Raw genomic sequence first — 72,089 nt, forward strand, 5'->3', positions numbered from 1 at the left:
ACTTGCATATTAGAGCATGCATTATTCTAACTATTTTCTTCTATTTTGGCTTACCTCGGTTGAGTATTAGGTGAGCATCTCTTGCTTTAGCATATTGCATGAGTGTTTGTGTTACCATATCAAGCATATTACTATGAGGCTAAGTGCTTATTTGATATAGCTCTTGAATGCCGGTGGATGAAGCCTATTTCGCTTAATTTGGGATGATTTTGATTAATGTACACATGAGCTCGCTTTTTCAAGTAGTACATATTCAAAATTCTTTTCAAACAAACATAAAATCAAAGCATTCTAAAGTAGATGACATAGTCTGTACTTGTGTGTCTCACATAGTAATGTTAGCATAATAATCGAAATAAGAGCATATAATGTACATAAAAATCACATTATGATTAGTAGATGCTGGTTTTTGATCGGATGAGAGGGGTGCTCAATTCATGACCTTTATAACCAAAGCATCTTGGCTCGGGAACATAGGTATGAGAGGGGAAGGTACTTTGGTTATGACAGACAAGTGGCCTTTGGCACAAGTCACGAGTTTCCTAAATTTTGCAAAAAAATATTTAGGTGGCGACTCTGAAATTTGGCAATGCAATCCATTTCTGGCATCTTTGATGACAAATAGATTTTCTAATATTTGTCAGATTGGGACTCTCATTTATGTTTTTTCTGTTTCACATTACACTTGTAAAACCAGATTCAGAACTATTGGAGTCCGAACTGTAGGGCTATCGTATCTGAGGAGACTAAACCCTTCCGAGGAGCACGAAAAACCAACTATAGATACATACAGGTTGTGGACAAATTAATTAAAATAAAAATTAAAAAAATATATAAAATGATGTTTCTGGCGACTAAACAATTGGCAGCCAAAAATGGAGTTGAATATTTTTAGCTACTAAATAGTTAGTAGCTAAAAAAAAAATTAAATGGAAACAAATATTTTGGCGACTAAATATTTAGTAGCCATTTAAAAAAGACTTTAGGTGACTAATGATTTAGTAGCCAACAAAAAAAAAAAAAGGAAAAACACTTTTGGTGACTAAATATTTAGTCACCAAAACATAAAAATTATATGACAGGCAACTAAAACTTTAGTAGCTAAAAAAAAGAAAAAAAAAATTAGACTTTAGGTGACTAAATTATTTAGTAGCTAAACAACAAATTGGACTTTAGGCGATTAAACATTTAGTATCTAAAAAAAGTTAGATGAACAAAAAAACAAATTTCGCGACTAAAACCTTGGTCACCCTAGATAATTCAAGTATTGGCGACAAAAATTATAGTAGCTGAAAATGTGATGTTAAATTAAATTATAAGCTTTTGGCGACTAAAAGATTAGTTGCCAATTTAGCCTTTCAGCGACTAGAGATTTTGTTTGTCGCCAATACCTTTACTTTTGGCGACTAAAACATTAGTCGCCAATTTGTGACTTTCGGCGACTAAAAAATATTTAATCGTCAATACCTTCCCCGACAAAGCCTGCGACCAAAATATTTAGTCGGGAAAATGTTTCGGCGACTAAAATTTGACTTTTTGATGACTAAAAATTTAGTCGTCAAAGATCCAATTTATTGTAATGATTGCAAAGGAGTTAATTGAGCCAAGTCCATCATTGTAAAGACAATGATATATAAATATAAAAATATATATTAAATTTATATACATAATGATATATTTATATTGTACTTATCATTTTTATATAGGATGCCCATTAAAATAAATGTCATTATTGTAGTTATAAAAATTCTATATGAATACTATAGTATTTTTCACTTAATTTTAGATTTGCTTTAAATTGACTTGAAACTTCTAATTTGGATTATGGACGATGTTCCTCCATGTCCAGCTATACTAGTTGCGCTGATTGTCCTAGTCATGTGTAATGGTTTTTGGCCTTTTACTATCTAAAAAAATAAAAAAAATTATTTATGATATTAAAACATAACTCTTATTTTTATTAACTCAACAACATTGTAATCCTTGCCGCAAATGAAGAATGATCATTGCATAGTGATACTGTAGAGTGGTATCACCATTATATTTAATATGTACTCTCGTGTATGTATAATAATTTCTATATAGAACATACATTTTATTGATGATCTTAAAATGCTATATCTCTAACAATCTGCTATATCACATATTATTAAAATTTGGCAGAACTCAATAAAAAATTCATGCAAATTTTATCAATAAATTCTTATTCTAACACAAAAAATAATAACAAATTTGGACACAATATTTATACATAAATATAAGATTGGTTTAAAATAATTTAATTTTATGATCAATTTATATATTTCTAAACTTTTCATTCACCATTTTTCAAACCTTATTGTATTAATTTATTTGGACCCATGACAGTTGGCTCCCCTACGCTGTATTTGGTTGGGAGATTTGAGAAGAGATTTGGAAAGGGAAAAGGAAAAGTTAGATGAAATGTGAATAAAATATACCTACATTTCACCTAGTTTCACATACTTTTTTTCTTTTAATTTTTAAATTCCTCCTCAAATCTCCCAATCAAAAACAGGACGGGTGCCCTTGATCATTCTTGATCATGGATTGTTGTGTGGAATAGTCGCTGGACACAGGTCACAAAGGTGCATGGGCCCTCCATATACAAGTGGGTATGACAAAGGACTCTAAAATCTTCCTCTTGTAATTGACACTTGTTATAATGAATGGAGTGCATTGTGAACTTGCTTTAAGACTAGTGTACTGACCTCTTCATCTTCATCCCTTTTCTCTAAAGTATTTGTTTTTGTCGTACTTTTTTGACCGGCCGGTTTGTTTGGCTTATGTGTTGGTAACTCATTTTTTCTTGGTAATAATAATAGTTGGAATGTATTGTAAAATAGCCAAGTATTGCCTTGTTTGGTAATGCATTTATTTTTTCTGTCTTTATTTATTTATTTTTTTACTGAAAATGAAAATATTGTTTTCATTTCTTAAAAAGTGAAATTAATTTTAAAATAAAAAAATTTACTCTCTCCTTCCTCTCTAACTACCTCCAGCCACTATCAACCTTCAAAATCGTTGGCCGCTAACTGACGACCTATAGTCACCACCGATACACTAATCACCAGCTTTCACAGACACCTCCACCGTCGACAATCATATCTATCCAACTTTTACCGTCAACCACTACCTCTAATAATTCGCCGAAGATATTTTTTTATACATAAACTTATTATTATTTTTCCAAAAAAAATTTGTTTGGTTTGGATATTCAAAATTTACTTTTCAGAAGATTTTGAACTTTTGGTTTTTCGTATTTTTTTTGTTTTTACTGAATGTTTTTAATATTCTAAACAATTTCTTTTTTAATTTTTAGATATACCTAACATAAATACATTTAAAAAATATAATATTTGTGAACAAAAATCTTTTAAAAAATTCACTAAATATCAGAAATATAAAAAACAAATACAAGAAAACAATACATTTTTTGTATTCTTGTGTATTTATTGATTTAAAAAAAAATTACAAATATTTTACTTTTTAGATACATCTAAGTAAGATACATCTAAAACAGTAAAAAAAAATTTACTTACAATTTTAAAAATATTCATCAAAAACAAAAAAAATACAAAAAATAAATAACTCAATTTAAAAAAAATTAAATTTAAAAAATTAAAACTAAACACACTGATTTTTTTTTTGGAGGGGGAAGGGTCTATCTAATCCCAATAATATTAAAATATTTAAACTTCTATTACACAGTTCACATATTCCAAAATATTTTTACATATTTTTCTTATAATTTTATTACATTTTTTATATATTTTTCAACACTAACAACACTATAATGATTGCTTATAGCATTTTAATTTTGGGACTTGCTAATAACAGTCTTAAGAATTGTCAATAAAAAACACTAAATATCAAAAGATTTATAATTTTAATACACTCTTTACATATTCTGAAATAATTTTACATACTTTAATGCACTTTTATACATCCTCTACATATTTTTTAAGGAAAAATTCCACATCAGTGTAGATTTCAAAAAAAAAAAAAATACAAATACAAATAAGTGATAAACTTTATTTGCATTAATAATTAAAGTTATAAATTTTTTTTATGACTCTATAATAATTTTTAAATTATATCACTGATCCACAATTTTTCCTCCTCTTTTTTTTTTAACACTATCACCTGTTCTACGAGTTGTTTTTGTAGTTTTCTATTAATTTTTTTTATGAACAAATAATAATTTAAAAAAAAACAAAAAAATAATAAAAAAAAACTGAGAACGATTATCAAAGGACATGTACTTGCTAGAATGATATATTGTTATTGTCAATTCTCATTTTTCTCAAGCTGGCCACAAGATGACAATCAAATGACATCTTAGCCGTCGGTTCAAAGATTATCATCCGTACTAAAGGAGAAGCACCAAGTGCTAATTAGTCAAGTATATAATCAGTGACTAATGACTATGCTTTAGCATTAACATCAACATCATTAATTTGTACCTACTCTACAAAGCTGTACGGGGAGATGCTTGATTAATTAATTTAAGGGGTTATTTGAGATGATTTAAATTTTTATGAAATATAAGTTGGGTATTGATTGGATTTGAAGTGATGTGATAAAGAGGTGATGTAACTTAAATAAGATAATATAACTTAAATAGAATAATAAATTTTTAACTTTTTGACTTTTTAAAATTATGATAAAAAAAGGCTAAATGTTATCCTGACCCCTTTTTGTATTTATGCTTTCATTTTATCTTTTTGTTTTCATTGTTGTTATTGTTGTTGTTGTTGTAGAAATGAAATGACAACCGTAAAAGTTAAAAGAATTGCATATTTAATTTTTTTTACTAGTAATTAATAAGAAAAGAGCAAAAAGATACAAGTACAAATCATACTAATAAGTATGAATGTGTATCTTTTAAGAGGTTGTTTGGGATAAATTAATAAGTGCATTTTTTAACTTTTTATGAAATATGGGTTGAGTTTGAAGTGATGTGTTAGAGAGATGATGTAACTCAAATAAGATGATGTGACTTAAATAAGATAGTAACTTTTTGACTTTTTAACTTTTTTTAATTATACCAAACCAAGCCTAAATATTACAAGGGTTCTGCTACCAATTTTAAGGGCTGTCAATAAACATTATAAAATATCAAAATACTAATTACACAAAAAATATTTTTATAGATTTTAATATATTTTTTACATATTTTTTAACACTAGTTGCAACCCTAAGGATTGTTTTTAGTATCTTTTATTATAATTAAATAAATGACTGTAGTTGGGTATTCAACAGGAAATAAATAATTTCAGGATGTGGTTATCCTTGTCATGATCATTGCTAGGAAAATGATGTTCTGCACTAAATAAGTGTTTATTTATTTATTTTTTTAAAAGAGCATAGCATAGATGTGCTTTATTATTATTAGGAGTTTTCTTAAGTGTGCAAGTGCACACCATGTGCCACTTACACAAAAAGTGTAAGTGTAAGGTGTAAGTATAAGTATAAGGTGTAAGTGTAAGTTGTAAGTGTAAGGTGTAAGGTGTAAGTAGGTTGCACATGGTGTGCAACCTCAAAAAAGGTGTAAGTGTAAGGTTTAATTTTTTACAAAAAGTGTAAGTGTAAGGTGTAAGTGTAAAGTATAAGGTGTAAGGTGTAAGTTGCACACCATAACCAAACCCTTATTATTATTATTATTATTATTATTATTATTATTATTCATTAATTATTTGTGGGTGGCAAACTTTTTACTATGGAAGATCTTACTGTAACAGATATTTTTTGGCGGGGTGAATAAACTAACTGTAAAAGATATTCCACTACCTATAGAAGACTGTTTGAAAAAAAATTCTCAAGGGGATTAGTAGGGTCTTGTTTACACTAATTGTGATGCGAGGTTTTCTAATTTTAAAATTTTTATCTCATATTTTAATATATTTCAATTATATTGCGTTTATAAATTTTTATATTTTAAAATTTTTACAATATACGATTGTCAATACATTCAAAATGCAGGATATGAATTTTTGGAACAGGAAATTTAAATATTTTATTATGGCCTACAACCTTGAATAGCAAAGGTAGATTAAAGAGAGTTTGTTTTAGATATTGAGTTTGAAAAGTGAGCTTAATTTTTGAGTTACAGTAACACTACCTTAAAGTTAAATTTAGAAATCGTTTTGTATGTAATTAAAAAAGTTATATATTTTTCTAATTTTTTTATTTAAATTTGTGTCAAATTTTTCACTTTTCAATCCCTCTAGTTTAGAAGAATCGAAAAAATTTAAAAAAAAATTGAAAATAAAAAAAATTCAATAAATACAAAACTAACTTCTTCTTCTTTTTATTTTTTATTTTTTATTATCTTTAGTAGATTTTTTCCCCCTATTTTTTTAGTTCGTCTAAAGATTTTTGAAGTTTTTTAAAACAAATTCATTAAAAATGAAAAAAAAAAATCATTAAAAAAAGTTACTAAAAAAGTCAATCTCAAATGAATCCTAAGTAGGATTTAAGAGATGGACTCATATTCTAAATTTTGTACAAAAATAATATTTAGATTGTAGAAATTTTATAGTATATATAGTGTAACAATCAAATGAGAATTTTTCACAACAAATGCCTAAATTTCATCCTTTTAATTCTTAAAATTGGAATAAAAATACTAGGGGTAAATTACACAGACTTCCAATTTTAATTTTGATATAATAATACCGAATTTCTTTTATGTAGGCTAAAATGACCGAAACTAATGCAAATAGTGTGAAATTACAAAGATATAAATTAAAATATTAAACAAATTTAATGTAATTATGTCAAAATTATAAAATTTATTGTGTTTGTTTCAAATTTCAGGGGAACATGCAGAGGGCACCTTTGATTGCATGATTATTTTTAATTAAATTATTCATAGAATTATAAGAATAAATTATATCATGCAAATAGATGTGATAAAAGATTAGTATGTGACAGTATTATAAAAGGCGAATTACACTGACGGGTTTGTAGTTTGGACTTGTATCATTTTAGTTTTTAATTTTTTAATTGTAATATATTTGATTTTAAATTTTAAATTTTGTTTCAAATAGAGACAAGCGAAGACACTGTTGCTCCATTTCAAGGCAAAGTTATCAATTTGATAAAATATAAACTACTTTGACAAAAATAAATATTAAAAAATTATTTTTGAATTTTAAAAAATTGTTTCTACCCACCAAAAATAAAATTATACAAAAATGATAAATCTTCTACATTTTTATATTTTTATTTTTTCACCAAATTAATTTTTAGTATGTGTTTAGTTGTTTTTGTTGATTTTTTGGATGATTATCATGTAATTAATAGTTATATTTGTTGTTAATAGATATTTTTTTTTTATGATTATTATGTAATGAATGGTTATTAGACTTTCAATGTGTAATCGATATATTTAATATATGATTTTTTATTTATTTAATGACATCAAAATTTTTGCCATGTTTGACTTTTGAAAAAATATAAACTAATTTATCGAAAATAAATATCAAAAGCAATTTATTTTAAAAAATTATTTCTACCCTCCCAAAATATAAAATTATATAAAAATGTTGTGTTTTTAATTTTTTTCACCAATTTAATTTTTAATTTCTTAATTTTTTTTTTCTAAAAATAGATTTTGAAAATCAAACCAAATAGAAATTCATAACCAAAAAAGTTTCAACATTATTCATTAAAAAAAAGTCATTACATTTCAAAAACCATACAAGTTAACTAACACAAAATAAGTTGTATGACGACTTTACCCTTGAAATAGACTGTTTGCAAATGAAATATTTTTGATTGTCCTTATTTAGAATAAGATTCAAAATTTATAATCAAATGTATCACAATTGAAAAATTATAGACCAAAATAGCACAAGTTTGAGATTAAAAAAATTGTTAGCGTATCTATACTATATATATAACTAAATGTAGTTATTTTGTCAAAAACCTCCAAATATTTATTTCTAAATTCTCATAATTTTAAAACACTCTCTTTCCTACGTGGCAACCTTCTTTGATTGCCTTTCATGTTTTCTATTTTTCTTCATTTTTTATTTGTTTGATTAATTAAAATTAAAATTAATTTCATTACTTATGGATAAAGATTTGAATTTCAAAATTCCTCCATATGGATAAACATATAAAAACTGAAAATTAATTTTATAATCTACAGATAAAGATAAAAAAAATAAACAATTAATTTTAAAAAATTAATTTCATAACTTATAGATAATTTAAAATTTCTTCCCATAAATAAACAAATAAAAGTTGATAAATAACTTATAAAAATTAATTTCATGGCCTACAAATAAAGATAAAGATTAAATAATTGATTTTTTTAATAAAAAAACAATTACTCTCTTTTTTTCCCCCTCATTTCGTACTTTAATTAATTTCATTATAGATAAACATATAAAAATTCATAAATAATTCATGAAAATTTATTTCATGACCTATAGATAAAGATAAAAATTTTAAAAATTATTTTAAAAAAATAATTTCATGACTTATCGATAAATAAACATATAAAAATTGATAAATAATTTATAAAGATTAAGTTCGTGGCCTACAGATAAAGATAAATATTAAATAATTGATCTTCAAAAAATTAAAATAATAAAATTTAGATAAAGATATGATTTGTTAATCTATATATCTATCAAAAACATATATATCTAAATCTTTGTTTTGATTTACTCATTTTTTTTTCTCCTATCACATATTATCTTTTTTTATTTTAAATTTTTTATCTTATGAAATGCTCTTATCTATAACTTCTTATCTCCTATTAAATTCTTAACATTCTCTTGATAATTTTTATTATTCGTTATTATCTACCAAATGATAAAGATTGTTAAAAAAAAAAAAAAAATTATCGCTCTGAATGAGAATAGTATTAATAATGAAATAATAAAGGCTACATGGGAGAATGTAGCACAAAAATTTCACAAAATTAATTTTCTTCACTATATTTATAAAAGGTAATAATTTGAGATTCCTTCTATTAGTGATTAAAAATAATTTGCATTAGATCATTGTTATGTTTTTATTTTTTATTTTTTATAAGGCTATCATTCGTTATAGTATTTCTTCAATCCCATCTCTAAATTCTCTCTTTGAAATCTTTGTTTTTTCAATAATTAAGTTTAGAATCAATTTCTTATCAAATTTGTTTTCTTGATCCTTATTTTATTGAAGGATCGAGACGAATAAAACTTTCATATAATATATGAAATTAGTGAATATAATACAAAGATGACAGGAAAATACTACATATTTGTCAATATCTCTATGTTATTATTAGTTGATTTGCTAGATTATACTATCAATTTAGAGCCCATATGATTTAATTCAATGTTCATGACTCTATTTGTATTTGACCATTTTTTCGTTGAGTAGCCGATATAATTTTTTTTTGGGGTATATAATGATTAAAGCTATCATTTGTTATATTTTTTCAAATACAATTCAAATAATTTTTTTATCATTTTTTTATAAATAAAATGGATTAAAACTATTCTCTTATATAATTTTTATAATACTATGACATTCTTATCTTGATTAATTTTTTTAAAATAATGTAGGAACTATGCAAGTATTATTCAAACTATGGAGAATGATTTATACTTTGATATGATATGAGTGTGTCATTGATAGAGGAAATCAAAGATAAAGAGTTGCTAATATAATCAATTAATGATTTGTTTGAGAAGTTCTTTTTATAAGTAAGGCAACAAACTTAATTAGATTAAAAATTTTTAAAAACTACTTATAAATTATAATTAAAAGTTGATATTTATTCATAATTTGATCCCACAATAATAATATACACCACTGATTTAAAAGTTTAAGTAAATTTATGATAGCTTTTCTAAGCTTATAGAATTTCTCTCTTTTAATGTTTTGTTTAGTTTGATACAAGTTATTTATGTTATCAAGTGATTGTGATACTATTATTCTCAACAATTTTTATAATTAATAATTTCTTATGCACATAAAATTTTATTGTAAAATTTTGTGGGTTAATTATTGTTAACATCTACCTAGATGGTTTAATATTATGACTTGTCGCTATTAAGATATAATTTAAAATTAAGATGATTTATTTATCACACAGAATATATATAGTCTATTTTTTCGTGCATCGCACGGGTTACCGCTAGTTTCACCCTATTATAAAGGATAAGTTACAACGTGCGAGAAAAGATTAGATTGGGGTCAAGATTATTTGTATTATATTTAGTTAAAATGAGATAACTGATAAAACAAGAGAATAAATTATTTTTAACAATGGGATGAAGTAAGAAAATAATCCATATCGCCTCTAATGCCAAATTTTATGTGGTGTTATAGAACTCTTCACTTAATCCCTCAACATGTTATCTTTTTTATTTATTTATTTAAACTATTTTACCTCATATGATAAAATATATAATAAAATATATATATATATATATATATAAAGAATTATAAATTATATCCAATGTGGGACCCAATTATTCCCTCCTTTTATTCCCCAATTTATACCGCGATCAAAACACGGATATGCCATCTAGGGTCGGCAACTTTAATACTACAGGACATCCATTCCCTGCAAAAGTTGAGTTTCGTGGGCAGTATTTGCTTTTATGTTGTAAAGTTGATTCGAAGCTGCCAAAAAAAAAAAAAAAAGGGAAAGAATTATGATATGATATGTTTGTAATTATTCGAGAGTACTTGTACTGTCATGAATTCCATGATTGTTAAAGTAAATGAATTAAGTTTAGTATTGTTATTAAAGAATAGATCTATGATTAATGTTGGGTAGACAAAAGGGGATTCAATGTGTTGTGTGATATCTCATCTCACCCATTATTTTTTTTGAAAAGGATTGGCAGGGGTTGAAGGGGCAAATTATAAAGGATGGGTTTGAGATGATTCAAGATGGAACCCAACCCAACAAAATTGCTGCATCAAGTATTAGGTCAAAGATGATAGATTTTTTATCATAAGAACAGAAAGATCAAACATATATTCAAAAGGATATGCTCACAAATATAGTTGTAAAACAATATGAGAATCTACAAGTGATTGAAGATTCACCTATGTCTCGTTCATACTTATACATCAACTAACAATATTCGACTATTTGACATCTCACCTCAAGACTGTATCACATAACATCCCCACACTTAATCATATTTGTTTATTATATTTTTAATTATTATTTATTGTGTTACAATTGTATTTGTTTAATAGACCTAGCATTCATATCAACATCGATGACACATTTTGCTATACTATTATTGTTCCCATTATTATATATTTCACATTTATATAATGTCATTTTTTATATGTTATAAAAAATTGAATAAAAATGGAAAGAAAGAAAATAAAAGGACTTAGTCTCCGAGTTTGCATTGAAACAAGGTTTAGTGATTATGTACTACATTTTTGGTGTGAAATTGTGGATTTAACTGCTATAGGGAGGAGTTCGATAATTTTTATAGTGGTTATTTATTTCTTTTTTTCCTACTGTTGAGATTATATGTAGTTTATTTCTTCTTATATTTGGGATATTTATTGGCTTTGGTGATTGTTAACCTTCATATTTATAATTATTCTCCTATAGAGTGGCCACAAAAAAAAAAAAAAAATTGTAATAACATGATAATAATTATATTAAACTAAACAATTATAATCTAACAATATATTACTAAAAAGCTAACAACTATTCCAATAAAGAACCTACAAAATAAATCAACAACTCAATACAATAAAGGAGATTTTTTTTAAAGGTCCTTGGTATTAAGACTATATAAGACTATATAGCATAAAGGACATCTAATATTTTCATAATGTCTAAGGTTCTTCAAGTTAAACCAGAGAAAATTCAACCAGAGAAAATTCAATCCAGTGAAATTCTTTTTGTTCCAAACCCAGAGAAAATTCAATTTAATCCAAAGAAATTCTCTAGTCCAAACTAGAGAAAATTTAATCCAGTGAAATTCTTTGGTCCAAAACTAGAGAAAATTCAATTTAATCCAGAGAAATTCTGTGGTCCAAACCAGAGAAAATTCAATTCAGAGAAATTCACTCTGGTCAAATTTTTTCTGGACTTCACAGAGAATTCTGGTTCACAGAGAATTTCTCTGGTGACTTCACAGAGAAATTCTCTCCAAATCAGAGAAATTCTCAAATTTCTTTGACCAAATCACATACTCACCCCTGTGATTTTCTCTGGCCATCGTCTGAGTTTCTTCACAAATTTTCTCTGATTTGCATGTATATAATTTAATTAAAAAGTAGTGCACAAAATGTATTTGATACGTTGAACTAGAACTTTTGATATAGTGGCACTAATAACACCATTTGAAGCACAAAAATTAAAATTTTGGCTACAGATAATTTGGTGGTAAGTGACAATATACATATATCTGATCTTGAAAAATTGGTGGAAACTGATGATTTCTTTCTCAACATCCTCTTCAACGAACCACTTAATGTCATCGCTACTTGCGACGACAACAAAGAAGCCGATGAACATGCAGATCTATGGATCTGAGGTTGATCTACAAATCTCCTGTGATGGCTTGACAACGTGGAAGCATGGCGATAGATCCGGAAGGAGAGAGGAAGACGAAAGGGACGGCGGTAATGGTGGTTAGTCGGCAACATTTACGGTGACGGAGGTGAAGAAAGAGAGAGAGAACAGCGGAGGAAAGAGAGAGGTGGTGGTCTACGACGAAGGAGGCAGATAGAGGCGGTGGTCTGCGACAAATGAGAAAGAGAGAGGGGCTGAGTAACGCGGCGGAGAAGATTGAGGAGGCGGTGGTGGTTGGCGGTACCAAGAGAACGGAAATGAGAGTGGTTGAAGAGAGAGAAACGATGAGGAGGTTTGGATATGGAAGAGGGGAGGGAAAGAGTTTTAGAGAGAGGCGATGTGTAGAGGTCGAGAACGAGAAGAAATAAGAGAGATGAGAGAGAGCAGGAGTGAGGGACTTTACACATTATAAAATAACATTGTGGACCTCTTCCATTATTAAAAATGAAAGAGGGACCTTAGACTAATTTTTCTTACAATAAACAAACCTAATAAGAGTTCGCTTTGAGAGATTACCACTTAAAAAGAACTTTTTACATATTTGAGATCATGTTGTGCGGGAAATTCATAATTTTTTTTTAATAAATGTTTCTTGTTATAGTTTGTCATTCATGAATGCATTTTTAATATATATATATATATATATATTAGGATTTGAGGATGAAATTGAATAACTACATTTTTTATGCAAGATGTTAGCAAGTTAGAAGTTTTAAAATAGCTAGATAATTCTTAATAAACTCGAACTCCAAATCTACTCTAGAAATCTAAGGGTCTGTTTGATTAGTATGATTAACAGTGAAGGGATTAACAATCTATGAAATTAATGTAGGATCAGCTATCCAGCTGAATTAGTGAGATACATAATTTCTTCTTATCCACATTTGTTTTACAATTGATATAGAAATATATAATCCATATTATATGTATGTTTTGCATTATTAGTTGTTGAATTAAAAAATTTGTAAATTTTGTACGATAAAATAGCCATTGGAATCTAATCTAAATAATAAATTTTGCAACCAAACAATGAAATGTGAATCCTATAAATTAATAATCTCAATCTTATGTTATAGTCCGTCCGATTAAACATGCCCTAAACATAGAATTATTTGAACTATGCTCTAGTTTTGAATAACTACAAGCTAGTGACTTCGTTTGGGACTCAATTGGTTGAGGTGGAGAATTTTCATTGAATAGTGCCAATGAGAAGGATAGTCCAAGGGTGATTGGACTAAGATAAAATTGATCCCAATTTAAGGTTATCAAGTTAAAAGTTACAAGTAATCTAATCTAGTAAAATAATACATTTTTAGAAAGTGTTTGGAATGATATAAATAAGTATATTTTTTAACTTTTTATGAAGAAAAGAGTGTAAAATATGAGTTAAATTTAGAATAATGTGATAGAAAGACGATATAACCAAAATAAAATGACTAATCTAAATAGGACATCTCCTTAGTTAAGAAACTAAAGAACTACTCACTTCCTCACGTTTAGCTAGTTTAAACTTTTAAATATTTTTTATTTGTAACTTTTTAAATTATTTCTAACATAAATATCAGAGTACTTTCAGAGGAGCAAAGGTGTTCAGTCAATTTTACTTGTCATCAACATCAATACCTCAAACATGATAGGCATGGGCAATTTTATAGTGCTAAATTAGAGGACCAAGAAAGTCTCCAAAGGCTGAAAGGAGAAAAGGGGGGTGGGGGGGGTGGTTGGGGGTGTACAAGTTGGTTTGGATACTTATCTTGGCAAAATGCACAAATGGGGAGTGTCTCTTCAGTCCTTATCAAACAAAGATTTGGAAAATTTCAAATGGTATATTTAAGAATGGAATTTAGTTTACTAAGGTAAAAGAAGGTATGGGACCACATAGTCCCATTTATCTCTAGAGAACTAATGACTACGTGCATTTGGCCGGTGCTGGTGGTATTGTCCTTTTTCCAACATATGCTTCTCTTTCAATTTCGTGTAAATAGTATCCCTCCCCAACTGGCTCAATACGTGATGTTCACGTGTTGTGACGTGTATTTTTTAAAAATTATTATTTAATATAATTAAAGTAATAATTTAGGAAAAATTAGTTTAGGCTCCCTCTCCCACTTTCGTAATAGAAGAGATCCACAAAATTATTTTTTGATATCTAAAGTCCCTAAACATATCATAGAGAAATTTGGCCTTACCAAATCAAAATTCATCTCTCTCTCTCTCTCTAAACTTCTCGATTTTCAGACTCCGACATCCATTTGTACCTCCACGCCTGAACTCCTCCGATCAAAGACTCCGACATCTTCGTCCTTGTCCTCATCGGCTGAATCTGATACGAACCCATGTGAAGAAGACAATTCGAGGATCGATTCGGTATCTGAGACAACCGGTGAGGATGATGATGATTCAACGTTGATGCTGAAGATACCCAAGATGTTGACGATGTGACTGTCATTTCTCTGAGCTTGGTCTTCCATCTCCATATTCCGAACCCGGACATCCTCCGAAAAATCAATTTACTAGCATTCACATACACACTAGAAGAGAGGTCATAGCCTATCATCAGGTTCTACTTCTCCAAGAACTCCTCTGAGTTTGGTACCCGACAGCTATTGGGAAGAAAAGTAGAGAGATCTGCACAAGGCAGAACAACTTAAGCAAAGTAGTTTAGAAAAACAAGTGCCTAACCAAAAAAAGGGTTGGTCGAAAAAAGTGAGAGTGAGTCTATCTAGAACTGAATCTGACCCGTCCCCATCAAAGGTTGACAGTAGTAAAAAAGAACCCGAACCATCCGTGAGAAGAAGTTTGCTGGAGGATTTGTCCAGGCAGCTTGGATTGGAGAAAGATTCAGCAAAAATAGTATGTAATGAAGATTTGGGTCTACCAGAGAAATTCTCTGGTTTTTAAACTGAATTTTCTCTGGCTTGAAACCAGAGAAATTCTCTGATTCAAAGAAATTTTCTGGTTTTTAAACTGAATTTTCGCTTCTGCAACTTGTCTCCTTGTCTTGGCTTTTCTCCAAACTTACTACACTATTGTCTCCTCAACCAAACCATAAATAAAGTAAGACCAGTTGTTTCCCTGAGTGCTATTTGCTTTCATGTCTCCAGGTTAGTTGGGTTTCTTCTATTTGTTCTCTAGGTATCAACATTTGTTTAACCCCTCTCTCTCTCTTTCTCTATTTAATTTGTTTGTGTGTGCATTGTTTTTCTCTGGTTTGGAAATTTCTCTGGGAGAAAAACTAAAGAAATTTGCAAATCAGAGAAATTTGAAGAGAATTGGACTAGAGAAATTCAAAATTTATCTGGACTCAGCCAATGCATTAGAGAAATGCTAAGAAATTCTAGGAAGAATTAGGCCAGAGAAATTCTAAGAATAATTGAACCAGAGAAATTTTGAGAAATTCAGAATTTCTCTAGACTTTCCAAAGAAATTTTGGCCCAGAGAAATTTAAATTTCTCTGGACTGAAATTTCTCTGGATCAAGGTTGAGGGACTTTAGACATTATGAAAATATTGTTGAGGGACCTTAGACATTATGAAAATATTGAATGTCCTTTATGTTATAAAATCTTAATATCAAGGATCTTAAAAAAAAATCCCAATAATTTAATGTGGTTGGAATCATATTGTATTGCAACTGGTTTTATTAAAGTTGGGATAGTTACGACTCAATGTGATTATAATTTAACCATATTAATTGTAAAGCTCAACTTTTTCCTTTTTTTTTTTTTGGTTTTGGTTTCAGAATTCTACTACCCATCAATTCTAAGAGTATTTCAATAAAATATATGAAATGGTCCTTTAAGATTTTAAAAATTATTTTCAAGAATACTTTTACAATGTATACGGGACGAACCATCTAATTTTTGAAAAAAATATTCTTCTGTTACTCCTCTATTTCAAAAGTAGATTTACAATGCATAGGGAATGGTCTCCAATTATTTTACATCTAAGTTCAAACCTAAAAAACAATCTCTTCACACAGAAATAAAGTTGTGCACATTTGATTCTATCCAATTTCTTAACGTTGAGAATTTTATGCATCAGATTACTATTATTTTTTTTTTACACTTACTTTGTCCCCTCATAAATAAATTTTCTAACTTCCTCCTTGATTGAAAGAGTCTCTTAGCACAAGCTCGTTTGGAAGTGACTATTTAAGTTAGTTTTTTGACTTTTTATGAAAAAATATGTAAAAAATAAAAAGAATAATGTGATAATTTATAATGATTTTTTGAATTTTTTGCTATATTAGCCAAATGCCAAACAAAGAGTGTTTTTTTTCACCAAACTTATGTTGTTTTAAACCAATGTTTTTCTTTAATTTCCCCCCCTCCCTAAAATCACGAGTTTAAATCATATTTTTAGAAATTTTATTGAAGTTCTATTTTAAAACTGTTGTTCAAATTGTGAAATTAAATAAATAGATTATGAAGAAATCAAATTATATACCAAGAACATATGCTGATAATTACAATTAAATTTCAACAGAAATACACAAAACAATAAAAGGGTAAAGAGACGGAACCGAAGCCTGCACGGAAGCAGTTTCCTTAAAACAAATTTCGCCGCCTCACGGGTCGAGTGCTTGAGAAATCCCGGCGGCGTCTGTCTCCTAGGATACGACGGTCAAAACCAGCTACGACAGAAGCACTTTCTGTCTAGCTTAGCGAACAAGAACAGTGGTAGCACTCTCTCAATGTAGGAACTTTCTAGCAAACTGACTTGTAAAATGGAAGCAAAAAAATTTCTATATTGAAACTTGATAGGAGGGTCTCAATTTATACATGTAAAGGGGAGAAAAGAAGAGCTTCCAGCCTTTAAGGCTGGTCATTAAAACACCAAGCATCCATAGCTCCTTTCTAAAAATATAAAAGTTTGGATGCCCAAAGGATTCACACCCTTTAGCCAAGAAAAATGATTTAAATACTCTTTAAAATCCTATTCATGAATTTAACATCATGAGGCAATTTCTTGACAATTTCTTATTCAAAACCCAATGATTTTTGGCTCACTTGGACCTAACACAATAAAAGGTTGGGACTCACTTTAATATTTAATTAAAGTCACTACACTTTAATATTAAATTAAAGTTAGCAAAAATCATTTTTTCCAACAATCCCCCACATGAATAAAAATTGACTGAAAGACTCAACAAACGGACATCGTTCAACAATAATGACTCGAAGAGAGAGTACAACGAACTAACCCCGACATCAGAGAAGGTAGCTTTTGGCTTTGAACCTCTCCCAGTGAAAACCTATCGAGTTTACTGCCTAATCAGTGAATAAGACATCTTGAACTGCTCTGCCGTTTATGTAAACTGAGACAATAGATCTCACATGGGAATTACTCCTACCACCATTCTGTTCTCACTGGTGTGCACTGTGTGGCCCTGGACAATAGCCTGGTTCAGGGAGTGGTTTCAAAGAATCTTGGCCTGCCCAATTCTTCTAGAAGCGGCCCTACTTCACACTCACATAGGTGACTCTACTTGAGTATCCTGCCATACTCAGCTCAACAACTTAGCACACTAAAGTCATTAAAAGCTCAGCTTAACCTCTACACTTGCAGATATCACTGATAGAAGGAATGGCTGGAGGTTTAACCTCCTCAGTGACATACCACCGTTATACGCAATTAGGTTGTCCCATTGAACCTAGATCTTGGGATCTCCAGTCAACTAGGTTGGGTTTCCATTCCGGTAACTTTCAAAGGCCTTAACCCCATTCATTTTGACGACGTTTCGACTAACACTCGACTTAACCCTTTGGTTAGCAGATTAGCAATGTTGTCCTTAGACTTTACAAAGTCTAAAGAGACAACTCCATTCGAGAGTAGTTGTCGTATGAAATTATGTCTATAACGGATATGTTTAGACTTTCCATTATACATATTACTCTGTGTCCTACCAATTGCAGATTGACAATCACAATGAATACAAATAGCTGGCACAGGTTTAGACCAACGTGGAATATCTTCAATGAAATGGCGAAGCCATTCTGCTTCTTCCGTAGCTTTATCCAAAGCAATAAACTCTAATTCCATCGTTGATCTAGATATACAAGTTTGCTTGGAAGATTTCCAAAACACGACTGCCCCACCAAGAGCGAACACATATCTACTAGTGGACTTTGAGTCCTTTATATCTGACATCCAATTCACGTTACTGTATCCTTCAAGCACCGCTGGATATCGAGTATAATGCAGCCCATAATCCCTAGTGTAGCGTAAATACCTTAACACCCGCACAATGCCCTTCCAATGAGAAGCATCGAGATTACTTGTGTATCTACTAAGCCTGTTAACCGAGTAAGCTATATCCGGCCTAGTACAACTCATCAGATACATTAAACTTCCAATTATCCGAGAATATTCTAACTATGAGACATTTTCATTATTATTCTTGGTAAAATGTAGACTTAAGTCTACAGGTGTCGATGACACACTCGTATCTGATCCACTAAACTTCTCAAGTATCTTATCAACATAATGAGACTGAGATAGTACAATTTCGTTAGAGATTTTGGTAATCTTAATTCCCAGAATAACATCTGCAATGCCCATATCCTTCATGTCAAACTTAGAGTTTAACAACTTCTTGGTAGTTTCAATCATTTCATCGTTACTACCGATAATGAGCATATCATCAACATATAGACACAAAATGACATAACCTCTATCAGTGTCTTTGACATAAATACACTTGTCACATTCGTTCATTCTAAACCCATTTGACAACATTACATTGTCAAACTTTTCATGCCATTGTTTAGGCGCTTGCTTCAAACCATGCAAAGATTTGACAAGTTTACAGACTTTCTTTCTTTGTCCTGGAGCTGAAAACCCTTCAGGTTGCTCCATGTAGATTTCTTCATTCAAATCCCCATTTAAGAAAGCTGTCTTTACATCCATCTGGTGTATCTCAAGATTGCGCAAAGCTGCTATCGTAATCACCATGCGAATGGATGTCATCCTAGTTACAGGTGAGTACGTATCAAAGTAATCTAAGCCTTTACGTTGCCTGTACCTTTTGATAATGAGCCTCGCCTTATACTTGTCAATTGACCTATTGGCCTTCATCTTTCTTTTAAAAATCCATTTGCAGCCTAAAGACTTGCAACCTGGAGGTAAATCTACTAACTCCCAGATGTGGTTCTGTAAGATGGAGTCAATCTCACTTTTGATCGCTTTTTTCCATAAAGGACTCTCAGGAGAAGACACAGCTTCGTGGAAAGTTTGAGGTTCGTTCTCAACCATATAAGTCAAGAAGTCTAGACCAAAAGATTTGGATATCCTAGCCTTTTTACTCATTCTGGGCTCATCTAAAACCTCAATTTAATCATCACTTGAATCATCAACATGATCATCCTCACTAGCAAGCTCATCAAATTGCTCCAAAGACCTTGGAACCCCTTCATGGGTTCGGCAAGGAAAAATGTCTTCAAAGAAACATGCATTCCTTGACTCCATGATGGTATTCCTGTGTATGTCTGGGATTTCAGACTTATGTACAAGAAACCGATATGCACTAGTATTATGTGCATAACCAATGAATATACAATCCACGGATTTCGGGCCTATCCTAACCCGTTTGGGTGTAGGAATCGCCACTTTTGCAAGACACCCCCACATTCGTAAGAATTTATACGAAGGCTTAACACCTTTCCATAACTCATACGGCGTCTTGTCCACCTTCTTCCGGGGTACTTTATTCAGAATGTAATTTGCAGAGAGAATTGCTTCCCCCCACAAGTTCTGTGGCAATCCAGAACTTATCAACATTGCATTCATCATTTCCTTTAGCGTCCTATTCTTCCGCTCAGCAATCCCATTAGACTGAGGAGAATAAGGCGCTGTGGTTTGGTGGATAATTCTAGATTGAGCACAAATCTCAATAAACGGAGATTCATACTCACCACCACGATCACTTCTTAAAGCCTTAATCTTGCGACCTACTTGATTCTCAACTTCATTCATATAAAGAACAAACTTGTCAATCGCCTCATCTTTGCTTTTGAGCAAAAAGACAAAACAATACTTGGTGCAATCATCAACAAAGTGATGAAGTACTTATTGCCACCACGTGATTGTATAAATTTTAAGTCACACACCTCACTATGCACTAAATCTAACGGTTCTGAACTTCTGAACTTCTTTCAATAGAATGAAACGAAGATCTTGTCAACTTTGCTTCAACACAAGTTTCACACTTGTGTTTCGGATTAATCTTAAAAGATAGTATGTGATCTAACTTGATTAATCTACGTAAAGATTCAAAGTTCACATGTCCTAGTCTACCATGCCACAAATTGGAAGACTCAAGCATGTAAACAGAAGAAGATGCACCTTTATTCATCTTTGGGATAACAGTCATAACATTGAGTTTAAACATACCACCCAACATATAACCCTTACTCACATGCATTCTGCTTTTGGTAAAAACGACCTTGTCGGACTAAAAAACTATGCGAAAACCATGTTTACTGAGAAGAGACCCTGAGACAAGATTCTTACGAATGTCCGGAACATACAGGACTTCGTTCAAGGTCAGCTCCTTTCCTGACGTCAACTTCAGGACCACCTTTCATTTCCCCTCAACAATCGAGGTAGCAGAGTTTCCCATAAACAACTTCTCACCGTTTGTAACCGGTTAGAAAGTTGTAAACAGCTTCTGCTCGGAGCAAATGTGGCGTGTAGCCCCAGTATCAATCCACCATTCTCTTGGGTTTAAACCCACCAGATTTACCTCAGAGACAACGGCAGACAAGTGCATATCATCCTCCTCATGGGAGTGCTCTTGTAAGTCTGCCATATGAGCACGAGGTTTGGTCTTGTATGGCTTCTTCTGCTTGCGGCAGTCACTAACCCGATGCCCCTTGTTACCACAGTTATAACATTTCCCAAATAACCGATAACCTGGTTCCTGCGGTTTGTAAGCCAACTTCTTTGCAACACCACCCCTTGGCTCCAGCTTAGAGCTCTTGTTCACAGGGGGCTTCTTCCTTATCCTAGAAGATTTGCCATGCTCAACGACATTGGCCTTTACAGAGGAGGTACTCCCTCATTTCTTTCTATTATCCTCCTCAATCCGGAGTCGGACAACCAGCTCTTCAACTGACATTTCCTTGCGCTTGTGTTTTAAGTAATTCTTGAAATTCTTCCAACCATTGGAAAGTTTCTCAATGATCACAGCAACTTGGAATGACTCGTTCAAAGGCATCCCCTCAGCATGAATATCATGCAAGATCATTTAGAACTCCTGGACTTGGCTTATCATAGTTTTAGAATCTACCATTTTAAAATCAAGGAACCGGCCAACCACAAATTTCTTTGCTCGGCATCCCCAGTCCTGTACTTTTTGTCCAGAGATTCCCATAATTCTTTTGTTGAGCTCTTGGAACAAAACACACTATAGAGTGAGTCTGCCAAGCTGTTGAACACATAGTTCCGGCAAAGATAGTCTGTCTGCTTCCATGTGTTAAGCGCCATGACTTTCTGCTTGTCAGGCTCATTCTCTGCCATGGCTGGAGGATCCTCGCTCAGAACCTTGGCAAGGTTAAGTGCAGTCAAGTAAAATAGCATCTTTTGCTGCCATCTCTTAAAATTTTTCCCAGGAAATTTTTCTAGGCGCTCATAGTGACTAAGCGGTCCTCCCGGAACAGCCGGAGTAACACCAGGGTTGACCACAGAGGTCACAACAGTAGGGGTTGGTAATCCAGTTGCCTCGGGGTTCAAATCCCCACCAACATTAGCAGTAGCAGCAGCATCAGTGATAGTTGTCATTTTTTGAAAATTACACCAGAATATCACTTCTGTGTTTCCAGAAATCAAACTTAACCCTTAGAAAATCCCTTAGAAGAAAAATTAATTCAAAAATTAGTCTCACCACAAAATCTAGAATCGAACATGGTCAAGAAAGTTCTCAAGAAGACTGGAGGGGTCACATCGGTCCTACTTAAAACCCAGTTAATCTTTTGACAAAACTTTTAAGAGCATGTTGACTCCTAGTCCGTGATAAACAATTTTAAGAATTAAATTTTCTTAGGGATGAACTAGGTTAAAACAAACCAAGGTCCAAAATTTTTACAAGGAATGTAAAATGATTGCTACAACAATATAAGCAAATAAAACTTGCTACTACAAATTGGTAAACAAACCTACATCTAAAGCAAGCATGCTTCAAACATTTAAATAAAAGAGCCAATCCATAAGGATTCTATTTAGTTCAAAAGCCTTTCCACGCTTAGGTATTCCTATTCAACACAAAAGTTAGTAGTCCAAACATTTTTGTTTTTACATCCCAAATACTATTCATTTGGTTTTATATTTGTTTTTTGCATTAGTATCCCTACAAAAAAAGTTAGTAGCAAACCACAACAAAATACAAACAAATAATCTAAAAAAATTAATAAATTAAATGAAACCATCTAGCCAACTTTTAATTATATAAGTAACCAATGCATTAAAATGCCAATTAAATTAAAACTTTAAAATAAAGTTCTATACTCATGGGTTATGAATGAAATTAATTCATAATAAACATTTAAATTATTAACTCCAAATAAATAAGTTAAATTCAAAGTTAATGCACCCAATTAAATAATTCAGATTAATGCTCTCAATTAGATAATTTAGATTAATGCACCTAATTAAATAATTCACATGAATGCACCCAGTTAGATAATTTAGATTAATGCTCCCAATTAAATAATTTAGATTAATGCACCTAATTAAATAATTCGCATTAATCATGCACACAATTCATAAAAAAAAAAAAAACTCTATAACTCCAAAATACATTAAATTATGTAATCTAGTCTAGAAAATAATAAGCATGCAACAAATTAAAATTAGAATAGAATTAGCATGTCAAAATTGCAACATCCATAAATTATATTTTATAACCTTAAAATTCATGCAAATTATGATAGAGAATTCTGACTAAACTAAGCAATTAGAGAGTACCATTGCATAATTTACAATCATTGAAATAGTGAGCAATTCCGCAACAATTCCTAGTAACATTATACAAAGCTAACCTAATAGTCTGTATAAATCTATTCGATCAATTTCATAGAAAATATATATAAAATCTGTTTTAACCTTGTTGTTCAAATTGTGAAATTAAATAAATAGATTTATGAAGAAATCAAATTATATACCAAGAACATATGCTGATAATTACAATTAAATTTCAACAGAAATACACAAAACAATAAAAGAGTAAAGAGAGGAAACCGAAGCCTGCACGGAAGCAGTTTCCTTAAAACAGATTTCGCCGCCTCACGGGTCGAGTGCTTGAGGAATCCCGGCGTCTGTCTCCCAGGATACGATAGTCAAAACCAGCTACGGCAGAAGCACTTTTTGTCTAGCTTAGCGAACAAGAACAGAGGCAGCACTCTCTCAATGTAGGAACTTTCTGGCAAACTGACTTGTAAAATGGAAGCAAAAAAATTTCTATATTGAAACTTGATAAGAGGGTCTCAATTTATACATGTAAAGGGGAGAGAAGAAGAGCCTCCAGCCTTTAAGGCTGGTCATTAAAACACCAAGCATCCATAGCTGCTTTCTAAAAATATGAAAGTTTAGATACCCAAAGGATTCACACCCTTTAGCCAAGAAAAAAAGATTTAAATACTCTTTAAAATCCTATTCATGAATCTAACATCATGAGGCAATTTCTTAGCAATTTTTTATTCAAAACCCAATGATTTTTGACTCACTTGGACCTAACACAATAAAAGGTTGTGACTCACTTTAATATTAAATTAAAGTCAACAAAAATCATTTTTTTCAACAAAAACTATGACTTAAACTTTAAAATTATATTTTTTAAACACAATTTATAGAAGAACGCAAATTTCAAAATAATTTTAATGTAAAAATTTTATTTAAAATAACTTGACTTTTGTTATTAAAAGTGGGGAGGTTAGGAGGAAACTTTTCAGAAGTGGAGAATCATTTTGGGATACAACTCTTGCTTTATATTTTACGCACGAAAATTGCACTCTCATAATTTTATAAATATTTTTTTTATCAAATAGGTTGAATCATAGTAACAGTTCTTATAGTTTGGAACTTGTATCTTAACGATCTTTATAGTTAGAGATTTGTATTACTTTGGCCTATAACTTTTTAATTGTGATATATTTGATCTTAAATTTTGAATTTTATTCTAAATAAAGACAATTGAAGATACCATTACTTAATTTTAAGGGTAAAGTCGTCAATTTGATAAAATATAAACTAATTTGACATAAATAAATGTCAAAAAAATATTTTAGAATTTTTAAAAATTATTTCTACCCACCAAAGATAAAATTATATAAAATTGATAAATCTTTTACACATTTATTTATTTTACAAAATTAATTTTGATTTTGTGTTTGGATGATAATTATGTAATAGGTGGTTGTTTTTATTTTCATTAAATTAGTTTTTATTTTTTTTCAAAAGTTAAATATGACGACAATTTTGATATCATTATTAAACCTGTGACGCCCCAAATTTTTCGAACATCAAGGGAAATTAAATAAACAAAATGACTTAATAAACTAAAAATTTGACATCTTAATAGGGTAATCCAACTCTCGTACATAACCAAATGTTCAAATAACAATAGATAAAAGCTTAAAATTATCCAAATACAACATCAAATGAAATTATAAAGTCCTTAATAGCTATTATATAAAATAATATTATTTATTCGGCTCTACTCGGGGTTTCAGGTCAGCCAAGGCTCTACGTTAGCGTCGACTCCATTTCAGCTTCAGTTATTTTCTCGCCAAGACCTGGCATAAAACGCCAGGGCAACAAAAATATATGCCATGAGTTTTGCAACACAGTAAGAAAACATAACCAACCTACCATTCTTTTTAAGAGAAAAAATAATGAGATTATAAACACGAGGTAACAATATAATTGTAAGCATAAATTACAACCATTAAAATAATTTTAATAAATTAGGTGACACTCGAAATCTCACCAAAGAGATTTAACTTACCAACCACTAAGCATGGCAACGGTTAATTTGAAACCCTCCCTTGGTCAAATATTCAAGTGTTACCAACCGTAACTACCAGGGATGCCCACGTCCGGAGTGATATACCCAAGTAGTGGCATCCGTGGTCTGCCCCAAGGAAACGGTCTGCCAGGGGTACGTAACCTCCCTGTATGCCACCAGCACATCCACCCTTATTCCAAAACCAAATACCGAAAAGGGTTCAAATAAGTCCCGTGCCATCTTAGAGTTTCGCAACACAATTTACGTGAGAATTCTCAAAACCAGGGCTCACCCTGAACAACCGGTATTAACCGTCAATCCCTTGATTTCATACACTCTTTAAAATCAGGACTCACCCTGAATAACCGGTAATAACCGTCAACCCTTAATTTCGTATACTCTTTAAAACCCAGACTCACTCTGAACAACTGGTATTAACCGTCAATTGTTAACTTTGTATATGCCGTTAATCATTTCAGTTAATTTTGATAGTACTCACAAATAATTTTAAATTTTAATCACAATTGATGTTATATCAACTCATTAAAATTCCCAACATAAAATATTGCACATGTCACACAATAATAAATAAATGTACAGCATTTAAATCAACAATTTATTTAAACCATGGTATGAAATAATAATTTAGATACAGAGAAAATAAACCAAAGCCACACACGTGCATGGATCTTTAATTTACAAGATTAGACTACCACAATATTAAATAAATCACAATACACCCATACATGGATTACTAATTTACTATATTTGATGAATTGGACCAACACAATAACTGATTTTTATCCGAATAAATAATTAAAGTCATGATCTTAAACCTGTCAGGAAATTTTCAGGTTATACCTTAGGTAATAAAAATTATAAATAAATTATTTATGCAGTTCTAAAATTCGTGGAAATGTACAGAATATTCAATAAATATGTTTGGGTCAATTTTCAGGAATAAATTCCCAAAGATAAGTTATAGATAATTCTGTAAAATTCTAAGAAATTTTATGACACAGATTTATCACATTTTCTTAAATTAATTCCATACTTAAATTTATAAATCAAGCCCACAATCTCAAAATTTAGTATGAAATTAGACTTCTCAAATTTCATATTTTAGTTAGAAATTTCCAGATTTGGATTAATATGGAATTTTTAATAAGCTTTTAAACATATACTAAAATCTGTCTTACAGTAGCAGATTTAATTATAAATTTGTATAAATTCGTACCAAGCTCAATAATTGTTAAGAAAATTCCTGGGTGAACTAGACATCATTCTCAACAACTTTGTAGAAGAAATCATTTCAAAATTTTAAGCATAAAATTGTCTAAAAATTCGTACAAGTTTCTAGCAGATTGAAGAGTTATATAATCAAACCAAATAAAATCTTTAATCATCTCTTTAATGGCACAAATTACACATGCAAGTCTAAATCCAAGATTATATCATGATTTTAAGGCTACTAATAAAGAATTGACCTTCAAATATTTAACATACCAATCACAAATTCACATACAACTATAAACAAAATTTTATCTAAAGTTTTAGCTATGTTAACATATGAACACAAATCTAAATATTTAACAATTAAAAAGAATTAGACGGTTATAAGAGTTTACTTACTATGTTAGGTTGTTAACGATTTATCGTCCGAATTTGATTTATGATTCTGATCGTAAGATATGATTGTCCTGGCTCCATGATCGTCTTGCTAAAATTTCACATCAATCGGACGTGATCTCACCGTTGATCTGCCATTGAATTCTCTTAGAACATTTAGTTGTTGATCATCATCTTAGACTCAAATTTTGCAAGATCTAACCCCAAAAATGGATTCTACACGTCGAAAAACCTAAGAGTGGTCATCCCCAAAGTCATAGGACCACTCGATTAACCTAGAGGTACTAGGGTGCACCGTAGCAGCATGGGCCGAGAAACACAGGATAAAATTTAAGCTCATCTTCTCCAAAGCCGTAGCATGCACGAACAGAAGAGACCCAGAAATTTGGTTTCAATGTCCCCAGTTCAAATACTTGTATCTTCTTCATCGTAACTCCGTTTTATCTTATTTTTCTGTCATTGGATTCACCTCACGGCCTAGTTTTTGGTTCACTACTCACACGCCTCGTTCCGTCTCTTTTTGCATGCCGTCGGACCTCCAAAATTTGACCAAAAATAAGATTATTTTCCTACCGTCTCGGACATTTCTTCGAACCATCTTTCGGACTCCATAACTTTCTTAATTCTTAACGGTTTTACTTCATTCTTTCGCCAATCTCTTCAACTTACTCCGTACTTCATCTTACATGATCCATTTTCCTCAATTCTTCCCGGAATGAATGGTTTTGGCATGCCGAAAGTAAGCCGAAAACCAACTTTTGAAATTCAAAATAAATTTCTCTAACTTTGCTTCTTTCTCCTCCATCTTCTTTCTTCTTCTCTTTCTTCACCTACAACACTTTGTGGATGGTGGTTCTAGATGATAATAGAAATAGGTGATGGTGGTGGTGGCGGTCCGACGGTGCGCCAATGGTGGTGAAGTTCGCGGGTTGGCGATAGTGTGGGTTGAGGCCATGGCTATGGAGGTTGGGGAAGGAGGAAAAACATGGATAAAGGAGAAAGAGAGTTTTGAGAATGAGAGATGGAGGGAGAGAGAGAACCGAGAGAGAGAGATATATGAAATGGATAGACAGAGATATCAAATTAGAAGGGAAGCAAAGTGAGGAAGATGAAAAGAAATAAAATAAAAAAATGAGAAATTGAACACCTGGAGGTATGGAATGGCATGTTCACCACGTTCTCTTTTGATGTAGGAAGTGATTGCACGTGGAAGGCGGGATGTGAGAAAACATAGGGAGCAAGCCCATGGTTTCTGATTGGATTTTAGTGCAGAAAATATTAGGTTTCAGTGTAATTTGATTACAAAAAAATATAGAGAAAAATATAATAAAAATATCATACGGTTCAGAAATTAATATTGAGTAATAATATAAAGTCAAAAATATTTTATTTTATTTTGTTTTGAATAAATTTTCAGTATAAAAATATACAGACTATTAAATTCAAAATATTGTGAATAATTATTTAAGAAAATTAAAAATATACATATTATTTTTATTATATAAAAATACGGGGTTTCACAAAACCAATCCATTAAATCAAAAAAATCCAAAACTAAAAATATTTTATATATTAAATATATCGATTACACATTAAAAATCTAACAACTACCCATTACATGATCATCTTCTAAATACATAATAAAAATTAATTTGCTAAAAAAATAAATATATAAAATATTTATCAATTTTATATAATTTTATTTTTAGTGGGTAGAAATAATTTTTACAAATTTTTTTAAAAAAATTGACATTTATTTTTGTCAAATTAATTTATATTTTTTCAAATTGATGACTTTGTCCTTAAAATTGAGTAATGATATCTTCAGTTGTCCTTAGAATAAGATTTAAAATTTAAAATCAAATATATTATAATTAAAAAATTAAAAAACAAAACAACACACGAATCTCAAACTATAAAAACGATGTAATCTACGTCATCTGCTAACGCACATTGAGCACGTGCATTAGTTTTTTTATTTATTTATGGTTACTTTATTTTTATTTTTTATTTTTTTATTTTTTTATTCTTTTATTCTTTTATCATTTGGTTACTTTATTTATTGTTTAGGTAAATGATTTATAACATATCTCTTTGATTACGTGGCAGTGGTCCATTGTAGTCGGTTCCGTAGTTGACTGGAAATTTGGGATGATCTTTAGGCCCATTCTGCTTTGGATCCTCACAAAATTGCCCACAATGCCAAGCTCTAAACTTTGAAGTACAAAATCTTTGCAAAGTCAACCCAACTCACAACCATTACAAAAAAGATTGATAGCTTGAAATCTGTGGCTCGAATATGGCCCGACTTTTATACCCATCCACATATCTTTGTACACCCCCGTTTGTTATTCATCTCAGTTTTACGTTTCATTTCAAATTAAAAAAAAAAAACAAAAAAGATAATAGAGTAGAGAGAGAGAGAGAGACCCATATCGCGGATTTCTGTGTGTGCCGACGAGGTTGGTGCTGCCGCCGACGAGGCTCATGCTGGTTCTGTGTGTGCGGGTGCTTCCTTTGCTGCTCTGTGTGTGTGTGTGTGGATTTGATTTGTGTGCGTATGGGTTTGATTTTCCAGATGTGTGTGTGGGGGGTTTTGATTTGTGTGTTTCTTCTTTTTTTTTTTCTTCTTCTTCTTCTTCTTCTTCTTCTTCTTCTGTATGATGTGTTGGTTGTTGTTGATGATGATGATGATGATGATGTCGTGTTGATGATCTCCAGATGTGTGTGTGTGTGTGTGTGTGTGTGTTTGTTGATGATATCCTCCTCTTCTTTCTTTCTTCTTCTTCTCCTTTCTTTTTTCTTCTTTCTTCTTCTGCTAAGTTATGGAAAACGATGAAGAAAAGGGGCCAAAAAAAAAAAGGTACTTACATGTAGGTCCTAATAAAGGGACTTATTGTTAAATAGGTGTTATGGGGAAAATTTGTCATAAAAAAGTCACTAATTGTAAGTTTTAGCGACAATTTATAAAAATCATGACAAGAAAAAGTCACTTATTGTCAATTTTTAGCGACATACATAAAAAATTGTCACAAAAAAATTATTTTTAACGACAATTTTATCAAGACTTATTTTTAATAGGACTTGATAGGAATTAAGTCAAACTATTAGGACCTATTGGTAGTTTATCCCAAAAAAAAAAAGAAAAAAAAATCCCAAAACGACGTCGTTTTGGGATTTCGGGCCGCTCGAGCCATGAAAAATTTGAACTACAAAACGGAGCTGCAACCATTATTAGTTGGCCAAGGACAAAGATCTCTCTCTTTCGTATCAAGAATGATCTTGTTTATTTTTCTTTTTCAATATATTTTTATTTAGTAATTTTGAGTACCGATTTAGAATTTTGTCTAAGATAATAATGTCTGACCTCATATTCAATTCTTATATCTACCGTATTTTAATTTTTTGACAATCGATATTGAATTTTATGTTGTATTTTGACTATTAACTCTTTTAACATACTATTCAGGAGCTCTTAATCTAGGGATGGCAAAATATTTCAATTCGCCGGATTTTCGACTCTTTTCGATCCTATGAGATGGGTTTGAGGCTGGTTGAACATGGTAGGGTCAGATTTAGAAAAACTTTTAAAAAATTTGATTGGGTTCGGATAAGATTGGGGGGAGAGTATTTTTTTACCCAAATCCTATTTGACCCACAAATATAATAATAAATAAATAATAATATTACATATATATGTAATATGTGTATAATGTATTGTTGAATTTTTATAGAATATATATAATATATATACAATGTATTATTGAGTTCATATATTATGTTATATATAATATATATTTTTAATTATAAATATTATTTTTTAGTTTTAATTATTGAATTTTAATATTATTATTCAATTTTTGATTGTGTTGCGAATTGAGTAAGATCAAAGGTGAGGATTACATTGTTGGATTTGGGTGGGAGTAAGAGAGAGCTTCATGAGAGTCAGGTCGGGTTGGGGCAACGGGTGAAAATGAGGGTGGGGTGAGGGTCCCGACCCATACCCTAGTCGTTGCCATCTCTAAATCTACCACTTGGATAATACTTTTGAATTTCATGCCCTTGTTTTTTTTTGTTTTTAATTTTTTTTTTTGGTTTTTTTTTGAACTTCAATATCATGGCATAGTTAGACAACAGTTATGAAATGGGCATATGATTGGACTGCCGAAAGAATGGGAGCCATTTGCAGTGACCGACCCATTCTAATTGGCCGCAGTAGGACAATCTCATCACTCATTCTTATTTTTGTGGGGTTCATGCGAATCTGAATTATACATTGATAAATTTTGAAAGTAAAAATTTTTGGTCAGCTGCATTGTCGTTCAAAAAATTTAAATTTTGTAAATTTTATATAAAAAAAACTTTTAAAATAATTAATATTTGAACTTCTTCACCTTCCAGTAGAATAAATTTTTTAACTAATGAATAAATACAAATACAACTACTAGCATTTGTTCAATATAATTCTGGAAATTACTCACCGAATAATCTTGTTAATCATATCATTATCACTAAAACAAAACAATCCTTAGATTTAATGCCAAACCGGCCCAAAAGAAAAGATTTTTCACTAATTTTCTTTAAGTAATTTCCATGTAGAATATAATAATGTGACAAAATTAATTTTGTTTTTCTTTCCCATAGTAATCATTTTCTTAATTTTTTTTGATTGGAAAGTAAGAATAAAATAAAAATAAACAAAAGAAAAACAAAATTGGAAAAGAGAGAAATGAAGATAATGTAGAAATATTAGTGTTGGGAAAAGTAGTGATTCATTCTCCTATTAGACAGGCAAGAAATGCCCACTGCACAACCATTACATTTTTTCTAATCCTCAGCACTGGCTCACAATCAAGAGTCAATCACTTTAATCATTCCATTATCACTACATCTTTCCACTTCAAATACCATCCATATATACAACTAAACTCCTCTGTTTGCACAGTTTTAGTCCTTGTCATTTCTCAGGGCAATTATTTACTTTTTTTAATTTGAATTGTCATTTTGATATAAATGTTCTTAGGTTAAAGATTCCTTAATTAGGTTAAAAAAGGAAAAAAAAATTCTTAATAAATCTTAAATAAACAATTTCATCCAATTACACAAAAAAAAATTTGTGCCGATACTAAAATTTCATGTGCTTTTCCTTTTTGCTCTATTTACATCCCAAATTAACAGTGTTGCTTTGTTTTTTTGTTAGGGGCTATATAATTTCTGAGGTAAAACAAATGATTTGAAGAATTCTTGAAACATTTAAAGCGGTAATAAGCAAAGAAAATGTTAAATTGAGGTTGAAATCGTAACTTTTGTGACAATCTAAGAGCTTGTTTGGGAAGTTTAGTTTTGGGTTTTTTTGGTTAAAATAGTCACAAAAAACAAAATAAGATTTTTAGCTTAATAAGACAAAACATCACATCCAACCCATCATCATTATATTATTTCTCTCACAAAAAAGTCAAAAAAATTTAAAAAGCCAAAAGTCCTTCCCAAACGAGACTTTTTAGCCTCAGACTAAAATAGCTAAAAAAATTAAAAAGTCAAAAAGTCAACCCACTTCCCAAACGAACCAAAATCCTCCCAAATTTGGTAGTCTAGTCAAAAATGATATTTTAAATCAAAGATGATGTACACCTTAGGGCAATATATATTTAATAAATATTATTTTATTTCTCTTTGAGAATTCATTTCTTCATTATTTGTTCACCTGCTACAATGATATCTAATTTTGTACAATATTTTCCTCTGCTTCAATTTCTTTTGACCCATCAATTAATTTCAAGTCAAAAAATAATTTTTTAGGTTGAAACACAAACACAAACAAACCTCCAATTAGGTTGTGTGGAGATGTATTTTTAGGTTCATGCCATGTGGCCGAGATATGGTCGAGGTGTTAGCCGAGGTGCCATATAGACGAGCCAAATTACCAAGGTGATTGTGGTAATTGTCGAGATATGGTATAGTAATACCAGAATTTGAGATATTTAGATAGTGGACAAAAGTTCTAGACAAGTGATACACTTAGTTCGAATAAGGATAAGGCTCTTGATAAGTTCATCCATATCTAACTAAGAGTCTGAGATAAGTGTTGAGTTGACTTAATTGTCGGAATGCTCCCTAATGGACGAGCCACTGTGGTATTCTTATCTTCTTATTGGCAGGTGCTTGGTTTAATTTATTCTGTCATGTGCTCTCCAGCTAAGTTTCCTATTTGGTTGTAAGGTTGGAAATCAACACCCACATGTTGAAATTGTGCCCCAATGCATCAAACCAGTTCTCCCATGGTCTTGGTTGGTTGGGATAGATTGAGAAGGGTTTGGGCTGCATTCAGAAAGATCGTCCCATTTTGTTGATATAAAAGGGCCTAAATGACTTTTTCTTCACTTTGATAGAAGTTTAGGCTTGTCCATCTGACTTGGGGGTTTCGTGGGCTTGACTTGTAGTTTGTGTTGATCTTGGGCATTTTTGGATGGGCTCGATCCATGATCAAATTTATGCATCAACAAAACTTATATAATTAGAAAATATTATTAACTAATACTTTCACCTTTATCCACACCTTTTTAAAAATAAAAATAAAAAATTTCAATTCAATGGTACTTTCCCAAAATAATAACAAACTTGTGAAAAAGTCTAACACTTTAATTATTAAAATTTGTAAACTTTAACATTAATCTGATTTGTTTTTTTTCTCTTCAAATTTATTTCTTCTTTTTTTTTGAAATTGTCCACACACATTGTTTAACATCAAGAATAATTCACTTATCACATTTAACTTGGAGACAATATAACTACTAATCTCAATTGAAATGCTTTAGTCTGTCTCATTAAAATTAGAAGAACTGAATGTTTTAAGATGGAGGTGGATAAAGGTGAATTATTCTCAAAGTTCACTACTAGAAAACTGACCTTTTGCTACTGTACAATTTGCGACCCCCTAACTATCAGTCGCGAATAATCTATTTATTCCTTATATTTATTTTTTCTTCCTTTTTTCCTTATAATTGCCCTAGCCCTATTTCACAAACATTGATATCGTTCTCCCCCCCCCCCTTCTCTCTCTCTCTCTCTCTCTCTCTCTCTCTGTCTTAAATCAATCGTCGAAGCTCTCAGATCTCAAGTCGCCATTAACGTTTCTCTCTCCTTCGGCTGCCTCGCCTTCGCCCCTGCCCTCCTCAACCTCTTCCAGGTCTCTTTCGCTCTCTTTATATACATGCATATATTTGTGTATATATCTCTGATAGCTTGTGTTCTAGATGATTCTAGAGAGCGAATTGACAAATAGCTCTAAAGATCTATGGCGGATCATTCTCTTTCTCTCTCTCTCTCTCGCACGCGTTCAACAGACCTGTATAGCTCTGCTCTTTCGCTCGTCATCGTCGTCTGAAGATCTCCAGTGGTATGAATCTCTCTCTCAATCTCGCCCCCAATCCCTCTCTCTCTCTCTCTCTCTCTCTATCTATCTATCTATCTCTAGCTACACATACATATCATACGAGGAAGCTCTGGTTCGACTAATTCGTCTCATCCTCGTACAGGTATGTACTGGTTCAACTCATCTTATTCTTGCCCTATTTTCTTGCATTTTTCATATCTATTAGTGTATGTCTCTCAATTTCTTCTTCAATACATTATAGTGAGTAGTACATTATTGTTTTTAACTTGAAATCAAGATTTCATTTATTATCGGCAATTTTGAATTTGTTGAGGCAAGAACTGGTAATGTTTGACATCATTTAACCAATTTATGCATCTTCAGGTCTTAGTGTGAGAATATATATTTGTGCCCTTCCATTAGGCTTTATTTGTATATTTTAGTTCCTATGGTTCTTCGTTTAATAATCATGATAGAATATGAATGTGAATTTGGTCAACCATATTCTTATGTTTATAATATAATATGGTCAACAATTTGATCTTTGTCCTTATGTAGGCATTAATTTGGTCCAAGATGAGTACAGGGCTTCCTATTGACATTTCATCATCAATGAAGGGCCAAAATTATAGTTCATTCTGCAGGCTTGATATAGACATTCATCGGTATGCTTTATATAAGGCATAACTTATAATCCTATGACTATTGTTACATTGTGAATGTGCATAGTTGTAAGTCTCCGGTCTAATTTTGTTGTACTTTTCGTTTCTTTCGTTGTAGTTTATAAATGGAGCTTCTTTCAATCATTAGGAGCATTCCTCACATTCACTTACATGAAAAACGGGACAATAAGGAACGATGGCATGGAGCTAAAATCCAAGTTATATTAGCCTTGTTTGGCAGAATTGAATCCATTTGATTTCTAGCTATATTAGCCTTGTTTCTCTTCTCCTACAATACTTTGCATCTTTTGATAGGCCATTATCTTTGTGCTTTTTCCCTCTTACTATAATGTTTTTGGTAGGGTTCAATGGTTGAAGAGAGTGAAAATACTGAAATGGTTTCAATTGATATTACTTTGTTTACATTACCAATGTCTTAAAAATCTTTCAACCATATAGCAACTTGAATCCAAGAAAAATACTTACATTTTAGGCAAACTTTACCAAACAAGCTTGTGATTCCCATTCACCTTAAAACTCAAATACCCATAATTGAAGCATGTCTTTAGGTAGAAACTTAAGAGACTAAAAAGCAAGTCATAAGGATATGATATAATACCTAGAATATTATAAATTCTCCCCAGTCAAAATCGTCATTCATGGCTCTTAGAATCGACATTGCATCTCTTGTGAACAAACCACTTGCAGGTATCTGTGCAGTGTAATTATTGCTTACGGGCATTGCATTCTGTCCCATCCGCTCACAAATTGCGAACCGACAAACCGGGCATTGACCGTGGCTCTTCACCCACGGCACAATGCACTCTTCATGAAACATATGATTGCACGGAGTGAGTGTCACCCACTGTTTAGGCTCGAAATCATCTAAGCAAATGGCACACCTCTTGCCTTCATCGTCTTCCACTATTTCCTTCCCAACAAAGCTGTTGCTTGTGGCATAGGAATTGTCTCTGTAATACAGGTTCAGTCTCTGTGCTAGGTGCTTTGCTGTGGTTTTTGGTTTAGGATTGTAAATTTCTTTTGCTCGTCTGGGGAGAGTCTTGATTGCTCTCCTTCCTGTGTAGGGACTTGCATATTCGTCCATTGTTGTTCTGTGAACCTTGGAGGGGGTTGGGGAATGTACTGTCTCGGCCTACCATTGATGACTCTTGCCATCTCATTGAGGACTCCGAGTTCCATGGGAGAAAAAGGTGAGACTGGAAAACTGCATATTGTTCCATGTATAGTGTTATGAAATCATTAAGGGATGAAAATAAAAATCTGAAATTTTTTATCAAAATTTTATATGACAGTTTAGTTGGATGCTTGTGATTGGTTGTATGTTTAGATGAAATATGTTAGGAAATTTTTTTTAGAGTTATATGTTGATATGTATGTGGTGAAATTTTTGTACTCTTTATTGCTTATGTTCAGTTTGTTCCTTGATATAATTTCAGTATTGAGTGTATTAGTTGATGTTTTAAAGTTATTTGAACTTTTTACTTCATTTCTATACTTCAAATGTGATCTTCATACATTGTCAATGATCCAGTTATGGGATAGCTGCAATTGTCAAGGACCAAGGAAGTTTGTTGTCCTACACCTTCGGTTTGATAAGGTATGGCCTGATTCTTTTATAAATATTTAGTGATCTGAGTATATAATTTTTTACTATAGGTTCCCTAGTGTAGAGAAAGAGGTACAAAATTTGACTCTATGCTTTGATGCGTATATAGCTTAAAGATCAACTTCAGGAAGGCTAGTTGATTTTGCTCTTCCATTCTTCATATATTTTCTTGGTCCTCACAATCTTTAATCATTCTAGTCAGCCAAACAGTACCATCATTATTTGCCCTCTCGGCCTTACTCATGGGCTTTGAGCTTTGGGCCTTTCTTCTTGGAATGTTATATGACACGTTTTCAATCCTAGCCATGCTTGTAAAGAAGATTAAAATAAAATGCATGCAGTGATAATTTGTTAGATCAATTAAGATTGCCAAAGTACAAAACTGATCAACTTTATAGTATTATGAATATGTTTAAGGTTACCTGTTTACTCTGTTGCTTGAGTAAAAATCTGACCTCTTCTAATTAATATGCAGACATGCTGTCCTGGAACAAAAGCACCTGATTTAGAAGAAGATGATAAATTGTATGAGGACTTCAATATGGATGAAGTTGACTTGAATATTTAGAACTATGAAGAAATATTTGGTGTAGCTCTTAATGATCCAGAACAATTGTTTGGTAATGATGGAATTGGTAGCTTGTTTGGAGTGAAGGACATATCCGGTGCTGATTTGAACTGTTGAGGCACATATGCAGCTGAGGTACTTTTGCTTTCTCTTATGTTGCTTAATCTTATCCTTATTATTCTCATCAGCTGTAATCCAAATATTCTAGTTTCTTTGCCATATCTTGCTGTCCTTGTATACTTTTCCAACTTAAATTTATCCATATTTTTCTGCTTGAGTCTCCTTTAGGTTTTTGGTTCCTTATTGTAATATTTAGATGGGTTCTTTACGGATCTGTCAGTTATGGGAATTCAGATGGAAGTGATAATGTAGTTTAATAGGCTTCCTTGACTCTTTCTTGTGGGGGAAAGGTCCCTCTCTCTCACAAAAGAAAATTATATTCGAAAACTTGCCAAGGGAGCACCACCTTCATACAATCAAACAAAAGAGGTAGAAAACAAGAATAAAAGCGTAAAAAAAATAAACTCCAAACCCAAAAAGATCTGCTTCAAATTTTTGGTATGCTTCAATATATGCCCACTTCACTGGAAAATGTCTTTCTCATTCTCTTTTCAATCTTGGTTAAATAAAGGCCTTTCTCAGCTTTTGACATTGATTTCCTTTTGTTTCCATCGACCTTTCAAACAACAACATCAATTATTGTTGTTGTTCTTCTTCTTCTTCAGTTTATTAGTTCTATATATGTTCATTCAACATTAGCACGTATCTGCGAACTGTCCCATTTATGGTGATATATTTTTGAGTACTTTGTCCATATTACTTCAGTATAGACAGTGTTGTGCATTTAATTTATGAGTTCTGTGTTATGAATTCAGTTGTAGTTAAACTGGTGCTGTAGCACAGTTGCTTACTCTTAGAAAAATTCCTGACTCAAATTCTTAAAATTTCTGTTGCAGGGTGTTCTTTACGCAATTAGCATCATTGATTTGTCCAGCTGAATTAGAAGATAATCGAGTCCGAGTAATTTTTCAATATTCTTGGAGCTTATTATTTGTCAATTAATGTGCTCTTTGTATCCATTTTTGTTTTGGCATCCAAGTTAGTCAACTAATATATTGATGTATATTTTTGCAAGTAGTGTTGAGGGAATAGTTTGTATGATTGAGTGGGTAATATTGAGAGCTAAACTGAGATTTTTTTTTTGAGGACTTGAATATATTAGTATTTTGTATAAATACTTTTAAGGATAGTTGATGGATATTTATTTTGCATGTATAGAAGTCTATATTTTGTATGCACATTTTTTTTTTTTTTGAAGAAAGATAATTTTGTTGAGCTAAGTGATGGAAAATAATACATGAGTATTAGAATTTTTACAAATGTCACTTTACATTTATTATATATAATAAGTTGAATATATATATATATATATAGTAGAATATAGGTTGCTAAAATATTGTAGCATTTTTTTTTTATTTTTTTGCGACAGTAACAAGATGGTCGCTAATACATTATGGGTATTTTTTTTTTTTTTTGCGACGGCAAAATATTAGTCGCCATAAGTAGATTAGGCGGTCGCAAATAGTTTGCGACTGTTATTTTGCGGTCGCAAAAAGTATTTGCCACCCCCACATTCGCGACCCCCATTTGCCGTCGCATGGGCCGTCGCAAAAGGTTTTTTGCGACTGTCTTTTTATTATTTGCGACAGCTTGTAGCGGTCGCAAAAAGTACTTTTTTTAGTAGTGGTTTTTTTTATTTTTTATTTTTTTCGTCAGATATGTGTTCAGGTGCTTGATAATTCTAAGCCTAATGGTGTTGTATGATTTATGTTTTTTTCAAACTGAAATTTAATATTGGAAAGCTATTCGAAACAAGAATGCTACAAGTGGTATTCTTTTTTTTTATTTTTTTTGAATTTTTATTAAAAGGAATATATTGCCTATATTAACTAATGTTTTTGTGCCCTTTCTAGTAAGTGGTTTAAGGAATCTGTTGCACATATTTTGCTTCAGTGTAACTTTGCATGGAGACTATGAACTGATTGCCTACAATGGTGAAAAATCCAATGGATATATGCCATTTATCTCTATTACAATTTAATTAGTTATTAGACACAAAATTGTACTTTTATGATAGGTTTCAGAGTTAAAAAAACAATTTAGAAAATTGACTCACTTTTCAAACTATTTGGAAAACTAACTTGATTTTTGAAATCGCATTTTGAAAATGCGATTTTGAAATTGAAATTACATTTTTAACGTGCAATTTCACCTGAAATCACATGTTGAAAATGCAATTTATGATGACATGGACTTCACTTTTTGAAATTGCATTTTCAACATGCGATTTCAAAAATCAGGTTAGTTTCCCAAATGGTTTGAAAAGTGGGTCAATTCTCTAAATTATTTTTTTTTAGAATGTGTACGGGAAAAAAATAAACCTTATCGTATAATCCTATTGATCAAGTCTGCGCTCCTTCGTACGACGTCGCTTTACTCCCTGAAAACACAAACGTGAGCTAGCCGACGGGTGTGTGCCGGATACCTCTCTGATGCCTAAGTCAGTAAAATAGACAAATAGACAAAAGCTCTGTGTATTTGGGAATCAAAGTTGTGTTGCCTCTCTATAGGTGATGTTATGAGCTTTTTATAAGTTCCGTGTGGCACAATCCTAGTAGGACTCTTACTCCTCTATGTAGAGTCCTCCTAAGAATCACATTCTTGAAAGATAATGCTTATTCTTCAACACCCACCTCACTGCTTAAACTAAGTGAGATGGTTTTACCATGGCTGGATGTCAATACGATCGAGATAACATGGCCACGCTAAAGCCGCAGACTAGACCGAGCTCCAGATAACTCGGTTCTTCCTTTCACTGCGCATGTATCTCGGTTGACATATTCTAACTGGGTTGTCTGAAACCGTGCTATCCACAATGAGCTTGGACCGAGCTATCTAACCGCAAGGTCCTGAGCAGAAGCCAACATACTTCGGCCCAATATAGTATGACCGAGCTAACTGTCACTGCGCCGACCGTGGTGACCGAGCTAACCACCAAGCTCCTTCGGACCGGACTATCTGCAAGGCTCTTCTGGACAGGACTAATTACAAGGCTCTCTGGAACCGGGCTAACTATCAGGCCCTTTTACTTAGTTCTTCTCATTGTAGCCCATGGAATGGCCCATCACTTAGATCGGCCCAATTTCCACATAAATTACCCTCTCAATTGCCCCTTAATTCTATCTGCGCAGCATGATAAGGATTACCTGTTACCAGCCGAGATAAAAGCTTTAGCTTGTCAACCGGGCTAAAAAACCATAGCCTTCCAACCGAGCTAAACTCACACCGAGTTACTTTAATATGTTCGGTCAAAAAACGTCTCTTCAATCTTTGTAACTGAATTGCTTCTTATTCCAAGGACACGTGGCACACCCTTACTGGCCCAGTATGGCTGTCACGCCGCCCTCGTACCTCGTGATATTTGAACAGTCCCGTCCAAAACTTGAGCTTTTTACCAAAAACCCTATTTTTTGAATCATTTACTCGTACCATTCATCTCCCTCTCTCTCTGAGCCTTAATTTTTCCAAGTTTTTCTCTCTCTTTCTTACTGCAACTGCAGAGCTCGTGTTCTTGCTGAGATTGTTTCCTTCGATTTCTTCATTCTGAAATGGTACGTAACTCAAAACTGTTTTGTTTCTCTTGTTCACATATTATTTTTGTAAACACACAGCATGCTTATTTGTATGTGTTCCAAAGCATATACCATTTTTTTGGAAAATACCCTCATAATAGAACTATCGTATTCGCAAACAACCTTAAAAAAATGATGCTTTTGATCCAAAATCACACTTCAACCGAACTAGGTAGTTGTTTATCTTAGGCGAGACCCCAGCCATACTAAATCACCGAACTGAAAGTTCATGATATCCTTGTAGTTTTGATAGGACTTCAGTACCTTCTGTTTTATTTAGCCGAGCTAAGGAACTGCACTAGATTTGCGCAACATCGTGCTAGAAAGCTTCACCCACTGACCAAGTTACGATTTGGGACTTAAACCAGCTTCTTTAGTAAAAATCGAGCTAAAATTGCTCCCCCAATAGCCTTAACCACCGACTAAGCTAAAACTAGGGGCTAAACCAGCTCCCTTAGTTCAAACCGAACTAAGGGTGCTAAACCAGCTCCCTTAGTCCCCAAAAGCTCAACCGGGCTAAAAAGCCCCTTGATCAAACCGAGCTAAAAACTGATAGTGTCTTGCGTAGCCGAGCTAGGACTTCATTTATCTTGCCCTTGTTTCTTGTAGCACGGTCCAATGATCAGTGCTTAACACCTTTCTTTTTTACTTTGTAGACTTAGGTTGGCCAGGTACTCCTCTGATTGCCCAACCGAGCTACTAGGCGCCTTTTCTTGACCGAGCTAATTTATTGATAATTTAATAATCAATGGGTAAATATAGGTTTTTAGTAAACTCACCAGGAGCTATAGCCGAATTCCGTAAGGACTACCAAATTCCGGATGATGTCCACCTTTCACTAGCCGAACTAGACACTGTTTCCTGGGGAAAACAAGGCTTTGCCCCTTTTAACGTTATTTCCATCGTAGAGTGCGGTCTGCGATTCCCTGTACAACCCCTACTTTGTGAATTTCTCAGACAAACCAAGCTCTACCCTACCCAACTTTTCACCAATTCTTATCGCATAATAAACGGCATTGCCGAGCTAAACCGCCGAGCTGGCCTTAATCTCGGTCTAGCCGAGCTCTTCCATCAATACTCCATAGGATCGGCCGAAGATGGCTGGGTTTATTATTTAAGAATAAGGTGCTGGCATGAAAAAATAATACAGAATACCCCGGATAAAGACGTGAATGACGATGATTTCTTCTGGGTATTTGGGAATTTTGAAGACTAACAAGCCCAAATCCCTGGCCACAGAATAAATTGGAACAAGGGTGTAGCATGTAGGGTTACCTCGGCTTTATTGCATACTTTTCTTTACTTCGGTTTTCACTTCCCGAACCAAACTAACTGTTGTCTTCCTTCATGCAGATTTAAACTTTCTCAAGTCCCAATACAGCTACCCCAACTTGAATGTTCTTCGCGCCGCGCTGCGATATCCAAACCGAAGTTGGACCGAGCTACTGGATTTTGAGCCGACCTACCGATATAGCAATAAATGAAAGACCAAGGTAACTAACTTTTTGTTGGAAGCCTCTCCTAAACCGGACCCAACCTTGCCCCAAATCAAATTGATCCCTCTAACCGCTGAGTAAGAGATGGCCAACAAACGAGCTGTAAGGGCACTCCTGACCAAAACAAACCAGCCCGAGGTACCACCAACCGGTCAGACTCAGGAGACCGTGGTGGCCCTTCCATCCCATTAACGCTCATCATCTCGTCCAAGCAAGCGTGCTCGGACTTCCATAACCGAGCCACGCCTTGTCGACGAGGATGAAACCGTGGGGCCTCGAACCATTTCACCAAGCCCCCCACCTGAGCACTCAGACCGAGCTAGCCCCTCAATGTGGGTACCAAAGATCACATTTCAGAACCGCGCTATCACGGATCCTGACTCAGTGGTCGCAGAAAAAGACCATTTGATAGCCTTCAACCTTGCTAAAAGCGTTTGCCTTCCAGTCGACATGAGGCACTATGACCACCTAACCGAGCTGAAGGTCCTTCGCTCATCCACAAAATCAATGGTGCTGGTAAGTTGCTCCTTTGCTTTATTTTTCAAAAATTCTTACGACTTTTGGCTCGGTTTTACTAAAAATTGTCTTACCATCCATTTTTCAAAAATTCGAGTATTGGAACTTCGAAAAACCACCAGGCAGGCCATGGTCGAGGTTAATGAAAAAACCACCGAGCTAGAATAGGCCAGGAAACAGATAGCCGAGCTATAAACCGAGAATGGTCGTCTGACCGGTCTTGTTAGCTCGGCTGAAGCAGACAAGCAAAAGGCTGCGGCCGTGATAAAAGATAAATATTTGCGCGAGCTGGCTAAGCTTGAAGGAAAAAAGAATGCCGAAATAACAAAGCTCGAGAAGAAGTTGGAGGATGCGGAGGACCGTGGCTTCAAAGAAGGCGAAGCCCTATATATCAAGCAATGTGAAGCTGCGAAGGACCTGTTCTTTAAATGCGGATGGAAGGGGGCTGTGGCGCAGCTCGGTCATGGACTTGAGACCGAGGTCTTCAATCCTCCTCCATATTTCATATCGAGCTCACTGGCGGAGTATGCTGCTACCGTTCAGCAACAATTTCTGGAGGAGGAGGATGAAGATGAAGCTCTAGAGGACAACACTCAATCCGGTCGCCAGTCTACCTCCCCAACTCCAGAGGTCTCCATTCCACCTTTGCCAACTATGTCCGATGTTGTGCTTCCAACTAAGCTTAACCAGAGCGTGGTTGCCATAACCGAGCTACCTCTGGGTGAAAATTGGGTGGTTTTAGATGCTGACTTAGATGACCTGTTTACTTGACTTATGCATTTTTCTTCTTTTTTGTCTTTTGGAAAGAGATACTTTTATCCCGGTCTTTGCTTTGCAATCTGACTGGCCAAACCTGCCAATCTCTTTAGCCTTGATCCTTATCTCGGCTAAAGAACAATAAGTTTTGGTTTTTCCAGCCAACCACTCTTCAGCCTAGATCCTTACTTCTGCTGAAGAGTGCTAAGTGTTGGTTTTTCTAGCCAACTTCTTCAGCCTAGATCAGTATCTCGGCTGATGAATAATGAATGTTGATTTTTCCAGCTAACCACTCTTCAGCCTAGATCCTTACTTCGGCTGAAGAGTACTAAGTATTGGTTTTTCCAGCCAATCACTCTTCAGCCTAGATCCTTACTTCGGCTGAAGAGTACTAAGTGTTGGTTTTTCCAGCCAATCACTCTTCAGCCTAGATCCGTACTTTGGCTGAAGAGTACTGAGTGTTGGTTTTTCTGGCCAAGCTCTAAGTTGGTTTTTCCTGCCAACCTAGAGTAAAGTGTTTGGTTATTTCGACCAAACGTCCTGCAGCCTGGATCCTTATCTTGGGTTTAGGAGGGGTGTTGGTTTTTTCAGCCAACCTCTAAGTTGGTTTTTCCTGCTAACCTAAAGTAAAGTGTTTGGTTATTCCAACCAAACGTCTTGCAGCCTGGATCTTTATCCTGGGCTTAGGAGGGGTGTTGGTTTTTCCAGCCAACTTCTTCAGTACTGATCCTAATCTTAGCTGAAGAGAGTGCAAAGTTGGTTATTTCGGCCAACTATGCTTACAGTGCTCGTAACTCACTAAAACAATCTTTTACAGAAGGAAACAACTATATTGAAAAGAAACTACTTGTTTTATTGAGAAAGAAAAAATTACAGATACTTGAAATAAAAGCTAAAAATAAAATAGCTTGAGATTGGCAGTGTTCCATGGCCTGGGAATGGCTTTGCCGTCCTTGTCTTCTAAGTGGTATGCCTCTTTTCCTGCTAATCCAACCACCATGTAAGGTCCTTCCCAATTAGGCCCTAACTTGCCATCTCCGGGTACCAAGGTGTTTCCCATCACTTTACGTAGTACCCAATCTCCGATTTTGAATTGTCTTCGATGTACTATTTTGTTATACTTTCTGGACAACTCTTGCTGGTACGAGGCAATGTGAACCAGTGCTCTTTCTCTTCGTTCTTCCGCAAGATCGAGCTCCAGTGCTATGGCTTCTCCATTTAAGTTTGGATCAAAATTTTCACTTCTAATTGTAGGGAGGCCAACTTCTAGTGGGATTACTGCTTCCATGCCATAGGCCAAGGAAAAGGGTGTTTCGCCAGTAGACCGCCGAGGTGTGGTACAGTAAGCCCATAAAACGTAGGGAAGCTCCTCAGCCCACTTGCCCTTTGCTTTCTCTAATCTTTTCTTCAATCCATTAAGGACAACTTTGTTTGATACTTCTGCTTGGCCATTTGCTTAGGGGTATGCTGGTGTAGAGTTGTAGAATTCTATCTTGTACTCTTCACAAAAGCCTCTAAAGATTTTACCGTCGAACTGAGTGTCGTTGTCCGATATTAGAGCTTTTGGTATGCCGAACCGAGTGATGATATTCTGCCAGACGAACTTTTTCACGTCCTTCTCCTTGATTGACGCCAATGCTTCTGCCTCCACCCACTTTGTGAAGTAGTCTATTGCTGCAAGGAAGAACTTTCTGTTGCCTGGTGCTGTTGGAAGTGGTCTTTCTATGTCTAAGCCCCATATTGGAAAAGGCCATGGGCTTGTTAATGGTAGGAGTTCTCTGGCTGGCTGATGTATTTGGTATGCGAACTTCTGACATTTCTCGCATTTCTTGACATACTTTAATGAATCTGCTTGCATGTATGGCCACCAATATCCTTGCGAAATTGCTCTGTAGGCCAATGATCTTCCTCCTTGATGGCTTTTACATACGCCTTCGTGAATTTCGAACAGGAATGCTTCGACCTTGCTGGGATGGACACACTTCAGGTAAGGTCCTGTGAAGGATTTCTTGTATAAGGCCATTGATGGGGAGAGCCAAAAGTGCTATGACTTTGCTCTTATTTTGTTGGCCACTTTCTTTTCTTCCGGTAAGACGCCGTCTTTTAGGAACAGTATAATGGGATCCATTCACGAAGGGCCTAGTTCGGCACAACACACCTCTTCTACTTCGGGTTCTTCAATGCTTGGTCTTGGTAGGTAGTCAATCAGTAATGGATGAGGGATGGTGGTATCTGCCATTGAAGCAAAGCCTGCTAGTTTGTCTGCTCTTCTGTTTTTTTCTCTGCCGATCTGCTCTATCCGTACTACTTCAAATTTCTTGATCTCTTTTCTGACTAACTCTTGGTACTTAGCCATCCTGTCTTCCTTTGCCTCGTGGTCACTTGAAATTTGGTTTACCACCAGCTGTGAGTCACTGTAAACCATTAGCTCGGTGGCCTTCATGTAGGATGCTGATTTTAAGCCTGCCAGAAGTGCTTCATATTCCGCTTTGTTGTTTGATGCTGGGAAGCCAAGGTTGACTGCTTGCTCTACCACTAGGCCATTTGGTGAGATAAGGACTATGCCTAGTCCTGCACCATGCCTGTTAGACGCTCCATCTACGAAGAGCTTCCATATCTCTCCAATGAACAGTTTCCAGCAAGTGGAGGGATCAGATGATGCCTTGGGATCAAGAGTGTTGGTGGTATTTTCCTCAAGGTCCATGCTTGCTTTTTGCCCCTCGCTATCTGATCGTACTAAGTCTTTATTTGTTGGTGAGTCTTGACTTGGTGTAGCATGGTTTGCTTCTTCCTTCCTTACTTTACTCTGGTTTGCCTTGAGGTCTGACTGGGTATCCTGCACCAAGGGTTGCGCTATTCCGACGTCAACTTCTAACCCTAGTTCGATTGTATCAGTCGGGTCGACTGGGTAGATATGATGACTTCCTGGGGTGAATTCTGCGACAAAGTCTGCCAAGGCTTGGGCTTTTATCGCGGTTCTAGGTTGGAACTTGATGTCGAACTGTCCCAACTCGACTGCCCACTTCAAGATTTGTCTAGAAAAGTTCGCCCTCTCAAACAAAGCTTTTAATGGAAAAGCTGTGAGGACGATTATTGTGTGGGCGTGAAAGTAGTGCGACAATTTTCTTGAGGCCATCATCAAGGCTAAGGCCAGTTTTTCCAATGGTAAGTACCTGGTTTCTGCGCCCAGCAATGTCTTGCTGACATAAAAGATGGGTAGATGTTGGATTCCTTCCGTTCGGACCAACACTGCGCTAATTGCGTGCTGTGAGACTACCAGGTACAAAAATAGTTCTTCTCCAGGTATTGGGGTCACTAGCAGCAGTGGAAAAGACATGTATTCTTTCAAACTTTCAAGGGTGCGGTCGCATTCTTCATTCCACTCAAACTTGGCCTTTAATGCTTGAAAAAATGGTCGACATCTGTCTGACGACCGACTTATGAACCGGTTTAGCGCAGCTGCCATGCCGGTGAGATGCTGTACTTCTTTTATAGAGTTGGGTCTCTCTAGTTCCTGAATTGCTTTGATTTGAGAGGGGTCTGCTTCTATACCTCGGTTGGTCACCAGGAAGCCTAGGAACTTGCCAGATCCTACGCCGAACGCACACTTGGATGCATTAAGGCGTAGTTGGTGCTTCTTCAAGATCTGAAACATCTCACCTAGGTCCCTGAGATGATCATTCTTATTCTTGCTCTTGACCACCATGTCGTCGATGTAGGCTTCCATCGTTCTGCCTAACAATGGTTCGAACATCTTGGTGACCATCCGTTGGAATGTTGCCCCTGCGTTCTTAAGGCCAAAGGGCATGACCTTGTAACAATATAGTCCTCTTGGCATCGTAAAAGATGTAACCTCCTGGTCTGGCTCATACATGGCGATCTGATGGTACCCTCTGTACGTATCAAGAAAGCTAAGACAGTTATGTCCTGCTGTCAGATCTACCAGTTGGTCTATCCGTGGTAGACGAAAGTTGTCCTTTGGGCATGGTTTATTGACTGTTTTATAGTCCACACAGACACGCCATTTTCCATTCTTTTTAGGTACCACTATTGTATTGGAGATCCATTTGGGGTAGTGCACCACTCTGATAACTCCTGCTTCTAGCAGGTTTTCTACTTCTTCCGTTACTATCTCGACATGGTGGAGTGCCGATCTGCGAGGGCACTGTATAATTGGTCTGGCAGTTGGGTGGACATTCAATTGGTGACAGATGAAGCTTGGGTCAATGCCAGGCATGTCATACGGCGTCCGGACAGACACTTCGATGTTAGAGGTTAAGAATTCTATGACCTCTATTCTCTTAGTGTTGGACATAGATGAACCAAGCAAAAAGAACTTATCTGGGTTTTTTTCATTTATTCTTACCTGTACCAAATCTTCCACTGCCTTCTGTTCAGCGGCTTTGCCAACATCCGCAAATAATTCATTGCTTTCAAGTTCTTCCACCATCTGAACAAAACCTTTGGCAGCTCGGCTACCATTTACTATGACAAAGCATTGTTTGGACATAATTTGGTCTCCATAGACTTCTTCAATTATTCCGGCTTCGTTGGGGAACCGCATTACTTGATGGTAGGTTGACGCTACCGATCGCATGGCGTGCAGCCATGTCCTCCCCAAGATTATGTTGTAAGTGGAAGGGACTTTTAATACCTAGAATTTCACTTGTTTCGTCATGCTTCCTGCTCTGACTGGGAGGATAATTTTGCCCACTGGCCACTCTGGCATTGAGTTGAATCCGATCAGGGGAGATATGGCGGGTGCCAAGTCTTTGTCTTCCAGTTTTAATTGTTTGAAGGTTTCGTAATACATTATCTCACATGAGCTCCCTTGGTCGATCAAGATTCGCTTGATTTCGTAATCCTTGACGTGGAGAGTGACGATCAGTGCATCATTGTGAGGGCAATATATCCTTGCCAAGTCTCTGTCTGAAAAAGACATGACATTCATGGCCTCTGTTTTTCTCTTTTTGATGGTGGGCTGTGCACTTAATACTTCCCTTATGTGCTCAACCTTCTTTATCATTCCACTGAGCTCACATACTCGCTCAGGCTCGAATACCCCATGTATTACGTTTATCACGCCTTGAGGTGGGGTGTCAATCGGTGTTCCGTCTGGGTGATCGTGGTTTTGGGGGGCTAGCTGCGTCCCTCATTCGATGTACCGGTCCAGGTGACCAGCTGCCACTAACTCCTCCAGATGCTATCTCAACGGTGTGTAATTTTCAGTGCGGTGCCCCTTTTCCTTATGGAAGGTGCACCGAGATCTTTCGTCGTAGTCCTTCTATGCCTCTCCCAATTTAGCTGGCCATTTGACGAATGGTTCATTGCGTATCTCGTTGAGAATTCGGTAGATTGTTTTCTTGAATACTATGGTAATGGCAGTGCGGACTCTCAACCATCTTTTATCTCGGTCCTTTTTGTTGTCTCGTCTGCCTCGTCCATTCTTGCTTGGACGTTCTACTGTGTTGATTTTTGCCGTAGTTTTCTTATCTGGTGTTGCTGTTACACCAGATTTTGCCTTGGCGCGGGCGCCATCCTCCTCCACCCGAATATGTTGGTGCACTCTCTCCATCAAGGCTTCCATCGTGAGGGGTGGAGTCATAGTAATCGAATCCCTCAATCTGTTTCCGACTGGAAGTCCTCTTTTGTATTGTGCGATGGCGAGATTGGTGGGGCAGTCCCCTATCTGGTTGAATGTCTCCCAGTAGTGATTGTTGTAGGATCTCAATGTTTCCTTGTCTCCCATGTCAATGGAGAGTAGCTGATCGATCTCCACTGGCGTCTTGGTGTTCGTTCTGAACCTTGTTACGAACGTTTCCGCTAATTGCTTGGTAGCCTTTCGAACCAGGTTAAACCTAGGTCGCCAAGGCTGGATGGGAATATGATGCACATTAAAGCTTCGTTCCGTCGGAATACTGCCATGACCTGGCAAAAGTGGCTTAGGTACATATAAGGGTCTGTCTTCCCCTCGTACGTGGTAAATTTAGGCTGGATGAAGCCTGAAGGTAATGGTGCGTTCTCAATCGTCGGAACGAACGGCGAGCTATGTAGTCTTGCCAGTGCTTTATATGTTGGTTCGTAGGCAAGGTGCGGTATTGGCATTCCAACCTCGACGCTTCCATGCGTCCGAGGAGCCAACCGCTGAAAGGCTGAAACTCTGTGCGGGTCGCGTGCCCTGGCATCCTCCTTTCGTCGTGCCTTTTCATCAAGCACAGTCCGTAAGTCGGACGACCTAGGCAACTCCGTTTGCCTAGATGATGTCTGGTGCGTATGTGAGGGCCGATAGCTACTTCCCTCAGTGTAAGACCTCAATGATCTCATTCTCTTAGACCTGGAGTAACGAGTTCTGGAAGTCCTTAATTGAGTGTCGCTTGTCCTGAGGCTTTTACTCTCTGCTTGCGATGGTGTGGTATGCCTACCACGATCTTCTGAGTGGCGAAGAGGCGTATTACTCTTGCGCCCCGCTCCTGTCGCCACCCCCTTCCCTTTTATCTAGCACTTCATCAATTCCATGTCCACTGCCATCTTCCTGATTAACTCGTCCTGCTCCTTTACCCGATCCTCCAAAACTTGAGGGTCAATCCTCCGCCTTTGCCTTTCAGGACTTTGTGAGCGAGAGCGACGAGGGCTGTTGTTCCGCCTCCCCCTTGCATCCCTCCGGGGATTCTGTCGCCGGGGCTCTAAGTCCGCCATGGGAGGGATAGAGGGCAAACCTTCACGCCTCCCAACCCCCTCTGGGGTTTGTCCGTCAATGGCGGACTGCGGTAAATCTTTGTTGTGCGCCATTCAACTAGCGAAGGAAACTTGATTAAGAGGTTTTGTTCTTTGTTTGGTATTCCCACAGACGGCGCTAATTGTATGAGAATGAAATAAACCTTCTCGTATAATCCTGTTGATCAAGTCTGCGCTCTTTCGTACAACGTCGCTTTACTCCCTGAAAACACAAACGTGAGCTAGTCGGCGGGTGTGTGCCGGATACCTCTCCGATGCCTAAGTCAGCAAAATAGACAAATAGATAAAAGCTCTGTGTATTCGGGAATCAAAGTTGTGTTACCTCTCCATAGGTGATGTTATGAGCTTTTTATAGGTTCCGTGTGGCACAATCCTAGTAGGACTCTTACTCCTCAATGTAGAGTCCTCCTAGGAATCACATTCCTGAAAGATAATGCTTATCCTTCAACACCCCCCTCACTGTTTAAACCAAGTGAGATGGTTTTACCATGGCTAGATGTCAATACGATCGAAATAACATGGCCACGCTAAAGTTGCAGACTAGACTGAGTTCTAGATAGCTCGATTCTTCCTTTCACTGCGCATGTACCTCGGTTGATATATTCCAACTGGGTTGTCTGAAACCGTGCTATCCACAATGAGCTTGGACCGAGCTATCTAACTGCAAGGTCCTAAGTAGAAGCCAACATACTTTGGCCCAATATAGTATGACCGAGCTAACTGTCACCGCGCCGACCATGGTGACCGAGCTAACCACCAAGTTCCTGCGGATCGGACTATCTGCAAGGCTCTTCTGGACTGAACTAATTACAAGGCTCTCTGGGATCGGGCTAACTATCAGGCCCTTTTACTTAGTTCTTCTCATTGTAGCCCATGGAATGGCCCATCACCTAGATTTGCCCAATTTCCATATAAATTACCCTCTCAGAATGTTAAAAAAAAAAAACTCTAGGTTTCACTATGTAATAATATGTATGATTACAATTATTTTATACAATTGATTCTATGTTTATAATATTGTTGATCGCAATGATTTTTATGGTTGTTTGTAAGCTTTTACATAGTTGTGGAGAGAGTCATTTGGGAAGGTATGTCCTCTGTTTTGTTATGATCGTTGTGGAAAGTTAGAATGAGTTAAATTAGATTACCAAAGTTAGGAAAGTGGAGTTGGTTGGTTTGATTAAAGCAATGGTGACTTTCTGTGTAAAAGCTTACGTTTCATATTTGGTCATAACAATAATACTAGCCAATGTATTAACAAATATATTTATTTGCACATAGGTCCTATCATTTTCATTTGCCATAAAGTACACTTTCACTTGCATATTTGTTCGAGAGAATTGTTAAAAGTCAATTCTAAAAAGTGTATAAGACATTAGATTGAAAGAAAAATTTTATTTGGTGAAACGCTCGAAAAATCGCCGATGACATCATATGGTGGTGGTGGTGGTGAGATAGAGAAATATATGATATTCAACAAATAGGGCGTTGAATGAATGGTATATGTCACATTTCAATAGATAGGCTGTTTGGTGAATTTCAACATATAAGAAAATAGATATGGTGAATTTCATCAGATAGACAAATTAAGGCTTTAGTTTGAAAAGTGGGTTGGCTTTTTTGCTATTCTAGCCTGGGGCTAAAAAACATGGTTTGAGAAGGGTTTTTGGTTTTTTTGACTTTTTTGTGAAAGAAAGAATATAATGATTATAGGTTGAATGTGATGTTTTGTCTTATTAGACTAAAAAACCTATTTTATTTTTTGTGGCTAAAATAGCCAAAAAAAAGTCTCAATCTTGCCTTCCCAAATGAAGGCTGAGTAATTTCAAGAGATAGACATATAGGTTAATTTTAATTGATAATGTCTTTTTGAATAAATTGTATCATTTTGACCCAAAGAAATTGAAGCTTGGGCCTAAAGGTCCAAGGGATTAAAAAAAAATGAACGTATAGCCTGAGTATTAGGGGTGAGCAGCGGATATACCGATCCGCCAAAACCGACCGAACCGAACCGATCCGCCGCATTTTGGACGGATGCGTGAGGACGAGCGGACGGTTGCGGATTGATTTTCTCAAATCCGCCAATTTGGCAGACGGATGGCGGATTTGAGATTTTTTGGCCGCAACCGAACCGCCAAACCGCCAAATCGCGTGCACCCTTAGTAATTTATAAGACTTCGTATTTTCAATTTGTTTAAATATTATGTTTGTGTTTTCAATTAAAAAAGAGTTTAAATATTCTGTTGAAAAAAAGTTTTCAACTTGAATATATTTTTTGAATTGAAAAAAATAAACGTATTATTCATATATATTTTTTAGTTTTTAAATGTAACTCTAAAAATAATAAATAGAAAATATGATATATGCTGGTTGGTTTTTGTTTTCAAAAACATATGTAGATGTAACAATATAGAGACATTCAATCTCTACTACTGCTCTGTTCATGGTTTTGGTGGTTTGAATTGTTATTATATTTTAAGAATCACAGATTGTAATACTTTATGGGGATGAATCATGCTGTGATTGTAATATGTGGATGAGGCATGCAGTGATCGTGATATTCTAAAGTTTCAAACTTTTTTTCTTTGGATAAGGCATACAGTGATTGTAATACTTTTTTAAGTCATTGATTGTAATACTTTCTTTTTCTTTTTTTTGTTTGAGGAAGTGCATAAGTTGAATTATGTTGAAATTTTATAAAATTTTAAACCGCCAAACCGATTCGCATCCATCCGCCAAACCGCCAATCCGCTCAATTCACATCCGCCGGATTGGCGGACGGATGCGGATTGACTTTCTTCAATCCGCCAATCTGGCGGACGGATGGCGGAATAGAGGTTCCGTGGCCGCAACCGACCCGCGCCCACCCCTACTGAGTATCCTATTTGTTAGTGCATTTGATTTAGAAAAAACTTATTAAATAATTTAGGAGTATCACTTGACTTATGATCCCAGTAAATGGGAAATCGTAACTTATACAAAAGTGAGTTATCATATTCCATTCGCAATATTTTTTGTTACACAATTGGTTTGAACCACTATATATATAATGTGTAGGTCTTAATAGGTAGATTTATTATGTAATAGGTCCTATGATAATTTTTTTTTTGATTAGCAAAAGGTCCTATGATAATTAATGACATTTTTCATCACATACTATTAAAAACATTACTAATTGTTAATTTTCAGCAATAGTTTGAAATTTGTTTAGAATTTCAACAAATACTATTAGAATTTGTTTAGAATTTGAAACTTTTCTCCATTGCAACAGGAAAATAGAAGTGTGTAATAGAAAAATGGTAGAAAAATTGAGAGATTGAAAGAAAGAAATAGATATATAGAAAACATTGTACTCCGACAACTATTTTTAGTTTAGATCTACATAGATCTGATGTAGATTTGAGTAGATCTACATAAGATTTGAGTAGATCTACTCATTTTCTTCCCCGGAAACTTATCTCCTTCATTGTTGGTGAGGATGAAGTAAAAAATCGGTGGTCGGTGATTGTCGATGAATTCCAATCAATGGTGGTCGTCGAACGCCAGTAATTATATGTTAGAAAGAGAAAGAGAAAAAGAAAGGTATGATTGCCGGTCGCTGGAAAAGAAGAGAAAGAGACATAAAAGAACAAATGCACAAGAAAGAATAAAGAAGAAAAATATGTGGTGGATTTTTGAGGGTATCCAAAAAATTAATGGATTAAATTGACTTCTCCTGTTTTAAATAGATATCCAGGTAATTTGCCCAAAATAAAAATAAAAAAGGACCATGATCCCATCAATGATCAACCTTGTTAGAAGCACGTACTTGTGAACATGATAAAGGAGGGTTTATTGATGCAAATTGTTTTGAAAAAAGAAAATCAAAACAAATTCATTAAAAATCAAAAACCACGACACAACACACAATACAGATCGATCAGATGAACAAGATATGTATAATAACCTAACAGAGCACTCACAACTGATTGCACTGAGTGGGTATAAATGACAGGGTTTCCTTAGCTAGGTCATGTACAACCATCATGTTCTGCTGTTGTACATTTCCAAATATAGACATACCACTTGATCCGCCCATTGCCAAGCACATCAACCCCATACCTGAATCCGCAATCATGTAGTTTTCGGCTGGCAAATCCATATCCGCCCCGTCAAAATGGAACACCAATTTGGGCACCTCAACCGTGGAGGCATCCGATGGCAACGTAAAGCAAAGATCAAGTCCGGTTGAGCCCGATTTATCGACAGAGAGCTTGGTTTGAGAAATGAACTCTTTTTTGACAAGATCAAAAGCACTTTGTTCCAAATATGTGATGGTTGTACCTGAATCAATGATTAGCCCACCACTCCCATCTTGGTTGAGTGCAAAAGTGGATTTCTTGATGGGCAAGGCAGTGCCACCAACTGTGATTCCTTGGAGAGAAAGATAGTAAAAAGATGGTTGTGATGGGTTTTGAATCAAAGGGGTAGTTGTGATTGAATTTTTACCACCTGTGCTGTTCACACTTGCGAGTGATCCCATTAAAAGAGTGCTGGTTTTGGATGAGTCATCAATGGAGGTTAGGCAATATGAAAATTTGGGCTCACCGAGCTGGGAAACAAGGGAAAGGGGTCCACGGCCGAGCCCAACTAGCCCGGCCCCTTGGCTGAACCCACTTCCTTCATTGTCTTCGCCACAACCAAACCCAATGTTAGGCACCAAGACCTCACCAAAAGTAAAGGTCTCGGTCGCCATGGCACCTTGTGTCGAGGAATAATCGCCATACGTGTACAGATACTCGCAGCCGTCAGTCCCACAATTTGACAACGGTAGAGCCGAGCAAAGGCTGCTCGAGCAAGGCAGCTGTGAAAAAGAAGAAGATTTGGTCGGATCAAAGACAGGCGTGGTCTGATCGAAACACTGCTGACAAGGCTTGCATTGCGTCCATATAAGATCACTGCCCGTGTCCATTATAGCAGAGTAAGACTCAGGTGGGGTGCCAATGGATAACTTCATTAAAAACTCCCCGTTTCCGGGGTAAACCTGGGAGTTTACTTCGGAATCTGTTTTCGCCACCATTTCATTCAGCCTCTGCAACCTAAACTTCCCGCGCTTCATGGCGCGTTGCAGACGCTCGAATTTAGTGTAGTTTCCACCCGAATCAACGTGCTTGAGATTGACTCTGAACCCGATTTGCATCGCCTTGGGATCAATAAGCGTTCGCCTTGACGTTGAACAAATTGGGGAAACAAATGTAGCAACCACTAGCAATATCATTAGAGATGATAAAGAACATGATGATGAAGCCATAGTGTAAAAACTAATGAGGGTAGGGTGTTATATATATAGGAGGTGTTTCAGAGAAATGGGAATGTGAATAACGTTCCGTCCAAAAATGGAGGAGAGGAGAGAAGATTTGGAAAGGCTAAATGAAGAAGAATAGGAGATTATAGAGAGAAGAATGTAGAGATTAAGTGTTAAAAGTAAGGCTGTTTCAACATCGATGGAAGATGAGATATCAACATAGCCGAGTCATTTGGGTGGGTTGTTGTTGGTAAAAGGTAGATTATATCTTACTAATAATCCCTGCCAGTTTGATTAGCTGACCAATAATTGGTAATCAGTCTGCTATTAGATTTGCTGATAAAAAAAAATCTGGTATTAGATTATGAAGGGTGTAGTTAAGAAAAAATTCATATAGAATAATATCATAATCACATTTTTATAATTATGATCCATAATATTAAGTGAATGAATATAGACAATCTGCATATTTGAAAAAATTATTCAGAAAAAATACAGGTTTTTTTTTTTGTTTGGGTTTTCTTTTTAGAATTTTTTAAAAATATTTTAGTTAAAAAAATAAAAATTTACTAAAATATTAAAAAAGTTTACTAAAGACAAAAGAAAATCTGTCTAAAAATAATTTTTGAAAAATCAAACCAAATCGATTCAATAGTTGATATTCGACAAAATCATATGAGTTCAATAGTTGATATATGAACAAATATTATTGGTTCCGCAATTAGAAAAATGCTTGGGAGCACTAGAAAGACCACTAATGATGTGGCAGTGGGCTCCGCCCACTTTTTATGCCTTGTTTCTTTTTTTTTTTCTTTTTTTTTCTATTCCTAATGCATTAGTACTATTAGTGGTGTATTTTTTAGTGGTCTAAATCATTGTTACCGCAATTAATATCTAAATGATGACAATTTGTTTGATGCTATTAGAGCACTTCCACCCAAACTTTCAAATTTTGATAAAAAGACTTAGGTGACAAATTGACATGTGTTAATTTGACATGAAAATTCTCCACTTGATATTTTAAATTTGTTATTTTTTAAATTTGAACTTTTTTTATTTTACGTAGAAGCTCTTTTATTTAAAAAAAAAAAAAGGCATGAAATAGAAACATATTAAAATTGGCATAAAGAGGTGATGTCGAATGACATATCAGCTTTTGACACACCGAGAAAAAGAGTTGATACTTAATCTCAAAATATGATTTTAAAATGTCACATTATATTTAAAATATCGGATGGAGATACTCTTAGTTTCAAATGGTAAGAGAGAGAGAGAGAGAGAGGGGTTAAGATTTGGGAGTGGTGTGCATAATCTATTGGAGAAGCAAGGGCCAGGTGGGGACGTTAAGGACTTAGATGTGGCAGGAGATATAGGAGAGGTTAGGTGTGGTTAAGAATGCAAATGAGATGAGTTGAGTCGAGTTAAATTTTAGTATGTTTGGATTTATTTATTAAATTTTTAATGAGTCTGAATTCAATAAAAATTTAACGAATCGAGTTCGAACTGAGTTGGCTTAAACTTGACTTAAGCCTGTTCACAAGTATTAAGAGCTCAAGAAATTATTAATTAATACTGACGTATGAAACTAAAGTTGCAATTAAAATTTCAATTATACAATTCTATATACAATATATATAAACATACTCAAAAAAAAGTTAATATCTTACAAAAATAATAATATCTACCACTGCTATTATATAAATATATTCTTTATAATTAACTATTATTTACATATAAATAAATTTAACTATTATTTAAATATATAAATAACATATTTATTCTATTTTTTATACTCCATATTTTTATATTATTTAAATAAATGTCAAACAAGTCAACTGATGAGCCGAGCTTTAATATGTTTAGACTTATTTATTAAGATTTTAACGAGTTCGAATTTGAACGCAATAAAATTTTAACAAATCGAATTCGAATGAGCCCTTATCAAACCGAACTTAAGTCTTTTCACGAATGGTTTTATTCATTTACAGCCTCGATGTGTGGAAGCTAGGCTAGACGGCCATATGTGGTGGAGTGGCTAGTGAGATGTATACCTAATGAGAAATGGGGATTTGGTCATAGCCCCCTCACTATCTAATTTCTCTTTCAAAAGGACAAGAATTATATAAATACTTTCAAAATCCCCTGATATTTTAAAACTTGTTTCTTTTACTATATTACCCTCATATCTATCAGCTCTCCTATTAAGACATTTTCACTATGTATTTCAGAGTAAAATTTTACTATGAATGAGAGTAAAATTTTACACTCTGAAACTAAAAGTAAAATTTTACTCTGTATAAGAGTAAAATTTTACTCTGAAAAATAAGTAAACTGTAAGACTCTGAAGCTAAAAGTAAAATTTTACTCTGTATAAAAGTAAAATTTTATTCTGATTCTATCAAATGAAAAAAACAGAGCAATAGAACCAGAGTAAAATTTTACTTTGGTTCTATCAAATGAAATTTGATGTTTACTCTGAAAAATCGATGGAACTTTGAGCTTTGAATTATGCCTATAATCCTTGAATCAATTGATGTTTACTTTGAAAAACATTGAATCATGCCTATAATCCTTGAATCAGGCCTATAATCTGAAAATTTTAGAGAAATCTCAATTTTTCATACCCCGGTTCTTCAGATTTTTCAGATTTTTAAAACTTTGAGCTTTCAAAAATTTATATATTCGAATTCAAATCTCAAAACACACAAACACACACATATATATAGATATATATATATTACAGATCGGAATATGTAGATATATATATATATATTCGAATTCAAATCTCAAAACACATATATATTCGAATTCAAATCTCAAAACACACAAACACACACACACACACACACACACACACACACACACACACATATATATATATATATATGTATCAGCGCGATTTGCAAGTTCTCCACAGCTCCGGCCATGGAGGAAGCTAGGATTAGAAGAGAGAGACGAGATAGAAGATGAACAGTTGAAGGAGAGTTGAAGGAGGAGAGTTGAGAAGATGCAGAGAGAGATCGTCGGAGCTTAGGAATGACACAGCTCCGGCCATGGAGGAAGCTAGGGTTAAAAGTGAGAGATGAGAGAGAAGATAAATTTTGTATTTGGATTGTGTATATGTGAGGGTATAATAGCCTGATAAAATATTTAAATAATAAATTTTGTCCTTTATGCAAGATTTTATAATTATGAGGGGGTTTAGAAAGTATAATTTTTTTCTTAGTTTTTCTAATAATGAAAGGAAGGTAAAGAGAGTTTATAGCCAAATTTCCCATGAGAAATCAGAGAAGTATGAGAATTTGTCTTTTAACGGTAATTTGATTAAAGAATAAAATTATGATTTTTTTTAAAAAAAATCACTAAATGTGTGCAGGAAAAGAAATTGATATGTGAACATAAAAGTCCAAATATTTAACACTATGATTCATAATTAAAATATTATCATTATCACATCATTCTAATTAATCTTAAATTCTAAATAAAATTTTTTATATTAATATGATTTACCATTTCGATATCATAAGTAGATCGACAATTATACCATAGATATGCAATCAATCTAGTGATCTCGTTTGGGAAGTAGCTATTTTAGTAGGCTATTTTAGTTTTTGGCTATTTTAAGTAGGCTAAAATTTTTGTGTTTGGGAAGATGATTGGATTTTTTTGTGGTTGAATGTGATGTTTGTGAGAGAAAAAGTGAAATGATTATGGGTTTGATGTGATATTTTGTCTTATTAACTATTTTAGCCTATTTTATCTTTTTGTGATTTTTAACCTAAATTTAGCTATTTTTTTTCTTCCCAAACACCCCGAAAGTATGGCTAAATACAATCAATCATCTTGTGACAAGTAATGGAATTAGAGAGGTTGGTGGTCTAACACGTTTACCAATAATTAATTTATTAACTAATTCAAACGAAAATTGGTTGGGAGCACTAATTAGTGCTCCCACTAATTAGGTGGCAGTGAGTTCCGTCATTAATGATGTGATATTTTGGTCTTAGAGTTGTATTTTTTTTTTTTTACTTTCTTAATACATTAGTACTATTAATGGTGATATTTTTAAGGAGATGAATCATTGTTGAATTCAAAATGAATATCTATTACTGTTTGTTTCTTTTCCACGCATTGTTGAAACGAAAAAAGTTAGATGGCTTGATTTTGGTTGGGTGTGAAGTGTTTGGTAACATTTCTAATCAATGTTATGGTTTCCATTTTTAGAATTTACTTTTAAGATTTTTTTTTTTTGATTGAATTTTTTTAATATTTTAAATATTTTTTTTAATTTTTAGACACATCTAACATAAATAAACTTAAAAAGTATAATATTTATAAAAAAAAATCTTTAAAAAATTCACTAAATTCCAAAAATACAAATATATATATATATATATATATATTCAGTATATTTTTCATATTTTTGTTTATTTATTAATTTTTTAAAATATTTTTTCACAAATATTTTACTATTTAAATATATCTAAATAAAGTGCATGTAAAAAAGTAAAAAAAAATTGCTTACAATTTTAAAAACATTCACTAAAAACAAAAAACACAAAAAATAAAAACTTAATTTTTAGAAAATTGAAACCAAATACACTGAGTATTTTTATACTGTATTTAATTCATCATTTTATGAGATTATTCACTGTCAATTTATGATTGAATTTAGAGAAATATTATTTATCTTCGATTTTGTTTTATCATTTTGTTTCACCTCTTAAATATATTAATGTAATAAATCTTATTGTATAGGTAAAACTAATCCTATTTAATAAATAGTAGGAGTTTAATTTAAGTTCAAATTGTGGTGTTTGATATACACTAAAAAAGTCATATTTATTTTGATTATTTTATTTTGTTTTTAGTGAACTTTTTCAATAATGATAAAAAAATAATTTGTTCTATTGTAAATGATACACTCTACGTGGTACTCTACTCTTAGCATTTAGCAGAAATAATAAATAAAAATAAAAATACAATCCTCGGTTTTAAGGGTGGAGGAAGGGAAAACATCACTTTCTATGGTGAGACCTGATCTCACCTTTTGGAAGACCATAGGTTGGAGACTGGTAGCAATCATATTGACATTTCAGCTTCACCCAAAGACAAGTGATCTATCTGTCTGTCTATCTATCTATCTATATGTGTGTATACATATATATTATCATATGAGAAAGCAAATGAAAAGTTCCAAATAATGATATAATATTGGAACATTATAACTGTATTCTCTGTAAAAGAAAAAATTTGTGTGAATTCGATATCTATTTTCTAATTGTATTGATTTTATTCTTTAATTTTTTGACATTACATCAATTGAGTCAAATTGATATTATTTCTTAAAAAATTAAACGGAACTTAAGAACAAAATGCTTCATTCAAAACGAAATAAATCATTTTAAATTAGACGTCAACCTATCAATCATTTGGAATAGAGTGAATAGACTATTTTATCCTTTGATTCATCCAATTGCTAAAAGATTTTTTTAATTCAATTAAACTGATACAAAATGAAAAATTCAAAATTAAAATTAATACAATTAAAACTAAAAAAAAAAACTACAAAAAACTAAATTAACACAAAAGAGAACTATAGGAACTACAAATCTACGAGTATAGCTCTCCCTATAATATTTATCAAAGAATTGGGCTGTGAAATAATTCACAATTGGGTGGCTTTACGAAATTGTGTTAGCTCATCAAACTAACCTACAACGGAAAGAATAATATATATGGAGGGGCCCGAAGGCTTGTTTTTCTTACTTCTTTCTGTAGAGTGAAGACACCTCCTACTCAATCCCCATTCTATGATGAAATATGATGGCTATCTTGCACATTATTTAATTTACTTTTCAATTAAGTATTATTATTTCTAGGGCTTCTTAATTACTACTTCATGAAATGCAAGCTTCTTTAATTAAACAAATAGTAAAACACTATCCATATATTGCAAAACTAGCCAAAAAAGTATAAAGTACTGGGCATGCATAAAAATTGTATAATGTGCATATTATAGCAAAATATATTGGAATGCTTCAATCCTTCTTCTCCTTTTCTCTCTCTCTCTCTAGCATTGTTAGCTGCCTCTCAGCATTTCTCACCTAAGTTGTTGACTATCACCTCAACTCACATGGGAAGCCCTACGCCAAGCGATTCTTCCCTGAAAAGGTCTACATGTGATTTGTTAGTAATGGTTATCCTCGTGTGGCTCCCTTCTAAAGTATGGTTTACTTACCTTACGTTTCAAATAGGCTAGGGCATGTGGTCGTCATCTCATTCCCCTTCTCCCAAGTCTTTTTCTCTTGAATGGGACATTTCCATTGAACTTTCACTAAACGGGATGGACTTGTTCCATATACCCTCTCAATATAGATATGTGGATGGCATCATAGACATCCTCCAATTCTGGTGGTAATGTCGAATGGTAGTGTTGGCTTTTTTGACTTTCAAGAATTAATAGTATAAATTTAAATGTGTCAGTAAGGATCAATTAGTCCTTACAGAATTTTAATTGTCAACCAATTATCAGATGATTGTGTTAAAGTTCTTTCAGTCTCAATGAAGAGAAATTGATAAGAAATAACAAATACAGAACAATTCAGAAACTGAATTTCATTAAACAAATGAGAACTTACAATGACTCAGCCTCGCAGAGGTTTACAGCAATGACTACTTGAAACTACTCCTAGGAAATAAAGTGCAGTACAGGAATTGAAGTGTTGGAAATGTAAAACTGGAAAGAAATATGAAGTAAATAAATTGGTTTATGGATCTGAGTCTGTGTCTTTCATTCTGGAGCCTTATCTTCTATTTATACTTTCTAATGGTAACCATTGAAGTGGGCTTCCAACCATCGAAAGGTCCTCCCATGATCCTTGATCATGTTTTCTTACAGTTAGCCTCCACTACGCTATTTTTGTAGTTAGGTTTCCCTCCTGAATTTGAATTTGAATTTGAATTTGTGAGTAACCGTTGGGCCACGTCATCTTGCATCTTCTAGTTGCTTCAATGCTGCGCAGATCCATTATTACCAATATGAACTGCCACGTGTCTATTGCTGATTGGAAGCTTACATTAACTCCCTAAATTACCCTTTATGTGCCATGTGTTAAGCTAATATGTAGCCAACATTACCCTCCGCACTAATATACCCAATACTTGGTGATATTAGTGGATCAATCCACTCTATCTATGTCCTAGGACGTGCATGGACTTTGTTTATCTTAGAAGTGTAACTGTCTTCTTAGAAATGAAGCACCGAACTTCATTAAATTCTCTTTTACGCTTGAACGCTTCCTCCACTATCTGAGTATCCGAAGAGACTGATACATCTTTAATGGCCAACCAAGCCCTCTCCCATGTTGATCGAGCATACGAGGAGGTGTTTGATAATGATAACCAACCTTGAAAGAACATTCATGCATTTATTGGCCACACTTATCTGCCCCCATTTATACAAGTTATGGAAGCTTTTGCACCGTACGAACCTCTGGACCAAGCATTTCCACAAATGGATCTTGGAAGCTCTTTATCTGCTCTAAAACTCTCTGTATAGGATGAAGCTGCTTCATCTTCTTCTAGAAATACTGGCTGGGATACTTGGTCAACACCAATTCAACCTCAAATAAAGGAGTGGATTCACCACAGAATTATTGAATTCAATGATCCTCTTCTGGTGCCTCCTTCTTCCCGAAGCTCAGTAGTATATCGCTACGTACCCATTGATCGCCGTCGCTATTTGGAGGACAATCTACTTTCGACGTGGTACACCTCTTCCCTACCAATGAGTATAGTACAAAAAACTCCCAACCTAACTGAAGCATTGGGATTCAGTTCCTCATTCTTGGCTAAGAAGGCAAAATATTGCTCTTCTGACTGGCTGGAGTGTGTAAATGATCCCCAATTTCCTTATTCTTTTGGAATGGATCCTTCTGTACCCTCTCTTTCTCATAATCTTAATTGAATGGAGGAATTGAAACTTACTCTCTTCGAGGGTCAGCATTTTTTCTCCTATCAACCTCCAATTCCTTCAACTGCGTTTCAGCAATATAAAGCTCAACTTCTGCTTATCGCCTTCTCCCATCTGTCTTTCGAAGTCTTTAGAGATGATGTTCCTTACAGGAACTTCTTATGGGCTTGTGATATTGTATCTCGAGGTCATGCCCTTAACCCCATAGCCCAAACAGAACTCCATACATTTCTGGACTAGCTTCCTCTCCTGCTCAATTGGTATAAAATCTCCCGGGCCACTAGTGACTCTTTGAATGAAATTGACGACATTCGAATTCATACTCAGTGTGAAAAAGAGAATCTGCTTGAAGAATATGACGCCTTCAAGAATATGGACTCAGCATACTGGGATGATGTAGATACGAATGAGATGGATCAAAGTTGGAAGGAAACTGAGTTTGAAATGAAGGCTGAACAGCTTTTCCACCAAATAAGAGTGCATCAACTGCAAAAACCTAGTTTAGACAGAATTGAAAATAGGACAAAGAAAAAACACAAGTTTATAGAACACTGCTGGACTAAATTCAATGAACTTGTCACTCTCTTTATCTCTTATTATTATGAAATTGAATTTGTAGCCAAATAGGCCCTCCAATGTAAATATTTTATATATCAATACAACTGGGTTCTTCAAATTTCATTTGCATGGTCTTATTTTGCATTCCAATTGCATGATAAACTGCATGGTTAATGTGACCTTATTCCTTTGTTCACAATCTATGAATAGTAGCTTCAAAGCAACCAATCTTGCTTTGAAACCTGGTTTTAAATTCTTCGAATCATGGAATTTCTCATATGAGTGATGGTATTTGTCTTAGGTTTTCACATTCTAATTGTATGGTTAATATAATCTGTATAAATAACAGCTTCGAACTAACCAATCTTGCTTCGAGGCCTAGTTTAGGTGTTTCGAAGCATGAAATTTCTCTTAAGAACGACCACATTTGCCTTTAACAGGTCCTATCTAGGCAAAAATTGCAAGAAAGTGCTTTTAGGCATAGATAAGTCCTTTAGTCTTTGAACTTTCCATATTGCTTGACCAAGAACTGGTTCCATAGTACTTATTTACGCTAAAAGACCAGGCAAGAACCCTATCTAGTCACAGAACATTACAAAGACCCCTTCGAGGGAAATTTCCCTTGATGGAAAGTCTAAAAGCATACCTCTAAAACTTTTGAAGTGAACAAATCCTAGCTATGCTTGAATTTAGGCCATGTTTGTTTGAGTGGACATGAGCTTGGGATTGGACTAATAGTCCAATAAAATTATTAATCTGATATTTAGTTAAACAATTGAAGTACGGACTAATTATTTTAAACTTGACTATTAGTTAAGATAGGATACATAATCCAACGGATTCGTAGTCCTAGGACTATTAGTCATGGGAATGCTAATCCAGTCCGCCCAAACAAACATGGCCTTAACTGCAACTTATTACCCTTCTCATACTTACTCTCCTCATTTCCTTCTCAACTATTCATTGATGGTTTCTTCTTCTTCACAAGTACCAGTTATTGAGCATGTAAGCCCATTCGTGGCTTTAAAGAAGTATATCAACAAAGAATGCGACAAATACAAAGCTGGTGAACGAAGCGCCATTGATGGATGTATCTTCATTTCTCGTCGCCATGCTCAAGGGGAGTTTGTCCTTGGACCTATCTTCAGGGAAACTTTGTTCAGCTTCTTACTATGTACCTTCGTTTAGAGGATCACTGCTTCTTTTATGAGGGTGGCCTTGACTGGATAACTAGAGGATGAACCGACCTCATCGTTGCTGGTCCACATTGAGGCCCAAATGGGAGGAATGGTATGACCGAGTTATTCTCGCCAGGATGTTGGACCTCCAAGAACTCTATCTCATCGACGTCCTTTAACTAGCCAAGTTTACCATTCCTGAAGACCTTTTTCTTATACCTGCTGCACTTTGTTTTTTGAATCCATCCTTCAATTTTTCCAATTTCGGTGTGGCATGATGGCCCTCACTGTCCTTGATATGTGCCATCTCTTAAGGCTATCACCCATTGGCACCATTTTCGGTCCAGATTATCCTGACTTTCAAGTCTTTTTCTTTATTCCCCCTTTGAACTTTTCATTTAGTGATTTTGTTAAGTTTGAGAATAAAAAGGAAGGTCCTATGACCGACTGCGAATTCTTTTTTTTCCTTCTGTATTGGCTTTGAAAATTCCTTTTTTATACCTCTTCTCAAAGGATCATGCCTGAATTTGCCCTTCTTCTAAGGCTCTTGCTTCGAATAAAAGGATAGCTTTGGCTCCATATGTTTTGGGTCATGTCTATAGAGCTTGCTCCCAATTTTGCAAAAAACCCATGGATGCTAATCAAGGAGGCCTATTCTAGGTACTCCAACTCTGGCTTTTTGTCTACTTCACAGACTTACACTCTAAGTGTTTAAGATTCGTAGTGCAAGACCCTACTACTTATGGAATAAAACTTGCCAGAATCTCCATCTACCCTTCCAATTTTGCCTTATATTTTTTCTTCTTTTTTTTTTATTAACTCCCAGCTTCCTCTCATTCTCGCACTTTGTTCTGCCCTTTCGAAGCCAACAAAGGGCCAACCTAGCTGAAAACCTTTCTGGTTGATAAGACCTACTCTTGACCTTAGCACAAAGATATGTAGGTCTCCATCCTAATCCCAAGGGGGCTTTTTGTTGGCACTTTGAACCTTTGAGCCTACAAATACATATCTGAAGCCTATTGCTCTGCTCAATTCGTTAGGCAATTTGGGCTGACTCAGGGGATTCATGTCCCTCTCTACAGCCAAACTAATCCAAATCTTGCAACCAAAGAGCTAAAAATGCTAAAAACCAGACTGGATCAAACAACCTCCAAGCTGATTCAAGACTTAATTGAGTTTGAATTCTCTCTATTCATTCCCCAAGGCACTACATTGAAGAGATATTAGAATTGGTAGACAGCCAATATGAAGGTGCACTTGGCCATTTCCCTCCAAGATCTGCTGGTAGGGCTAGATGTGCCTCTCAAGCCAAGCCCAAGGAGACTGGGGTCACCATCACTTCTTCTATTGCTCCTGTTATCCCAGCTCCTACCCTTGCTGTCACATCTCCTCCTCTTAGAGTAACAAGGGCCACTTCGAAGAAAGGTGTGCATCTTGTCCTCTTTGCACCTTTCTTTTTCTAATGTCATGTCTGTTTGCTCATAGTTTCAATATTTGATGCAGGAGTTTCATATGAGACTTCACCCCAGAGGGCTCAAGCTTTGACCTTCTTCAAGGGCAAGCAACAACAGAAGAAAAGAAAACTTATACTGCAGCCTGACCTTGTGGAAACAGTATCTGAGGAGGAAGAAGAAAAAGAAGAAACCCCTCTGAAAAAGACAAAGAAGACATTCTCTCCTAGTGAGCTTGTCGTGGACCTCATTCATGAGGTAGCTGCCAAAGCAGTGGAGAATGAGCAATCTAAGGAGATTATTGTTTTTCAGAGGTCTGAGAAAATGAGGCAGCAACAAATGCAAAGAGAAAAGCCTGCTGCTGTTGAAGCATTACAAAAAGAGACTGTAAGGAAGAAACAAACTGCTGAGCATTATACCCTTTGCAGCTTTCCAACCATCATCACTACCACCTTTGAAGCTGTTAATTTCCCTTAGTCCCTTTTGATAATTTCCTTTTCCAGGATTTTAGCATAAAATTAACATTTGCTTTTTATTTTCTGCCATGTAGCAGCAATCATTCCAGTTCCTTCTCCTTCGACACTGGCTTCCTCTGTTTTGCCTATAGATGAAGGACCCTTCCTAACTTCTGCAGAGCTAAAGGCAGCCTTAAAAGGAAAATGGAAGGTTAACACTGAAATACCAGTGAGTATAGAGCCCATCTAGATGATACTTCCATTTCCCAGCTCCACACTCTCCACGCATTCTTCTCTTCTTTCCTTGAGGCTAAGCATCCCAGCTTCCCTTTCTCTTGGCTTTTTCAATTCTTTGAACTTGCTTCTGGTTTCCATTGTCTCACCTCTACAGGTCCCTCCCAGAGTCCTGGCTACCCCACTATCACCTGAGAGAACCCCAGCTGTCACTTCTCCAGTGGCAGCTGGTACTTCTAAGTTTGACACTAGCAGCTCACCAACTTCTTTCTACCATTCATCTCCAGTCCCTCTTCTCTTGACTTGTTGGTAGCCAAGACAATAGACACTACAAGAGAATCCTCAACTCCTTCTCCTATTCTCATGTTTTCATGTCATCCTCCAACTAGTGACTCCTCTGTACTGATAATGTCAGAGGAAGAGATGGGCATCTTCGAGGCTCAGCTGGCCAGTTTATTTAGCATATCTTCATCAGTTCGAGCACCAAATAGTATGACTGAGCCATTGATCCTTGCTGACTCCCTCTTGGAGATTATTGAGAGCTCTTCCACTGTTATTGAAGCCTCATTGAATCGGGTGGACTTGGGCACCTGCTTGGATCTGTTGCAATCCTTCTCAAGGATTCTATTTGAAGCCTTACAAAAGCCTATTATTAAAAATGGTATTCCACAAGTGCTGCAAAGTTTTCGAGTAATCTAACATGGCCTTCTCAAGTCACTTATCCTAGGCTGCAACGAATATAGATTTCTATATCAATATCTGCCACATGGCCAAGGCTGCAGAAGAGGAGTTGTTGAAGGACAAGGAGTTTGTCTCCTATATACATGCTGAGGTGTTTGAATTAACGGGACAACATTCCTATGTCTTTCAGTTTTGAACCCAACTCTTGGAGAAGAAGGCCCAACTAGAAGAGGAGCTAGCAACAGTCAACCTAGCCTTGGATCAAAATGCTAAAAAACTATAGATTACTAATCAAGGGCTAGCTGACAGAAGACAGGATATGACTACAGCCATTTAGTTATTCCCATCCCTTAGGAGTAGAGAATCCATTGTAAGGAAACAACTGAAACATTGTACTGATTTTTGGGCTAATCTATGGCTACATGTACTCAAATCTATATGAAATGAAAACTCTTTATTATCTATCTGAGTATTCCATGCTCTTTACCTAGCACTTTCTACACTCCATGTGTTTCCCACACAGTTGGATAATAAGGTTTCAAATACCTGCCATTGATCTTCTTGGGATGTACATAACCATTTAGATTTCTCAGATGGTAGGCTCCCCCAGGCAAGACTCTATGAATTTGATATGGTAATTAGGTAACAATTTGCCAAATTTATGGCGCTTACACTACTAAAATTTTAGCTTTTTGCGATGGCAAAATGCCCTCGCTAATACTCCTAATGCCATCGCAAAAAAATTTTTGCGATGACAAATGACTTTTTGTGACGGCAAGAGGGGGGTCGCAACTAGAGGCGTCGCAAAAGAGTTTTTGCAACGGCACATGTTTTGCGACGGCATTTTTGCCTTTTGCGAAGGCACTTTACAGTCGCTAATAATGCTTGAAATTTTTTGACTTTTTGAGACGACACTATTTTACCGTTGCTAAAAATGTTATTTGAGACGGCGAAAAATGCCGTCGCTAATAGCCTTTTTTTTTTTTGCAACGGCAAGAACACTGTTTTTGCGACGGTGTGGTGCCGTCGCAAAAAGTATTAAAAATATGAAAATTTCTATTTTTTGCGACAGTGTACTGCTGTTGCAAAAAAGTATTAAAAAATAATAAAATTTCTATTTTTTGCGACAATTTAGTGTTGTCGCAAAAAGTAAAGCCTGTAACAAAATCAATAAAAATATTAAAATTTTCTGTTTTTTGTGACGGTGTAGTGCCGTCACAAAAAAAGAAAAAAACATCCTGCGATAAAATTATTAAAAATATTAAAATTTCTCCATAATAATTGCATAATAATATAAAAATTCCTGCATAAAAATAACAATTTCTCCATAATAAAATATTCTTCCATTTATAATTACACATCAACAAAATCATCCCACTACATAATGTTTCATAATACATATATAATGTTTAAATACATGATTTTGTTCATAATTTAAAATAACATAAACCAAAATTAAATATTTTTCTCATCATTCTTCGCAGATAACAAAAACAAAAGTTAGCCACATTCTCCACAGGCACACTCCTACATGAGAAATATTTGAAAAAAAAAATAAATAATAATTAATGACAATATAATTATGTGTTAATGTTAATTACAAAAAAATATAAAAATTTAACTACTATAGTATCAAATACAACATTTTTTTTGTTAGTCATCAAATCCTACATGGATAATTAAACATGTCAATCAAATACAAAAATAAAAATTTAACTACTATAGCATCAAATACAAAAAAACATAAAAATTATATCTGAAATCTGGCTCTAACTCCCAATAACATCAAATACAACATTTTTTTTGTGAGTCATCAAATCCCACATGGATAATTAAACGTCTCAATCAATAATGAGAACAGATGCATTTCTAAGAAAATTAAGCAATGGAAATAAGTTATGACACTGTAGACACCCCATTTTTGACCGACCTTAAGACTCAGACGTCACCGATTGAGCGCTTGGTGATGTTGCATATCGTGCTCGTTCAGAGGTTTCAGAGTCTCGGCTGCGAGCCTCGCCTCCGGACTTCTGGACTCTTTCATGCTTTGCCTCGGTTTGCGAATCAGGCTCTGTTTTCTATGTTTTCTCTTCCTGAAGGGAGGGAGAGGTCTTGTAGATCATCTCTCTGTGGCCGTAGGCTACGTTTCGTGGTCGTAGGCCATTTTGCCCGTTTGGAGTCCGGTTTCTGATTTTTCGGAGCCGTTGGCCGTGTGCCTCGGTTCGGGACTGCTTAACCACCTCCGTTTGCTCTGGTTTTTGGCATGCATCTTATTTGCTCCCTTTTGAGGGACACTGTGGCTCGAGAGACCAACTTCGTGGTCGAACACCACTTCCGGTGCCTAACAGTCAGTTTTCGGGGCCTCGGGCTACGCGTTTCGGCCCCCGAACCTTCATTTTGCATCGGTTTGGGTTCATTTTTGGCAGGGACCTCTGTTTCATTGTTAAGAAGGTTGTAGAAGGGTGGGAGGCCAGTAATTGTTCTGACAACCAATTTTATTCCTCTATCGCCCTCCGTCGCCTATTTTTCTCACTTGAAAGCCAATGTTGACCACCCTAAGGCCACTTTTTCCAGCCCTAAACCACATATTTGTGTTGTACACACCTAGGAGGCCACCAATATCACATGGCCGGCCAGTAATTCTGTGTGACCCTTTTGAACCCCTCCTAAAAGTGGCCTTTTCTCTCTCCTGGTTCATTCTCTCCAGTTTTTGACCACATGGTTGTGTTGTGCACACATGAGAGGCCCTCTTTTTGGCATGGCCGGCCATTAATCTTCATTGCCCCTTTTGACCCTTAGCCGACCGGCCATGGGGAAGGCCGACCGGCCACCTAAACCCTAGGAAACCGGCCGGCCGTGATCCTCTCTCCAGGTACATTACAAATATGTATTCTGTTTCCCCCCAGATTGTGTATACGGGGGGCTGCACTTTTGGGGGGGAAATTTGAAATCCATTCCCCCCCTTTTTCCCCCGCTTTTTTCTATATAAACAGTACCCCCAGCTGTGTTTTAGAGGGTTAGAAGTTTTGGTTGAAGCCTCCTACATTGTATCTCTCTCTCTCTACCCTCCAACCCTCAAAACCTTTCAAATCCTACACCCATTCTACTCCATCTCCAAGCCAACCAATCCACCATCCTTTCCAACACTTGGAGCTGGTTTTTCAGAGGCAAGGAGCACCTTTTCTCAAGCCAAGAGGTTGTTGAAGTTTGGTTTACAAGGGTGAGCCATACTTTCCCTCTTTTTGAGCTTCTTTTGCATGCTATCTAAGCCATACTTGCTTACATTTTTGGGCTCCGACCCTAACTGAAAATAGTCATGTTTTGATGTATTTTTCATGATTAATTAAGGGTCCTTCCATGTTTAAGGTCTCTAGCTACCACTTGCTTCTTTACCTCTCTTGTATGCCTCTTTCTTGCATAGTATTTTAGGCTCATTTGTAAACTGTTTTGAGCTTGGTTATAAACTGTAACATGGCTTATTTTGAGCCCTTATTCAATATTTTTGAAGGGCTCTTCACTGTTTGAGGCTTCCTTTTGTCACTTGCCTCTTTATCCCTCTTTTGGCCTTATTTTTTGCATGTTTTGTTAGCCCCTTGTTCTTGTATTTTTGGGCTCTGGTCCAAACTGTA

General features: G+C 34.8%; 1 protein-coding gene and 2 long non-coding RNA genes across 10 annotated transcripts; 1 reads left to right on the forward strand and 2 right to left on the reverse strand.

The window, feature by feature from the left end:
• Positions 1–25,116: 25,116 nt before the first annotated feature.
• On the reverse strand, positions 25,117–28,394 carry LOC145800502 (uncharacterized). Its single transcript, XR_014341476.1, has 2 exons — positions 27,224–28,394; positions 25,117–25,379 (listed from the first exon to the last, which is right to left on the reverse strand). It is a non-coding gene; the product is annotated as an uncharacterized LOC145800502 (long non-coding RNA).
• Positions 28,395–34,197: 5,803 nt separating this feature from the next.
• Positions 34,198–38,747, forward strand: LOC114316283 (uncharacterized). Of its 8 annotated transcripts, none has more exons than XR_014341479.1 (8): positions 34,198–34,406; positions 34,474–34,755; positions 35,151–35,257; positions 35,373–36,236; positions 36,340–36,465; positions 36,807–36,872; positions 37,357–37,584; positions 38,406–38,747. It is a non-coding gene; the product is annotated as an uncharacterized LOC114316283 (long non-coding RNA). The 8 variants fall into 8 exon arrangements; XR_014341482.1 differs by having other exon boundaries at positions 34,218–34,406; positions 35,963–36,236; XR_014341480.1 differs by having other exon boundaries at positions 34,218–34,406; positions 34,484–34,755; positions 35,963–36,236.
• Positions 38,748–54,452: 15,705 nt separating this feature from the next.
• Positions 54,453–56,257, reverse strand: LOC114288424 (Eukaryotic aspartyl protease family protein). The gene has a single exon (XM_028231927.2). It carries the CDS (start codon positions 55,932–55,934, stop codon positions 54,603–54,605), a length of 1,332 nt encoding a protein of 443 aa, XP_028087728.2. The 5' UTR covers positions 55,935–56,257; the 3' UTR covers positions 54,453–54,602.
• Positions 56,258–72,089: the final 15,832 nt, after the last annotated feature.

Source organism: Camellia sinensis, chromosome 1 (assembly GCF_055761805.1).
Source record: "Camellia sinensis isolate YWXY chromosome 1, ASM5576180v1, whole genome shotgun sequence".
NCBI classification, from domain to species: Eukaryota; Viridiplantae; Streptophyta; class Magnoliopsida; order Ericales; family Theaceae; genus Camellia; species Camellia sinensis.

Bases quoted from the DNA above. Each gene is read 5' to 3' on its own strand.
- LOC114288424 (XM_028231927.2), bottom strand. From the start codon at position 55,934: ATGGCTTCATCATCATGTTCTTTATCATCTCTAATGATATTGCTAGTG.